Raw genomic sequence first — 72,089 nt, 5'->3', positions numbered from 1 at the left:
ATGCGGAGGCGAGTCCGTAACATGACTTGCCCCCGCACCGCACCGAGGGGCATAGTTGTACTGACACATCTTCCTTGTATGGACTTGCCCCCATTATCTTATCATAGGGGTGTGTGGGTGCTTGTGTGTGTGTGGGGGGGACAGAATAACTGCACTGCGCCTATCAAACGAGTGCACTGCCGCGTTAGCGCGAGGCCGAGCTGGGGGGGAGGGGGTTCGGGACCCGCCCTCCCCATCCCGGCGAGGCCGAGCCAGGAACGAGCCGTAGCAGGCGACGACGCGGCGTGCCGCGGCGTCGCATGCGGAGGCGAGTCCGTAACATGACTTGCCCCCCCACCGCACCAAGGGGCATAGTTGTACTGACACATCTTCCTTGTATTGACTTGCCCTCATTATCTTATATTTTTTTAGGGGGAAAACCAGCACCGCACCGAGGGGCATAGTTCTACTGACACATCTTCCTTGTATGGACTTGCCCCCATTATCTTATATTTTTTAGGGGAAAAACCAGCACCGCACCGAGGGGCATAGTTGTACTGACACATCTTCCTTGTATGGACTTGCCCCAATTATCTTATCTTTTTTAGGGAAAAAACTAGCACCGCACCGAGGGGCATAGTTGTATTGACACATCTTCCTTGTATGGACTTGCCCCCATTATCTTATCTTAGGGCTGTGTGGGTGCTTGTGTGTGTGTGTGGGGGGGGGGGGATAGAATAAGCGCATTGCGCCTGTCAAACGAGCGCACTGTCGCGTTAGCGCGAGGCCGAGCCGGGGGGGAGGGGTGGTCGGGACCCCCTCCCCCATCCCGGCGAGGCCGAGCCAGGAACGAGCCGTAGTAGGCGACGACGCGGCGTGCCGCGGCATTGCATGTGGAGGCGAGGCCGTAACATGACTTGCCCCCGCACCGCACCGAAGGGCATAGTTGTACTGACACATCTTCCTTGTATGGACTTGCCCCCATTATCTTATATTTTTTCAGGGAAAAACCAGCACCGCTCCGAGGGGCATAGTTGTACTGACCCATCTTCCTTGTATGGACTTGCCCCCATTATCTTATCTTAGGGGTGTGTGGGTGCTTGTGTGTGTGGGGGGATAGAATAACCACACTGCGCCTGTCAAACGAGCGCACTGCCGCGTTAGCGCGAGGCCGAGCCCGCCCTCCCCCAACCCGGCGAGGCCGAGCCAGGAACGAGCCATAGCAGGCGACAAGGCAAATCCGTAACATGAATTGCCCACGCACCGCACCGAGGGGCATAGTTGTACTGACACATCTTCCTTGTATGGACTTGCCCCCATTATCTTATCTTATTTAGGGGAAAACCAGCACCGCACCGAGGTGCATAGTTGTACTGACACATCTTCCATGTATGGATTTGCCCCCATTATCTTATCTTAGGGGGTGTGTGGGTGCTTGTGTGTAGGGGGGGGGACAGAATAACCGCACTGCGCCTGTCAAACGAGCGCACCGCCGCGTTAGCGCGAGGCCGAGCCGGGGGGAGGGGGGTCGGGACCCCCTCCCCCATCCCGGCGAGGCCGAGCCAGGAATGAGCCATAACAGGCGACGACGCGGCGTGCCGCGACGTCGCATGCGGAGGCGAGTCCGTAACATGACTTGCCCCCGCACCGCACCGAGGGGCATAGTTGTACTGACAAATCTTCCTTGTATGGACTTGCCCCCATTATCTTATCTTTTTTAGGGAAAAAACCAGCACCGCACCGAGGGGCATAGTTGTACTGACACATCTTCCTTGTATGGACTTGCCCCCATTATCTTATCTTTTTTTAGGGAAAAAACCAGCACCGCACCGAGGGGCATAGTTGTACTGACACATCTTCCTTGTATGGACTTGCCCTCATTATCTTATCTTAGGGGTGTGTGGGTGCTTGTGTGTGTGGGGGGGGGGCAGATTAACCGCACTGCGCCTGTCAAACGAGCGCACTGCCGCGTTAGCGCAAGGCCGAGCCGAGGGGGGTCGGGACCCCCTCCCCCATCCCGGCGAGGCCGAGCCAGGAACGAACCGTAGCAGGCGATGATGCAGCGTGCCGCGGCGTCGCATGCGGAGGCAAGTCCGTAACATGACTTGCCCTCGCACAGCACCGAGGGGCATAGTTGTACTGACACATCTTCCTTGTATGGACTTGCCCCCATTATCTTATCTTTTTAGGGGAAAAACCAGCACCGCACCGAGGGGCATAGTTGTACTGACACATCTTCCTTGTATGGACTTGCCCCCATTATCTTATCTTTTTTAGGGGAAAAACCACCACCGCACCGAGGGGCATAGTTGTATTGACACATCTTCCTTGTATGGACTTGCCCCCATTATCTTATCTTAGGGGTGTGTGGGTGCTTGTGTGTGTGTGTGGGGGGGGGGGAAACAGAATAACCGCACTGCTCCTGTCAAACGAGGGCACTGCCGCGTTAGCGCGTGGCCGAGCCAGGGGGACGGGGGGTCGGAACCCCCCATCCCGGCGAGGCCGAGCCAGGAACGAGCCGTAGCAGGCGACGACGCGGCGTGCCGCGGCGTCGCATGCGGAGGCGAGTCCGTAACATGACTTGCCCCCGCACCGCACCGAGGGGCATAGTTGTACTGACACATCTTCCTTGTATGGACTTGCCCCCATTATCTTATCTTAGGGGTGTGTGGGTGCTTGTGTGGGGCGGGGGGAGGGGGGAATAGAATAACCGCACTGCGCCCTATCAAACGAGCGCACTGCCGCGTTAGCGCGAGGCCGATCCGGGGGGAGAGGGGGAGTCGGGAGCCCCCTTCCCCATCCCGGCGAGGCCGAGCCAGGAACGAGTCGTAGTAGGCGACGACGCGGCGTGCCGCGGCGTCGCATGCGGAGGCGAGTCCGTAACATGACTTGCCCCCGCACCACACCGAGGGGCATAGTTGTACTGACACATCTTCCTTGTATGGACTTGCCCCCATTATCTTATCTTTTTATTAGGGGAAAAACGAGCACCGCACCGAGGGGCATAGTTGTACTGACACATCTTCCTTGTATGGGCTTGCCCCCGTTATCTTATCTTTTTTTAGGGGAAAAACCAGCACCGCACCGAGGGGCATAGTTGTACTGACACATCTTCCTTGTATGGACTTGCCCCCATTATCTTATCTTTTTTAGGGGAAAAACCACCACCGCACCGAGGGGCATAGTTGTACTGACGCATCTTCCTTGTATGGACTTGCCCCCATTATCTTATCTTAGGGGTGTGTGGGTGCTTGTGTGTGTGTGGGGGGCAGAATAACCGCACTACGCCTGTCAAACGAGCGCACTGCCGCGTTAGCGCGAGGCCAAGCCTGGGGGGAGGGGGGTCGGGACCCCCCTCCCCCATCCCGGCGAGGCCGAGCCAGTACCGTTATGAATTATTATTTCATTTGTACTTTTTTGATAATTTTTATTGTACTGTTGTGAGTTATTATTTGTACTCTAGCCGTTTGTTTTCTACCTCTATATTAATTTTTTTATTGTATTTAGTTTTTTATTGTATTTAATTTTTGTTATTATCTTTGGTAACTGCCCAGAGATAGTGGCTTTGCCACGATTGTGAGCTTTAGCCGTCGGTTTTCTCCCAGTCACCTTTTAACCTCCGCTCTCCCCCGTTCCGCTCCGCTCCCCTCCACAAATCGATTCCTTCTTCGTTCCCCTCTTCTTCTCTTCTCGCATAGAAGTTGCTTCTCCTATTTCGTCGCGGGAGCGTCGGCCGACGGGTTGAACCCTAGGGGCGGAGGTCTGGGTGCTCTGTTTGCTCCATTTGCTCTGCCAACGACTGCCCTTGCGTCCCCTTATGTACAGATTTTCCCTATATTTCTAAGCTATTGCTTTGTTGCTATCTCAGGTTGGATTCGGTAGGGTTCCTTTGCTCTTGAACGAGCGGTTCGCGATAGTGATACTGGATTCCGTGGCGGATTTTGTGTGTACTTGTAAGAGTTTTGCTTTGTATGGCGTGCTTCATTTCTGAAATAGGTTGGAGCCCTAGTTTTTGTTCATCTCTCTTGCAGATCTGGTTCGGCAGATTTCAGATCTGTAGATCTCAATGCGTACATCATCCAGTCCGGACAAGTTGAATGCAGGTAATTTTCCCTGTAATTTGGATGATGTTTGAAAAGTTCTGGTTTTTAGGTTGTATAGGTGTTGTCGTATCGACTTTATAAGTTGTATCTATTTTGGTAGCTGTTAATTTTGCCCTGGAATGTGTGGTGTGTATAATTTTGGCGGTTGATGTGACCTGCAGACAGGTTGTAGTACTGATCACCATGTGTACTTTGAACTGCTGTCCTGGCATTTGAATAGGTTGTAGTAGTCAGTGAAGAACTACTATGATGCTGAAAGAGTTGTCATTTCGAAGTTTGTTGTGCCAGTGGTGGGTTGATATTGTTTTATTGGGTGCACTTGTAGTGTTCATATAGTTGAACTGATTGCTTGTTCATGTACTTTTTTGCTAATTATGATGTTGTTGCAGATGTTGGAGCGCCGGTGCCTCCTGATTCTGACAAATCAGAACGCTTTCAAGATCTTGTGAATGTTATTTTTGAGACACCAAATCCTCTAGAAGAACTTGCGAATGTTGCTGGTGTTTCCCTTATATTTGCTCTTTTTTACCAGCCTTGAATACATAAATATGCTTAGGTACATCGGTTGTTCCTTTTGTTTGTGTCTGATGCTATGCGCTTTATTTATCTTGTCTCTGCAATGTTAATTGTGTTTTAATTTTATATGTGCGTGCTTATGTTATTAGTTTATGCAGTTAATGACAGCCATGGTGCTCCTGAGGACATTGCTGATGTTGTCAAAGATATTAATGATGGAATGTATTCTCTTAACGTTGATGATGGTGATGGAAGCTTGCAGTTGTCTATTACTCAGTCACAGAGTGTTGATGGCACTGAGCCTGTTACTCAGGCTGAGGATGTTCCTATGCAGCTACAGCTCGAGGATGAAAGGATAAGAAAGAAGAAGTGTGATTTCCAGAGGAGAAAGGAGTTGGAACGGCGTCAAAAGGTTGCTTGTGTGCAACGAAGTGATGGGGATGTTGCCTAAGCTCCTAAAGGTGTAGGTGATGAAGGTGGTGACGCGGCCTTTTCAACTGTTGATGCTGGATCTCATGGAAGTGACATGCCTGTGAAGAAAAACTTGATGCAAACTCATTTGACACAAGTGTTTACTCGTGATGCAGTTAAGGAGAAGAAAGTTGTTTTGAAGAGGAAGATGTCAGATCGAAATCCTGATGGCACACAGAGGCGTAGCCCACGTGTGGAAGCTGGTTCCCAACCTGGTAATAGCAAAGCTGATGGGGATAGTGTTGCTGTGAAGATTGGTCCAAGCACACTTGGTGGCTCCCCTGTTCGTCGGAGTCCAAGAGTTTTGACAAATAAGAAGCCTTCTTCGTCTCCTCTTCTAGAGCGCTCTTTGTTGAAAGAAAATAAGAAGCGTAAAGTTTCTCCTGCGAAGGTGAACAAAGGTGTGAAGAAGCGTGCTCGTGTCGAAGATGAAGATGTTGTATCTGAAGAAGATGATATCAAAGTTGATTCTGAAGATGAATTTGCAGTGGTACGTGCTTGTACTGTATGTGACTTACTAGTTGTACTTGCAATGATTTAATTGTTTCTGGGCTGGTATGCTAGCCAGGTGAGGCTGGTCATTGTTTCCATCAATTGAGGGTGGTACTGATGTTGTTTTAAGAGTTGAACTTGTGCAAACTTTTCTTTTTTCTACTTGCCTTCATATGCTTGTTTTGTTTTCTATATTCATTTATTTAAGCTGTAGCTTCTTTATTTTCATTTACAGCCTGTTAGTGTTATGAGTCCGGTCAAGCCGGTGGGAGGCAATGCCGAAAAAGTTGCTTTGGATGAAGGTGACCAACGGCGATTGAACTTAACTGTGCGATGTTTGTTGGGAGAGGTTGATGCTTGTGCTAAATTGCTTGAGAGTCGCCATGTTGCTAGGGTTCATGCAGCTGGTTTTGGTTATATTTTCAAGTGGAAGGTGAAGTCTAACATTTCCCGCCCTCTGATGGGAGCTTTGTACCTGAGGATAGATCTTGATACGATGACTCTTGACATGGGTGAGGCTAATAAGAAGCTTCGCATCACTAGCGATGGTATACGTCAATTATTTGGGTTCCCTCGTGGTGGTCGTTCTGCACCAAGGCCGTCAGAGGACGGATATGACGACGCTCTGATGAAGTTAAGATCGGAGCTTGACATTAGCAGGAACAAAGATATCAAGACAAAGGATTTGAGGGATAGGCTCAGGGTGCTTGTCAAGGGTCCTAGCAAAGATGACCTTGCTCTGAAAGTGTTCTTCATTATTGTGTTTATGAAGGTTGTGTTGCCTGGTGCCGCCCCGCGTGTTTCTAGAGAGGCAGCAATGTTTTAGGGTCTCATCATTGAGGACATGGCTAATATGGATTATTGCCAGCTGATGGTTGATGAGCTTAGAAGGGCTGTTGTCAGGTACCAAGATGGTGTTACCATGGGGAAGGCAATCCCAGGCTGTGCTATAGGGCCTGTACTAATGTACCTTGACTACCTTATCCGTGGCAAGACTGCGGAGCCTGACATGCGACTCCCCCGCATATGTTTCATGGATCCTGTCAAGCTTTCCGATCTGGTTGATGCAGATTTGATAAAAAAGGCAACGTAGACCCAAAGACTTGGGTGTTTGGGAAGCTTCCAGTTAGTTTTATTTCTTTCATGTCTTGCAGACCTTTTTTTATTTAGATATAGCTATTTTTGCTGGAGTGAACATGTGTACTGCAGAGTTATCTGTTTAGATTTTGTCATTTCTTAAGCTTTGTGAGGTTTAGGTATTTAGTACTGTTGTTTCATGTGTGGTTGAACTGAATATCTTTGTTCAACTGGCCTGTTGGTAAATACTAACAAATTGGCACTGATAGTTAATGATTGATAGTGCTATTGATTTAAATCTGTTAATATGATGTTTATTTTTCCACGTGTGTTGCATTGATTAATTAACTCTTTTCCCCTTGTTTGTAGTGGAAAACTCAAGAGGAGGTTGTTTTTTCCGAGTGTATAAAAGGCCAGTCCTAGAGATGCCGTCGTCTCAGGTTCCCAAGATTTCATCTCTACACGATGAGTTGAGAGGTGGCCGTGGTGTTGAGGGTGCTAGTTATCTTCCCCCTGGCCCAAGTAATGCTAGTACTTCACAGAGGCAGGTTTTTGGTATTGATGTTGTTGTTTCTGCGTTGGAGCGCGCTGAGCATATTTTTAGTAATGTGTGTTCTGAGCTGCAAAAGGTTCCAACTACAGTTGAGCGTCTGAGCTGTATAAATGGTATCCTTCCTGAAGGTCATCAATTTAATGCCGAGGAAGCAGTGGACTATATTGAGATGGAGATAATTTTAATTGGTGATATGCGTGACGGTGCTGCTGATCTAGTTCAGAGCTCGGTTCGTCTGTTGAAAAACATGAAGCGTTTCAAAACTATGCAAGACTCTCGCTACAAGCCATATGAAGAAAGTGCAAATGTTGTTATTAGGCAGATTGAGCAGGATGAGGCTGCTGCCACCGACAGCAGGGCTGGTGATGGTATTGAGGCTAATATTTCTGATCACCATACGAATGATGTTGGCTTGGAGCGCCCTGTTGTTGATGTGACTCTGTCCTCGGTGTTTGCAATTTTTACTATGTTGTTCTGCTGTCAGTATTGTCGTTGAACTTCCTCATCTTCATCTATTTATTAATTTTTCTTTCATGCAGGATGAGGCTACTGCCACCGACAGTAGGGCTGGTGATGGTACTGAGGCTAATGTTTCTGATCACCATACAAATGATGTTGGCTTGGAGTGCCCTGTTGTTGATGTGAGTCTATCCTCGGTGTTTGCAATTTTTACTATGTTGTTCTGCTGTCAGTAATGTAGTTGAACTTCCTCATCTTCATCTATTTATTAATTTTTCTTTCATGCAGGAGACCAGTCAGAATGTTGAGGCTGCTGTTCACCGTGGATTTAATGATCCATCTACTGATAAGTGCAAGGTTATTTTTTTTATTGTGTTTATACATATTTTCTTGAATTTTCATGCGCACCAATGTGCCTTACATGTTCATTTTTCTATCCCACACCGTTAAGAGTTTGCAGGTGATACCTACCTTTTTGTTACTGTGGTTTAATTTCGTGTGTTTATTTTTGCTAATAATAGCATTGTTTTTTGCTTCATTACATATGAATCAGGGTCCTGTTGTTGGCGATGAGCCTTGTTCGACCATTAGTGATGTTCCTTTGAATGTTAGCAGCAGCAAGATCGATGATGTTGTTGTGAATGCTGCTAAGGTTTGTTTTTCTATGCACCTCTTGCTAGCTTATTTTTGATTGTTAGTTTTGCTCATATTATTCACTTTTTCTGAATTTTTATTTCTTCAGATGACTGATGTTGAGCGTCAGGCTGTCCTTAGTGGTGGAGATGATGCTCGCGGTGTTCCATTGAGTAGTGGGCGCGATGTTGGTACCAAAGTTGCTGATGAGGATGTTGGTGCTGCCAGCATACTTGATGCCAAATCGTCTGGTGTTGGTATTGCTGGGAATGAAAATCTTTCTGATTGTGAAGATTTGCCACCGGAAAATTTCCTGCCTGGAGGGCTCGATTACGGTGATGCATTGCAAGATGCCTCTAGTGTGGAGGAGGTGCCATCCGAGGATGATGATTTACTTCTGTCGATTTCTTCTAGCCCCTTGACGTAGGAGGCGCTCCTGTCGTCACAGGATTTTCTTTCTTCAGACCCTGAAAGTGCAACCATATTGGTGTCCTCACAAGATTTCCATCGTCAAACCCTGAAACTGGAGTCATATTGGTGTCATCACAAGAACTCCCGTCGTCAAACGCTGATAGTGCAGGTAAGGACTTCTAAATGAGGCGTACTTCTCATTTATGGCATTTTGGACATGTCCACTTGTAGTGCTTGAACTTATCATTTTTCTTCTTTTTCTGCAAGCAGTCGGTGTTAATGTTGTTAAGGTTGATTTGTTTTTCTTCGCTGTTACGAGGTTGCGCACCAATCGTGCGAAACAGTTAGTTTGGGATTTTGCCTGTATCATTTTCGTATCTTTTTCTTTCTCTCATATGACTATTGTTGTTATTGAAGTAGTTTTAATTCGTGTAATCTTTTGTGTTTTCTTAGTGACAAGCCGATGTTTCAAAATATAGAATGTGATGGCAGTGTTGGTTCTATTGCTAAAGCGTTTGTCCCCACTGGCATGCTCAACTCAGACAATGCTGACGTTGTTTTATATTCTCTACGTCAGAAGTACCGAGACACTGACAAGTTGATAGTTCCCAGATGGGTGACGGTCAGTATTTTGTTTGTAGATAGGATGATAAGTTATTTTTGCAATTTTCTAACTGTTGTCGTTCTTTTTGCACAACAAACCAAGATCCGTGATGGACATATTGATTCCAATGTGCTAAATTGGTTCACGAGATCAGGGGCTGATGGTTTTGACCAAGTAGGTGAACTTGATTTTTTTGTACTCATGAACTAGAACTGTCATGTTTTCTCGCAAGTTTGGGAGGTGGGGGAATGAACTTGGGTAGCCTGCTTTTTACCCATGTACTTATGAATGATGTGTGCTTCTTTTTTTAAAGTTGCACTTATTTTCGCAAGGAAATTGAACTAAAATGTTTGTTGCAACTTTGGGCGGTGGATATAAACTTGAGTAGCATTTATTTTTTGTAGTGGGTTGCTTACTCAATTAGAACTTATGATTATCTGATTTTTGTTTGTTCTGAATTTCAATTTCCCTCTTTTATTTATTGTTTTGGAGGCTGAATATTTTGTTTCATTATGATTTGTTAAATTCATTTTTCCTCTGCGAATTTTTTGTTAGCTTCTTTTCCCTACTTTTGATCCGCAGTCATTTGCGGCTGCCATGAAGCCTACTGAAGAATCTATGCATTGGTGCTTGATTGTTCTGAATTTGAGGTTCCGTCGTTTCGAGTGTCTTGATTCACTCCGCGATGAAACCTAGAGTGATGCAGTTACATTCTTAAGGACTATGACAGATAACATAAAGAAGCTTTGGAGGGAGTCCAGCATAGACAGGGCCAAACCGTTCTCGCCTGCGCATATTGATGGTTTCTCTTGCGAATTTGTGCGGGTGCCGCAATAGAAAAACACGCGAGTATCAGTTTTTAATGATTTTTATTTGTTATTTTTGTTGCTGGGAGGATGGTGTTCCTATTTTTTCGAATTTGTGATGTACCCTTTTGTATTTTCTTTTGTTAACTGGCATGATTGTGGATTCTTTATGCTACAAAACTGCAAGACCTATCATTGCCAGGAGGATGGTGTGATTGAAATGTTGGATTACAGCCACGAAGACATTCTTGACATTAGAAAGACTTTGTTGTATACCTGCGCAACTAGCGATGTGTTTGATGTTGACTTTCGGGGTTTGTTTGGCATCGAACCCTGTACGTATGCGTGACCTTTTGTATTTTTTTGCATCTTGTACTTCTTGATTAGTACTATCATGAATTATGTATTTGAACTTACCCTTGATGCGGTCCTTTCTTTTTTATTTTTGCAGGTGAGTGGCTGGATCTTGGTGAGCATGACTACAGGATCTTTGGCAGCCAGTTCTCGGAGCTCGAGCGTGTAGCTATTGATTTTCGCCAGGGGCGTTCTCCCGAAAAGACAAGATCTGGTGTTATGAAGGGGCGGTTGGGAGCTCAGAAAGGTTCTACGGCTGCTTGTGCAGAGAGCCCCTCTACACCCAAGAATCCCATTGTGGAATTGATAGACAGCGATGATGGTGCATTTGACAAGATCGCTGGCATGGGAAGAGTCACTAGGAGCGCTGCTGCCAAGGGTTTATCCCCACTTGCTGGAATAGTGGCCCGTGGAGTTGGTGCTGCTAGGAAGGATCCTGCTTTGGATTCTGGCAATGTTACAAGCACGAAGCGTGAGCCCAGAGCTCCTATAAATTTTTGCTCCCCTATGCAGCAGCTTCACCCTCATAAATTCCCACACCTGGACAAGGCTCGCAAGTTGTATAATCTGCTGCTTAGTGATGAATGGCGTGAGAAGTATGCCGAGTGAGTATCTCTCATTATGTTTCCTCTTCTTTTCTCCTGTTGTTTGTAACTGCTAGATAAATATGACCCGAGCTGTTCCTTTGTGTACAACTTGAACTGCTATGAATGCCTTATCTTGCTTCCCCTACTTTTTGTTCTTGTGTGTGCTGCAGGAATGCATTCTCAATGATACCTTAGCCTGATGATAGCGTAACTAGCTTCACTGGGAAATGCATCAGGGAAGTTTTTGCACCTGGGCAAATGATGGAGGGTGATCTAATGGACTTCCTCATTGCTGATTGGAAGAAAGATCCCGATAGAAATGCTGATTTTGCGTCTGGAAAAAGGGTATTGCTGAGTCCATATTTCATTACGGTAATCAATCAGATTGTTTTTTCTATTAAACAAGACTGCCTTTTGTTTTACGAGTTTTAATAATACTTTGCTTGTTGATCCTTTTCCCTTGTCTATTTCTTTTTTGGCTTTTTTGCAGGTTGTGCTTGACTGTACGTTTTACGGTGATGAAAATTAAGTGTTTAATGTGGAGAGTGCAGCGAGAGATTTCAAGAGCTATGTTAAAGATAAGGAAGACTTGCTCAGTGCCGACCTTGTGAGATCTACTAGCTGATTTTTGGTTTTATTTGTTTGTTGTCATGCTGGTTTTTATTTTGAATATTTAACATCTCTTTTTTGGTCATTTGTTTTTAGATCATGATGCCTCTATTCAAGCCTATGATTTTAGCAAAGGATAAGAAAGTGAACCACTTTTCCTTTTATGTCATGAATCGGTACCGAAGTAGCGTTGACATCCTTGACTCTTTACCTTATCCGAAGAATCATCGTCCTTCAAAGAACACCTATCATAAAGACTGCAAGAAGATTGTGAGTGACATTTATTATCTGTACTGGATTAATTTTTCTGCATCTTTGTTTCTGCTTTTCTGAGACCTGAAAATGTGTGGTTTCTTTTCTTTTTTACAGATTTCTAGATTAGTCCAAGTAATGAAGGTTGTGTATGGTGATGCTCAGTACAATGCGAGCAAGCAGCCCAAATGGGAGCTTTTTGCAAAGAACCAATGTTTGTCAAGGTTCCACTTCAAGGGCGGAATGAATGTGGCCATTATACTCTGAAGTATGCGGGATCCTATGATGGTGAAAAGATCGTTGAGAACATTTGAAATAACGACGTGGGTTCTAGTTGAGCTTTTCACTTTTCTGTGTTTGGCTGATTGTGTATTCTTCTTTTTATGTGTCATGATTTTTGATAATTTGTTTTATTGTTTTGCAGCCTCGTATTGTTGATTGGAATGCTGAGGATCTGTATAGAGTTGCGTTCAACCGGAATAACCAGCTTCTGGTGACGGAGCTTCCCAAGGAGGTTCAGGCTTTGGCTCCTGGTGCATAGAAGAAATGGTCATCATTTCTGTAGTGAAATGGATAGTTGTGTGATATATCTCTTGAAAGCATTGTAGGCTTTGTTTGTAGTGTTTGGATGTCTTGTCAAGTACTATGTAATAACTGGTATATTTTGTGTTGTGTTTTAGTGTGGCAGAATGTTTAACAAACTTTTTTCCATGATGATAATGTGGTTGAATAGCTATTTCACTTGTCTAATGTTTCATCAGGAATTCGTTTTGGTTAAGTTCTATTTTTTGTACTGAAGTCTTGTACACTAGTTGAACTGAAAACACCTTTTTCCAAGTTCATTACGAGTTGTTGCTGGAAAAGTGAGATTTATTTTATTTTCATCTGTCCCAACCTAGGTTGAACCTTTATAGTTTCTGTACCCTCTTTGCTTGTACTTATGGTATAGTTCTGTTAGTACTGAATTGTAATCTCATTCAGCGTAAGGCTTTTAAAATTTCGTGTCACGATAGCACTTGTGGATCTATCGTGAGTTGAGTGACGATTCCTTGTTATGTAGAACTGATTTCATATAATGTATTAGCACTGAAGTTATTTTTGGGGATTGAAATTATTTACAACGAAGTTGCTACGTGATCTCTAGCCAGATTTTATTTAAGTATAAGAAATTTAGCAAAATTTGAGAGCCAAAATTTTGTTTGAACTTCTTGAATTTTATTAGTTGAACTTCATAGTAAAAGTTAAATAAAGCACTGGTTTAAATTAGCTACATTTAACGGATAGCCGTATTAAGTTCATAATTAGTTCACTAGTCAATGTGGGCTGATGCTTTTGTTGTTTGTTTTTTGTTAATTTTTGTCCTTGGTTGAACTGTAATCTATTTTGGTTGAGTCTTGGCCTTCTTTCCCAAGGCATTAATTGGTATCATCATAGCAGTTACTGAATAAACTAAGTTGTACTGAGATTTCAATTGTGCTAGTACTTTGATCATTTTATTTTTTTGTGTTGTTTGAAACTAGTACCTCACTGGTCAATGTGGGCTGATGCTTCTGTTGTCTTTCTTGTGATTTTTCTCCTTGGTCGAACTGATATCTTTTTTATTTAGTTTTGTCCTTCTTTTTTCTAGGCTGTGGTTCTTCTCAAGGCAATGTTTGGTATCATCATAGTACTTGCCGTATAGACTAAGTTGTACTGAGATTTCAGTTGTACTATTACTGTCAATCTTAGTGTGTCACTGTTTTAGGGACGAATGCGAACTGAAGCTTCTCGTTACTTTTTATTTTTGTAGAATGAATGTACTGTGTGTTCAAGTGTACCAGTACTTTCAATCGTAGCATGCTAGTGACTAGGAAATACGTACTGATGGTTCTTTGCTTTTGCTGTTGCAGTACTTAGTAATTTTCTAACTACTATTTAGCATGATGTTGTTAGTACTGAACGTTGTCCTCGGCTGAAACTTAGTCTTTTTAGTGTGATAGTACTACCATACATGACTAAGCTGTACTTAGCGTCCAACGCTACTATTTGCTGTTGTCCTTAGTTAGTCTGTAACTGTTTTTTTGTGAAAATATCCATGTGTGATTTGTTGCTCCATGACTAGTGCTGCATAGCAGCCATCAAGTTTCATTCGCAACCTACTTCAACTTCAAATGATGGATAAACAAAATAGGAAGCTAGCAAACTTGTCGAACGACATAAGCAAAAGATGTACTTGATAGACATAGGAAAACTTGTTCAAATCCTGACACACATAACATAAGGAAGCTGGTTCAACCTAACGAAAGCAAACTACAAATCTGAAACAACAACATTAAGGACCAGCAGAAGCGCGAGCAACATGAAGGTAGACTTTCATGCCTTTTCATCCCGCGAAGTTGCAGTGGTAGTAGGGGTCAGCCTCCTGCCCTTTTGAAATATCCAAACCTGTCACGATGTTGTCGATTATATTCCATGAATTGTACATGGCGTACGCATCTATTCCTGCTTACTCGATGAGCCTATCTGGCGGCGGGCTGATCCCCCACAGTTTGTGGTCTTCCTCCGTGTCGATCTTCTTCTTCATGCCTTTGTAGAATGGGTGGATGACGCTGCCTGCAACATCGGCCAAGGAGTCGTAGTATTTGTTGTTGGTTGGATCTTTCCACTTGCGCTGCATGTCGATGAATTTGTTGGGTTTGATCTCCAAACCAGACTTGTTCAGCATCCGCTTGTCACCTTCGATGCTGAAACCGGCAAATGTGTACAATTTCTCCTCCTGCAGGAACTCTTTGAGGCGCTTGGGCCTGCAAGGGGGAGACACATATTGAAGATTAATGTTCTTTTCTGAAGATTTAATTCTCCTGCTTTTTGGTTTACAAGTGATAATCCATGAGGTAGATGCTTATATAGTACAAGTCATGGATGAATGTAGTTCAGAAACTAGTACACAAAGTCCTGAAATTAAATTCAACTACACCATGTTATTTTTCTTTTTTGGTATCTTCAGTGCTTCATCAAATGCTTTAGCAAGTTCAAGAACCTATTTTTTACCAGAGTCAATGATATATGTGCTGCTTACTTCAATTTTAGTTTTCTTTTTTGTTGAATAAAAGACATATACCAGTGCTTGATACATCTTTGTGCATCAATTCTATATCAAGTTCAGAAATTAATTTGAGGAACATGTGCATCAAGATATGGACCTATACCACTTCACCAAACATCTTTTAATACATCAATTTTATAAACTATACTAGTGCATCAAGATCAAAATCTATGCTAGTACATCAACTTCACAAATTAATTTGGTGAATTTTTTTTCAGATGCTAACACTACAAAAAAAAGACACTTTCGTGATGATACTTGTTTGTCACAGTAGGTCACGTTTTCTGTCATGCATGTACATCCATGACAAATTTATGACAGAATCAAGATAGTCATACCTGTGTTGTCATAGAAGTGTTCCATGACACTACCAAAATTATCATCACGGAAGTGTCCACTTCCATGATGATAAATCGCGCGTCACAAAAGTGCTTTCGTCAAGGGTGACCGACACGTGGCATCCACCGTAACGGAACGCCGTTAAGCTATCAGGTCCGGTTTTGGATCCGATAACCCGTTAACAGCCCCGACCAATGGGGATTTTCCACGTGTAAAATCATCATTGGCCGGAGGAAACACCTGTTGCCTCACCGTTGGGACAGATGTCATCCACTCATTGGACAGGAGCCGCCTATGATAGGTCGACACATGGCACGACCCAACAGTGGCCCATTCCGGTGAAAAAGGCCGACCTAGTAAAAAATAGCAGGCCGGCCCACATAAGGCCTACTTGTGTCAGGTCCATTTAAGCCCACGGCCCATACGAGATGTGCCAATTCGGCCCGTCAACGGCTCATTAAAGATTTGACACCATTGCAGCCCATCGTCAGTTCGAGCCCGTTAACAGCCCGCTATATATTTGGGCTTAATACCGGCCCGATGAGATTTCGGCCTGTTAACGGCCCATTCAGTGGATGGGCCAATTTTCACGATGTACATCTTTCGGCCTTTTAGCGACCCATTTAAATATTGGGCTAATTTCCGGCCCTGTGTGTCTTTCAGCCTGTTGACGGCCCATAAAGCAGTTGGGCCATTTGTAGTCGGACCTGAGTTTCAGCATTTTAGCGACCCATTTAAGTGTTGGGCCAATTTCCGGCCCGGTGTGTCTTTCAGCCTGGTGACAGCCCATATATCTGTTGGGCCATTTGTAGTCGGACCTGAGTTTTGGCCTTTTAGCGACCCATTTAAGTGTTGGGCCAATTCCCGGCCCTGTGTGACTTTCAGCCTGTTAACGGACCATAAATGAGTTGGGCCATTTGTAGTCGGACCTGAGTTTTGGCCTTTTAACGGCCCATGCCCTTCATGGTCCAATACCATCCCGGTTTCTCTTTCGGCCTGCTAAAGGCCCACAACACAGTTGGGCCATTTACAATACGACCAGACTTTCGGCCTCTTAGCGGCCCATGCTCTACATGGTCCAGTACAAGCCCGCTGTCTCTTTCGGCCTGCTAAAGGCTCACAGTATAGTTGGGCGATATGTAGCCCGAACTTAGTAACGGCCTGTTAACGGCCCGTGAAATCAATTGGGCCTACCTGTTGCCCGCTTCGATGTCAGCCTGTTAATGACCCGGGTGTTAAGAGGGCCGACCATTAACTTTCGGCCTGGTAACGGCCCATTAACTTAATGGGCCCACTAAAGTTCGTACATGTCTTTAGGCCAAATTAGATAATTTGAGCCCATTATGACGAGCAATTATGCACAGGACCAAAACCGATCAAGCAAAGGTACGGCATACAGGGGCAACGTTGCACATCCAGCATATATTACAGGAAATTACATCCACTGGGCAATCAAAGATTGATGCCAGTGCAAAAAAATGAACAGAACCTAACGATCTACAACGTCACAATCTGCAACCTCAGCACGATGATGCCCATAAGCATGTGGGCAAGTTCTTGTTGCTTTGCTACACTGTCTCTGAAAACATTGATCAGTTGTTGTGTCGCACGACTCTGCACCTCTGATTCCTCCACCATTTCCATCATCCCTTCAGCCATTAATTGGTTCACAAACATACATTTTTTCCGTTGCATTCAAGACAGAGGATACTGAACAGATTCAGATGGCAATTTTGGCAGGCTTGTATTATTGATAGTGGAGAGTGTCTCGACCACTGCATCATAACATAAATTAGGAGGGGAACCAAACAGATTAATCATGAGTTATTGGCATATTACCTAGCCTAGATTTATTGGAAAGAAACAATGGGGTTGCCTTCTTGTTTTCAGAGTTTGTCTTCTTATCTTCAGCAGCCTGCACCAAATTAAGACACTAGCATTGCTATCATTGGCCAAGTAAGATAATAGGAAAGCAACGTTGGCACAACGAACGTTTGGGCAACTAGCCAACACCAAATTAACACAATATGGCACAGCTATCATTAGCTAGGTAAGGTAATACGAAAGCAACATTGACACAATGAATGAATAGGCAAGCAGAGCAGCACTACAATTCAGTAATGTGCATGATATGAGATAGTACACTCATGCAGCTCAGTATGCAAAACTACCAGGCAGTTTTCTTTACAAAAATCAACATTGGCGCCTTTAACATTTTGCTACAACAAATTTTAGATCAGAAAAAGGTTGGATTCACGCCGATTAACAAAATACATGCTGATGTAAAAATATAGTGATATACAACAGGTACTTACATCAACATTGGAGCACAGAGAATTCTCGCAAGATATTTTCCTCGAATGCAATCCCAATGAAGAAAATCTTCTATCATTTAACCTTATTTTCTAAAAGAGAGATGGGTAAGAAACATGTAGAAAATATGATAAGAATGCTATAAAATTTCATGATGCGAGGATACGCACACGCTTCTTAGAATGGAGTTGGCATATTTTTGCTGGACTGGAGCGGACTAGTTCTTTGGCCACTGGAATCTGCTTATTATCAGTGGGAGTTGGGTATCTCTGTGCTGGAGCAGTATCTATGAAAAATGGAGTTGGTTTATTATCTCCTGGCGTTTGGATCTTTTGCAAAGACCTGGTTGGTAACCCTTCAGATTCTAACATAGCCGTCTTCCCCCTGCATGCCCTATATAGAAGAATGGTGCTTCAATTATAAAACTTGCTACAGCAGAGATGGAATAGGTACTGAAGAATAGAAAGGCATGACATATTGACATGTATTCCCTCCATCCGGAAATAAATGGATGGGTCTAGGCGTATTTCAGTTCTAGATACATCCAGTTTTATCCATTTCTACGACATGTAATCCGAACGGAGGGAGTATGATGTAAGAGCTAGGGATACGACAGGACAACATAGTAAAAAAAACACTGAAAACCCACTACAGAACCAAAGTAATCAAACCCACTAATATGAGATAGTACACTCATGCAGCTCAGGATGCAAAACTACCACGCAGTTTTCCTTACAAAAATCAACATTGTGGCCTTTAATCATACATTTTGCTACAACTAAATTTAGATCAGATAAAGGTTGGATTCACGCCGATTAACAAAATACATGCTGATGTAAAAATATAGTGATATACAACAGGTACGTACATCTGCATTGGAGTACAGAGAATTCCTGCAAGAATCGTTCCTCACAGACGATACCAGTGCAGAAATTCTTCTATCTGTTAAGCTTATTTCTAAAAGAGAGATGGGTAAGAAACATGTAGAAAATATGATCAGCATGCTATAAAATTTCATGATGCAAGGATACGCACACGCTTCTTAGAATGGAGTTGATATATTTTTGCTGGACTGGAGCGGACTAGTTTTTTTGGCCACTGGATTCTGCTTATTATCAGTAGGAGTTGGGTTTCTCTGTGCTGGAGTAGTATCTATAAAAACTGGAGTTGGTTTATTATCTCCTGGCGTTTGGATCTTTTGCAAAGACCTGGTTTGTAACCCTTCAGATTCTAACATAGTCGTCTTCCCCTTGCATGCCTTGTATAGAAGAATGGTGCTTCAATTATAAAACATGCTACAGCAGAGAGATGGAATAGGTACTGAAGAATAGAAAGGCATGACATATTGACATGTATTCCCTCCATCCGGAAAAAAATGGATGGGTCTAGGCGTATTTCAGTTCTAGATACATCCTTTTTTATCCATTTCGGAAACATGTAATCCGGACGGAGGGAGTATGGTGTAAGAGCTAGGGATACGACAGGACAACACGGTAAAAAAACACTAGTTGAATGAAAAACTGTATGCTAGCGGAATACGTACAGAAAAAACTAAGGCAGCATACACGTGTATGATTGGGAAACTAAGATGGCATTGCAACAGAGCACTAGAACATCACTTCAATGTAAAAAACATGGTATGGTAGACAGATGAAGTACGTACTGATGAATAACAATGCATAAGATATTCAGAAGCATGATGTCCAAATTAAGCAGATGGCATTGCGATAGAGTAGAATGACAGTACTTGAATTTGAAAACATGTTATCATGAATGGAATAGGTACTGAAAAACAGGAAGGCATGACATATTTACATGCATGATCAGCATGCTAAGCACATGTCATTGCAACAGAGTACATACACTCCAGGACATTATATGCATGTTGTACCCATATCACGGGCCAAGTTAGAGCAAGGACCTTGTGGGGTGAAGAGGATTCAACATCTTTCTGCAAGTCTTCTGAAGAACTGCCTTTACATGTTCCATCATATTGGGTATCATTGACATCAAGTTTATTGGCCTTTACATTGCTCCGTGAGGTTCTTGTGGATATATCGGTGTGTGCAATTATATCTGACATGCATGGAAGACAACTAGTAGTTAGATTTATGTAATGAGTGCCTGTAGGAGATGACATAAATAGTAGGACTGGGGTTAACTAGCAGCAATAGGTCTCAAAAACGAAAGGGAGAACACAGATGAAAGCTACAGAATATGTATCGTTTGTACTCGAGATTAACTAGATGGCACACAAAAGTATTAAAGAACAACCTAGGTAATACTAGAAGTGGTATAATACTATAATCACCAGCCTGTGGGATAGCATTGGCTAATGGATGATAACTATGGAACATCGTTACCTAAAGAACAAGTATCTTAGCTAAACTATGGAACAACGTTAACTCCTGAACAAGACCCGTAAGAGATCAGCATGAATATACAGTGAAATGTGATAATCTATTTCCATGCTTAGATGAATAACAAAGCCATAAATGTTGCACACAAGTAAGATGAGGGTACAACCTAACTGGCCGCCATCCATAGGAGTGAGCATCATGTGCTGACTTGTCGATGGCCCTGCAGTTGTTGTGGCTATCCATGTCGGGCACGCGCATTCGATGCAGGGAACTGTTGAGTGGGGACTATAGCTCCCTTCTGGTGTATGCTTCCCTTGTTGGAGCAGCTGCGGTGAGTCGGAAGATGGTGTGGCTGAAGATGCAGATAACGCATAATGTTAAGAACGACACATCTCTTTGATCTGAAGAAATACACTAAGAGATCAACAGCAAGGTACGAGAGTGGTCACACGTCTGTTGACTGAGACTAAATTGGGGTCACACGATTTTATTTTATTTTGGTACTGTCCGATCTACGCCGGATGGCTTGATGGCCGTCTTGTGCCTCCCGGCTGACACTGTTAGGAATCTTCCCCGAAGAGCCAGCGACCAACGGCAGAGTAGCTTGCCTCCGCCGTCCGTGGCCCCGGCCAAAACCCCGCTCCCCGCCCCACCGCACTGCCGTGGTTGCGCCACCCCCGGGCCAATCCACAAAGACTCCTCGTCATCCAGATCCAGTGGCAGCAGTACCTTGAACCCTCGCAACTCTAAGATAGCCATCTAAGCGCTGCTACCGTGGCGAACTTGCGGCTCCGCACCCTTACGTTAGACACCAGCCAACCGGCAGCCTAGGAGCTCCGCCGCCTCGAGGGGTGTTGCTTCCCATTGGGAATCGATTGGCCCAGAATAAAAATTCAGACAACTGACGCCTAAATAAAGTGATTTGAGATGAGGGTGCGACCTATCTGGCGGCATGGTGAAGTAGGCAGGTCCAGCTACCGAGTCGGTGAGGCCGGCGCGGTTGCGGTGGCCACCGGCGGCAGGGAAACAGCGATGTCGCGACGGTCGACGGCTACGGGGAAGCAGCGCCGGGACTCTGGACGGATCCGAAGTTGAAGCTGCTCCGGCGCCGTGAACAACGGCGGGGGTGAATTGGCTCTGGTACGGTTCACGCGACCGTCGTTGAGGCAGCTCCAGCACCACAGAGTAAGAGGCACATGGCCCAGTGCACGACGGCAAATGGACATCGTCTCCGGCATTAGGGAGGAGGGCGGCTGTGAAATTGGTGCGGTGGGGGGCGCCATGGAGGAGGGGCTGAGGTTTCGCGGCTCGGGAGAAGGGAGCTTCTGGGGAGAAGGTGATTTGGCGCCCACGAGGTATGAATGGGGGGGGGTTGGGATACAGACGCATTTGTCTGAAATGTGAGGGGGAGTTACAGTTCTACCCCTGCCTTTAGGCTTCTCAGCTTGGGTCTGTGTACTGAGGGTCGGGGATAGTAGAGTAACTTTGCTTCTCCCCAAATAGTGGGCGGGAGCGATTTCGGGCGAGGAGGGCGTGTTTTGAAATATAGTGGGCGCGAGCGATTTCGGGCGAGGAGAGCGTGTTTTGAAATAGTGGGCGCGAGCTATTTCGGGCGAGGAGAGCGTGTTTTGCCGACCATGGTTTATGAATTATTCGGCACATGTCATTTTGGCCGAGGAGAAGGCGCGCTTGGATGAAGTTACGAACCTACCCTCGATGCACAACGGGCCAATTAATGCGTCTCCCACATGGGATGGTAATTTCACATCTCCCATTTATTTGCTCAGGCGAATTCCACCGAGCAGAGGATATTTAATGGTTCGTTCAAAATTTGGGAGAACGAGCATCCACGTCTACCTTACCAAGTCGATTCGAATCAAGCTAAAAAAAGTCGATTCGAATCAAATTTAGAAATATTAGCTTGCCACTTCTTTTTTAGATGGAGAGATGATGCTCGGGAGTAATGTGTTTTTACATGCTCGTTGCTAGCGATTTACTATATGACAAATAGTTGACCCACTCAAAAACGGGAATCAAACCCAAAATGAAATATCTCGATTCAATGAAATAGCTCGTTCACCAGGTCAAAATAGTGAACTAAATCCAAAATTGAACACCTCAATCGAATAGCATGTTGTACAGTATTATAGTACTCCATGAACATGTTGAAAGTCAAATTAATGAACTTGTTTGATATACGCATATATTCGTTCATGTGTGGATTGCAGACAATATGTTCTCCAATTTAAATATTTGAATACAATTTTATATCGAAACATGGTTTATATCAGTCTTTAATGCATAAAACGCGACCTCCCCCTCTCCCAGACTCCTGCTCTCTCTCTCTCTCTCGCAGACAATCTTCAATTCTATCACACGGATCCAACACACAAACCTTGTTGGTCCTCTCTCTTTCTCTCCATCTCTCTCTCTCTCTTTTGTGTGTGTGCGTGGGTGGGGGGGGTCTTTCTAGTTCGCATGCATATATACTCCATCTATAGGTCTCTCTCGCACACTATGTATGATTCTCTAGTCCAAGCTAGACATCTTGGGTGCACTCATCGTACGCACACAAATTCCTTGGCTCGTTGCCAGTAACTCTCTCACGCACCACTCTGTCGTATCGGAGCTCTTCCGCCCTCTCTCAAACTCTCCATCTACCTGGGTCACACATACACATGCATATCTCACTCGCACTCGATAGGCCCATATAAAACTCTATCTCTCTCCCTCGTTCTCTCTCCATCTCACACGCACACACACACACAATCTCATGCCTAGCTAGCCAAGTATGATGGTCTCTCACTCAATTGTAGGCACACGCAGTCCCCCTATATGTATATGACTAGCTAATCTTAGTCTCCATCACAAACATGTGCATGGTCTATCTTGATTCTCTCGGGGCATCTTTCTATCGCGCACGCACCTCCCTCGATCTCCCACCCATATAGTCCCCTCACGATCTCGAGGGGGTCTCTCTATCACAAACACACCCTCTCGCCCTCCCCATGCGTCCATGTTCTCCATGTGTCCCTCTCGACCTTTGTTCCTTGTTGGCCAGACCTCTATTGGACATGTGTTATAGGGGTGTCTCTCTCCGTTCCAAACAATCACACACTAGCTATCTTTGTGTATCTCCTCGCCTCGCTTTTCTATCTCGGAGATGCATGCGTGATATGTTCGCCTAAGAAACGAAAAAACGCACTCTCTCTCTAATTTATCGTTTGTTGTCACTCTCTCTTTCACACACATACTCTTTTTGCACACTTACTCATTCTCCTTCACACGCACTTGATCCCTCTCGACTTAGGCACTCTCCTCGGTCCATAGCATATTGATTTATTGAGAAGTCAAACATCACAAAGTTTGACCATGTACGTGGAGAAAAGCAATTACATCTGGAACGGCAAACATATACCATTAGATTCACCATGAGATGTAGTTTCGTATGATGTATCTTTGGTATTGAAGATATAAATAACATTTGTGTAAACCTGATCAAAGTTTCCAAAGTTTGACTTCTAAAAAAGTTACATGCACTGCATTATCGAGCGGATGGAATATCTCTTTCCCCCTCTCAGCTATCTGACGCACCACTCAGCCTTATCGGGGCTCCTCAATCTCTCTCAAACTTTATATCTCCCTGGTTCACACATACACATGTCTCGCTCGCGCTATACATATAGACCCATCCAACACTCTCCGCCCTTGTTCTCTCTCTATGTGACACGCACCCCCCTAATAAGTACCATAATCGCTCACTCCATCATAGGCGCAAGCACTCCCCCCCTAAGTATGATTATCTCTCACTAGCCATCAGGAACACACATATTGTCTCCTTCCATCCATACGTCTATCTTGATATCTCTCGAGGTATCTTCTATCGCGCACACACCTTGTCACTCGATCTCCCACCCATGTAGTCCCATCACGATCTCCAGGGGATCTCTCTATGACAAACATACACTCTCTCCTCCCCATGTCTGCATTTTCTCCGCACGTCTCTCTCGACCTCTCTCCCTTGTTTGTCAGACCCCTCTTGGCCACGTGCTAGGGGTCTTGCTCTCTCAGTTGCAAACAACCACACACTATCTCCTCACCTTGCTTCCGTTGTTGAAGATGCATCTGTGATATGTTTGCATAAGACACACACGTTTTTTTCTTGACTTTTATCGAGTGTTGTCCATGTATCTTTCACACACGCACACACACTTTTTTCACTCGCTCTTTCTATTTCTCTCTCTCTCTCTAGTTAGGGACTCTCTCACGTCCATAAGCATATGGATGTTTTGAAAAGTCAAACCTCAGAAAAGTTTGACCAGGTATATGTGGAGAAAAACATTTACATCTGGAAAGATCATTAGATTCATCACAACATGTACTTACTTCATACTATCATTTATCTTTGGTATTGTAGATATAAGTAATTTCTTTATAAACTTGGTCAAAGTTTCAAAAGTTTGACTTAAAAAAAATGTTGGAACTACATTATCGAACGGAGGGAGTAGCTCTCTCTCTCGCTCTCTCTCTCTGCTATCTCTCACGGGCCTCCCCTCTCACACGAACACTCTATACCGACGGATTATACGCTCACTGTGTCAGCGTATAGCTCCGTATATTGTTTAGTTGACCGGTCAACCAGTCCACATGCTGCCTTGTCAGCTCGTGTTCTGTATCTTCGTGTGCTGGCCCATGTGGCAGTGGGTGAAAATAAGTAAACTAGAGGCCCATCTGACACGCGGTGAAGTAAACAAAGTTGAAACCACTCGGGGTAGCACCCCGCACGCTAGTAAATTGAGGGCGCATTGAGGACACACTTCTTCCGCGTGGAGGACGCACTCGCGCACAATTCACCACTGCACGGTGGCATGCACAGAAGGACGCACTCGCGCACACCCAACACACAACACACACCAGCACACGTGTACACCGGCATCGCTGCCGGTTGAGATGGACGGCGAGGCAGCCAACAAGCTGAGGTGGCTCAAGCCAAAACCGCATCCGACGAGCCTGGACTTCATCAGTAGCCTCCCCGACGACATGCTGCTCGTCATCATCGGCCTCCTCCCCACCAAATCTACCATGCGGACCGCCCTGCTCTCCCAGCGGTGGCGCCCCCTCTGGCGCTGCGTCCCCCTCACCGTCGACAGCTGCCTCTGCGATGGGGATTGCAAACGCATGGCCGCAGTCTCCAAGATCCTTTCATCGCACCCTGGGCCAGCCAGACGCCTTGACATCTGCATGTTCAGTACCAACTGCAAGGTCCAACCCAAGTTCGACGAGTGCTTCTTATCCCCCGCCCTAGATCAGCTTGAGGAGCTCTGCTTTGAAGCTGGACGATGTCGCTCTCTGCCGCCGTCCGCGCTCTGCCTCGCGCCAATGCTGCGCCACGCCAGCTTCAGCTCCTGCTATCTTCCCCAGATTAATGCCGCGCCCGCCCTTCTTCTCCCTCAACTCAAGCAGCTCGACCTCTTCGACGTTGTCATCTCGAAGAAGGCTATGGAGCACCTGCTCCGCAGCTGTACTGCGCTCAAGTACCTTCGTCTTGAGCAGATCCATGGGTTCATTAGCCTCCACATCGCCTCGACGAATCTCCGATGGATTTATGTGTCTTGCTGGCCCCGCAACAAGACATCAATTGGGAAGAGATCACTCCAGCTGTTCCACGTTATGGTCATTGAGAATGAGCCTTTCCTTGAGAGATTGCTTGTATCGGATCTAGAAGGTCCAACAAAAATCAAGGTCATTGACTTGCCGAAATTGACAGCGTTGGTGCACTCGTCTGCCAAATTCTCCGAACTCTTTATTGGATCCGTAATCGTTCAGGTACATCACTCATCTTCTTCTCCGTCTTCTTGAAATTCACATTTTTAAATTTCTTCTTGATGTATTTACGACCGTCTTCCAGAAAATGATTCCCACAAGCTTGACCCAGTCTATGCGCACAGTGAAGATCTTGGCAATAAAATCTATCGGCCCCAATCTGGATCAAGTTGTTGGATTCCTTACATGCTTTCCGTGCACGGAGAAGCTACTCATCGAGGTGAAACTTCTTTCCTATTAGTAAACAGTAATCACAACATAGCTCAAATTTTTTGTAATTTTCCCAAATTACGATGACAAGTGTAGTGTTCAAAACTGCATCTATGCAATGCACCGAAAGAAATGTTTTTAGTATTTTTTTCTCACGTGATCACCTGCATCGTTTTTTTGTTGTACTACTATAGTAGCCTAGGCTAGTCATAGTGGAAAGTAACTTAGACTACTCCAGTAACTCTATGGTTACCCTAAGAGCAAGTACTACCTCCGTCCTGGTTTACTCTTCCTATTTTGTAGTATGAAAATTTGACCATAGATTTAACTGACAAAATGTTAATGCATGTCACTAAGAACTATATCGTTGGATTCGTATTTGAACATAATTTCAAATGGTGTAATTTTTAGTGACATGGATTGGCGTTTTCTTACATAAATATATGGTCAAAATTTTATACTAAATAAGAGGTAGTACAAAAGTGGGCTATAACGGCCCTCTACTATGTAGGCCAAAACACGTGCCAAATTCACTTATGATGCATTTGGCATCGATGCCCCTCCATTGCTCACCTGGTGCCCCAATCTAGATCACCTACATTGCTCCGGTGCCAAATTAACTCACGCAATGAAAAAACACTTGCGTGGGAGAGAGAGAGGACCGAGGCAATAAAAAAAACTTGTTTGGGAGAGTGAGAGGCTGGTGTTGTTGGTTTGATTGATTTGTTTATACATGTGGGTCTGTGTGCACAGCAGTGCCAACTCTCTCACATCACGAGAGCGGTGCCAAAATCTTTTGATTTGGCATCGATGCGTATTATGTGGCATACTTTTGCGAAATATGGCATCAGCCACATAGTGGAAGGCAACAAATGCCCAAGCTCTTCACGTACTCCTAGGTAAATGAGAGGAAAGAGAAAGAGAGAGAGAGTGAAAAAATATCACTAGCCAGCCAACCCTATCGTATGAGTGAATGATATTGGTACCTCTTGATGACACGGCAATCTTATACAGCCAGCTGCTCTAATATGTTCTCTTCTTTTGCGGATAAAAAAGACCCGAAAGTGAAAAATGTGCTGCACTATATCAATCTCATCGAATGCCTTGATCTCCATCTTACAGAAATTGATTTGATCGACTACCGAGGCGGCACATCTGAGATTAAATTGGCCAAGTTCTTTGTTCTGGAGGCAAGTGTGCTCAAGGTAATGAGGTTTGGCGTTCTTTGGCGCAACAATGAATGGCATGCTCATCACCGCAAGCGTCTAAGCCTAAATGACAAAGTCTCCGCAGAAGCTGAATTTGTTTTTGAAACATCAAGTGGACAGAGACTCGAAAACTTATTTGCCCATTAGTGACTTGTCAGGGCTGTGGATTTTAGTTTGTACGATAATTCTGCATCCACCTAAAGTAACGAAAGTTCTTACGTAAACTTCCTAGTAATTCCCTCTTCGTAGGTGCAGCATTACTCCTAACATTTGTAATATCAGTTTGAAACTTGTAATATTGTCGTGTCCTATTCCCGCGTTTTCAAAATCCTGCGAATCAAACAGGTCCTGAGTTGGTGATGATGTTGTGCCTTCCATCTTTCACCAATAGCCGTCGGATCTAGATCTGACGCATACAAACCAAACTTCTCCAGTTTTACAAAAAGATGCCCGCACTTGTTCCCTATTTACAAACAACTCCTTGTCTCTCACAATCAGCCTTATCTCCTCCCCACCACATCTAGAAGGCCATGGAAAAATCTGGCGCGATGGCCGCTGCCGGTGCCGCCCACCCCCCAATCTTGGTGTTCCGTGCAATGCACGGGCATCTACGCACGGGAAATTATGTCGAACACGGCTAGTTGTAAGCAGGCTAGGTCTACAGCCATGATGATAGTGACTGCAGATGGTGAGGCTGACTATGCTATGCCGAAGACGGCGCCTATACTCAGGTGTCATCTCTGGCGTAGGGTCTTGTCACTTCACTGTGAGGAGCAGCACGTAATAATTTGACCAACGGGTAGTACAGTGCTACTACATTGGTAGTAGTACTACTACTAGTACTAGCACCACCATTTGGATTTAGTAGTACTACTACGTCCATCTGGATTTAGTATTTGACTAGCAATATCTAGTAATGCATGTCACAAAAAATGTACTACTCCCTTTGTAAATGAATACATGGTGTATTGTTTTATTCCTATGGGCGAGGTAACTTAATGTCTTTTTGCTACTTAATAGGATTACATGCAATGAACTAACCACCGCATGTGATGTTTGGTAGTCTCAAGTCATTAAAAGCACGCACGGGCACGGAGGGGGACGCAGCTTCATTGACTTACCGCACCTGCCTTTGGGTGTATGACACGTGGGTCCAACGGGTGGCTGGCCAACCTTTCATACAGCCAAAGGCAGGTGCAGTAGAGGGGCGAGGAGTAGATGGCCAACACGCACGTGAATTCAACGCAGTCTGCACTTCTCATATAAAGGCTCCCGCCAGTCCAATCTACGAAATCCTACGCACCTACGCACCCAAGGGCAAGAGTGATCACTCCAATCGCAAGATCAGTTGACTAGAAGCTAGACCCATGGAGGCGATGAGCGCGAGCATCAGCCGGCTGTGCCAGATGGTCCACGACACCGGCCTGCGGCCCGGCACCGACGAACGTCTCCAGGTAGTGCTTGAGGCCGCCAGGGCGAGGGGCCGCTTGGACGACAGCTTCGTCTCCTTGTTCGACGAGGTCCTCGTCGGCTTCCTCGACAAGTTCACCGTCGTCAAGAAGCTCGCGGACGACCTTGACGTACGCCTCCAGCCCACGCGCCCAGGCTCTGCGATGCCTGCCACCCTCAACGGCCTCTATGGTGACAACCTCTTCGACGCACTGGTGGCCCTGCGACTGCCCGCCGTCACGCCGGAGATTGTCCACCTCGAGGTCGCGCTCGCCGCGCAGCGCCTGGCGCAGCAAGACACCATCGACATAATCACCCACGTCTACGCGCAAATCGTCCACAAGGACTACTACATGCAAGAGGAGGACGATAGGACGCTGGCCTTCTTGGACCGCAGGGCAACCTTGGATAACATTGTTCAGAAGCACGTTGAGCTTGCCGCCAACGCCGCTGCTCCTCACACGTCGGTTGGTGACCCGGTGCACTAGGGCGTGAGGATGTCGTTGATGGATCCGTATGTATCTTTATCTTTCCGTCAAATCCATGTAGTAGTATATGGTACTACTAGTAATTATCTTACCTTTCGCATCAACTTCATAATTTTCCTACGTACTCCATGCATGAACCGTGCCAGAACCAAACTTCTCATTACTCTAGGGAAAATCGTTATTTCTATCTATCGGTCACCCCATGGAGCATAACCAAATTTTACAAGTTACAAGTTCAAAAGGAAAAGCCTGCCGTGTTCGCGTCGCACCCCCACACGGTTTGTGCGGCACGCCGCTCAAGGGGGAATGCGTGATGTGTTGCATTTTCACTTACAAGTGGGACCGCAGTTGAGCAAACCGACTATCGGCAAACCCCCACCCCGCCCGCCGCACGATGGCTGAGAAAACATGAGGGAGAAGAGATGGCTGTAGCTAGCACGGACTCCAAGAAAATTGGTGTCGGATGGGACTCGTGTGGGTGGCGTGTGTTGTACTGCTAGACATGAATGCTAGTTATGGCCCATGCCACCCCACTATATCGAGGTGCTGGTTACTCCACTATATCGAGTACGTAGAACAAATTTCCTGGAGTCCGTGCTCAGCCCTCCTCTATCTCTCTTCTCAGCCAGCCAGCAGACGCGCGGAGCCCATCGTCTGTTTGCTCATATGTGGTCCCACATGCCAGTGAAAACGCAAGAGGACCCACTGAACCTGCACATCTTTCACCTCGACGTGCTGGTGATGAAAAACAAATCCAATAAAGATCTTCGGTGGCCGCTTTTGGAGTTACTCAAGAGTAGTAAGATTCTATTTACAGTTTAACCCAAGATGCACATCACGTGGCTTCACCTACCACTCTATTTTCATGCATGACACGACCTGGATGTTGGATGTCCCACGTGTCGGCAAAAGGAGGAAGAACTCGACCAAATCTTTAGTTGTGCTCTCGGATTAGACTAGTTGTGCTAACTTAAAATTTTATTGTGTAGAATGGATGCAAGTTTTGGTATTGGGAAGAAGAGTACAACGATATATTGATAGAGCGCAATTTAGTAGATGTACTAGCACTTTTAGCTAGCATAGAGGCTAGAGATGAGACTAGTGCACTTGTTGATAGAATAGAGGCTAGACACGTCTACTTCTTTACACTCGAAGAAGAAAGAAGCACGCAAGATCGAGCCTCCGTAGATCAACAATGAATGCATCGAGAAGGCACTAATCCAACTTACAGGAGTAGTTATGGAAGTTGGATATCTTCTAAAATGTATTCTTGTGGTTCTTGTTTTCTTTGGTCTTGCTTTTCTAGTCAAAATTTTGGTGATGTATTTCCATGTACCAAAAAATCAATGATAAAAAAAGATATGTGTTTGCAAAGAAAAATGTACACGGCCGGGATGCGGTCGCGCGTTCGGCGCACGACCACCGCATCCGAGAAATGGCCCGAACACGACCCCATTGTCCTACCCAAACAGACAGAATCCGGGCAAAACGGAGGTCCATTTGGGGTCGTGCGTTGGAGTTGGCCTTACAAGTGGGACCGCAGTTGAGGAAACCGACTATCGGCAAACCCCCACCTCGCCCGCCGCGCGATGGCTAAGTTAGAGAAACGACTAGGTTGAAGAGATTGCTGTAGCACGGACTCCAAGAAATATGGTGTCTGATGGAAGTCGTGCTGGTGGCGTGTGCCGTACTCCTGGACGTGAATGCTTGTTCTGGCCCATGCCACCCTACTACTCCTACTACTCCTATCGAGGATTCGAGGTGCTGGTTACGTACAGCGAACACATTAACATATGGCCCACCTCACACTGTGGCCAAATTTCCTAGAGTCTGTGCTAGGTTAAAAAGTGTTCTTTGTGAGGATGGGTGGCTGGTCTCAAGTTTAAAACTTGTTGTATTACGTACGTAGACGTAGAGATAGTGCAGCATGTGAAGCTAGTACAAATAGTGTACTATTGTTGATTGGCCTCATCCGATAACCTATTGCAATGCACGTACAATTATGTATTCGGAAAATATTTTTTTGCCTCGTCGCAGCACCCACTCAGAGAAGCGACTCGATAGCCATTCATAAATTTAGTAAGTTTATCACAGGCATATCATTTTATTACATACAACAGGTCATCAACCCACAACGACAACGAGGATACATTATAAATACTAAAGTTTTCATCACACAACAAATAACAAGCAATGAAATGAACTTCAACTCAACCAATCCTCGGCGTTGGAAACGCTTGCTTTGAACCACAAGTGATTCTCTGGGAAGGACCAGCTATTGTAAATCTCGAGGCCAACGCAGGACTGATCATCCAGGCGGAATTGGCCTACTATATCAGGACCAGGGTAGGTAACCACCGAAATGTCCGACGTATAGATACAGTTGCTTCTCATAAATTGTAGTAACATTGTGTCAGCAGCTGCTGGATCGTCTTTCACCATCATTGGATAGTTTTGTCCAAGGAAGAGTGAGTTTTATCCAATACTATCAATACTGTACCAGGGAGAAGGTGTTGGCGCTAGCACAATAGTATCCATCCCGAATACCATGCAACGGGTGTTGGAATAGGTCCGGACAGTGCAACCATGGGAGACAACACCTGCTTCCTTAGTAGTAACATCAGCAGTGGGCTGTATACAGAGAAGAAGGGGTGATCCATCGGAAGTTGCCAGGCGCCACTGAGTATATGGGCCCTCCTCGTACTCATGCTCGTGATCATCACAATCGTCATCTCCCCCTTTCTTATAAATTTTTTCAAGTATAGGTGGTGGAATGTTCACAGGACCTTGGAAACACAAGAAGAAGGTTAATTAGTAAAGGGAAACTTGCTACCCCGCATGCATGTGGATGAAATAATTATAATTACGGTGGACGACAAACGTACCAAAACTACGAGGATCCCATGCAAAAACTGTGCCATGAGTGGTGGCAGCAAACGCAAGATCCTCGTATTCAATTGCATCACAGTACACATCTGTGTATAGAAATTGATTTTTGAGCAATATCCATCTAGTCGAACCACGAAGGACGGCAACAAGCTTGTCGAAGATAGCAACAACTCGATAGTTCTTGTAATTCCAAGAGCGGTTGGGAACTCGACAAATTGCTATCTTCAGTAGACGACAGTCACCATGATCGTATTTGAATGTACGTATGTGCTCAACCTCAGGGAACTCAGAGATTTTTGGAAGTGGAATCCGCTGACGAGTGTACACATTCACAAGTTCCCACTCGCAATTGTACCCAATATAAACAACCCAATCTCCATTTGCGCCAGCCCAGGACTTACCCTTAAGCGATGGCATCTTGACATCACACGTATCACTATCAAGCGGCATCAACTTGCACAAGGCGAGGTCTCCATCGTCCGCTCGCCAGCGAGCAGGGTCATGGCGAAGAAGATAGGGGAGATCAAACCGCTCCTGGACCCTTGGGTTCCTTGTAATGATGTTATTAGTTGAGTCGAGAATGGGCTTGAATGAACCTGCCATGCTAGCCGAGGTGATGACGTCGCACCGATCAATGAGTTCCCCCACCACGTCATCTTTCAGATCGGGGCAAGAATAACGGGGTCGTTTCCGGCTTGTTCCCTCCATGGAGAAGACGATCGAACAATGGCAGAAAGGAAGGGTGAAGGCAAATGGAGGAGGGAGGAAGAGCGTGCGACAGCAGTTCCAAATCGAGAGGGAAAGGCGAAGAGTCGGTGGACGGTTGCTAGTTTGCCACGGTACACGAAGAGGCACCCCGGCCTACACGTCCTTTCGGAAATTGTACAAAAGGACTCGCCGTCTCTCACTGACATGTTGGAACGGGACCACATGTCAACAAAACATGCTGTGTAATTTCTCGTGCAAAATGCGATCTGGCCGCGTTGGCCCGAGGTGCCGCATTAGTTATCGACCTTTATTTTTTTAACATACAATTTTAGTGGATAGCTCCTGTGGTCATCACACGTGAGCGGATATATAGGTGGGCTAGGTGGGTAGGCGGTAAGTGCTAAAAGAGTTGATCTCGAAAAAAGAGTTGATCCAATGCTTGGTTTTGTTTGGATTTTCCAACTATGAACATTGGATAGAGTGAATCAATGGCTTACGTTCAAAGTTATTCTCATACTATAGAATGGTATACGAACGTGGAGAGATTTGGTTGATTTTATATTGCTGAATAATATAAAATATTATGAGTGCAGACGCTCCACCCCGAGGTTTGTTGCTCCTTCTCGGTCGTCGGGAATCTATGTTCTTCCACTCTTTTCGTTTAAGACATGAGCTTTGTTCATCCTTTTGCCGACACGCGGGACATCCATATGCCTCCATTTTACAAAATCATACTATATGCCTCCATGACACGCGGGAAATCTAGCATCAAGGTGGCGTGTCATGGAAGAAAATGGAGATAAGCAGTGCGTAAGTGAGTCGTGCACTTCGATGGCACCTAGTACTACGCAATATTTTTTTCTCCTCGATGGCACGTGAATAGTGCACGTACTCAATGACAGAGCACGGGATGGTAGCCATGGACATGGTCGGCCCTTTTTGAAGAGAGTACTAATAAATAACTTAGATGTGTCCCGTCAACTCGCAGAACAACGAGAAGCTTGCTTACTACGCCTTCTCCCTCGCCAACGCGTGCACGGTGGCTCGCAGCACGAGGAGAAACTTTTGCTTACAAGCAGTGGACGTGCAGCAGTTCATTTGGTGTCAGATTGCCAGAAGTACTACTATAATACCATCATTATTTTTCGACTTCCGGAAGAGGAGAAGAGCCAAGCGCAAGGTCACCTACTAACCTAGTACAGTATTACTATAGCCAAAGTTGGTCCACCTTTTTAGAGCATGGTTAATAAATATAGGCGGCTCTTGCAGCGGCACATCATTTAGAGCAAGTACTCTCTTCGTAGGAACAAAGGAAGTGAAACAAAAGTTGGAGTGGATGCTAGATTGCCAATTAAAACATGATTACATAGGAAAAAAATCCTATAGCATTCTATCCTATGAATCAAACGACCAATGTAGGAAAATTATGAGGGGGGTCACTCCAACAGTGTTCCTGGGCTCGCACCTAGCATCACGGTGGTCAAACTTGGAGTCATTCATCTGGTACACGTGGCATCTCAGATCTGGACACAAGGTGACGCGACCTCTCACTTCCTCCGCCATTTGAAGCGGCGCACCGGTGGAGGGCTAGCATACTCCAATATTAGGTTGGCTCTATGTGATGTGGCAACTTCATATACTAACCGGATGCTGGCTATACTACTACGGTACTCACACTCCAAGAAGTGACTCGAAAACCATTCATAAATTGAGTCTATGACATGCATTTGCAACTGAAATGTACCATTCATTAAATACAACAAGTCATCAACACACAACGACAACGAGGTTACATGTTGGATTATAGATTATTTCCAACAAAACATTCTAGCAAATACTAAAGTTTTCATCACACAACAAATAACAAGCAATGAAATGAACTTCAACTCAACCAATCCTCGGCGTTGGAAACGCTTGCTTTGAACCATAGGTGCTCTGGGAAGGGCCAGATATTGTCAATATCGAGAGCAACGCAGGACTGATCATCCAGGCTAAAGCGGCATATATCAGGACCAGGGTAGGGAACCACCAAAATGTCTGAGGTATAGATACATTTGCTTCTCATAAATGGTAGTAACGTTGTGTCAACAAAAGCTGGATCGCCTTTCACCATCATTGGATAGTTTGGTCCAAGGAAGAGCGAGTTTGCTCCAAGACTATCAATACTGAACCAGGGAGAAGGTGTTGGCGCTAGCACACTAGTATCTATCCTGAATACCATGCAACGGGTGTTGGAATAGGTCAGGAGAGGGCGACCATCGGAGACAACACCTGCTTCCTCAGTAGTAACAGTCTGAGTGCACTGTATACAGACAAGAAGAGGTGATCCATCGGAATTAGTTGCCAGGCGCCACTGAGTATATAAGTTCTGCTCCTCCTCATGCTCGTGATCATCAGCATCGTCATCTCCCCCTTGTTATAAAATTTTTCAAGTATAGGTGGTGGAATGTTCACAGGACCTTGGAAACACAAGAAGAAGGTTAATTAGTAAAGGGAAACTTTCTACCCCGCATGCATGTGGATGGAACAATTATAATTACGGTGGAAGACAAACGTACCGAAACTACGAGGATCCCATGCAAAAACAGTGCCATGAGTGGTGGCAGCAAACACAAGATCCTCGTATTCAATTGCATCACAGTACACATCCGTGTATAGAAACTGATTTTTGAGCAATATCCATCCTGTCGAACCACGAAGGACGGCAACAAGCTTGTCGAAGATAGCAACAACTTGATAGTTCTTGTAATTCCAAGAGCGGTTGGGAATTCGACAAATTGCTATCTTCAGTAGACGACAGTCACCATGATCGTATTTGAACGTACGTAGATCATCTGTGTACTCAACCTCAGGGCACTCGGAGATTTTTGGAAGTGGAATCCGCTGACGAGTGTACACATTCACAAGTTCCCACTCGCAATTGTACCCAATATAAACAACCCAATCTCCATTTGTGCCAGCCCAGGACTTACCCTTAAGCGATGGCATCTTGACATCACACGTATCATTATCAAGCGGCATCAACTTGCACAAGGCGAGGTCTCCGTCGTCCGCTCGCCAGCGAGCAAGGTCATGGCGAAGAAGATAGGGGAGATCAAACTGCTCCTGGACCCTTGGGTTCCTTGTAATGATGTTATTAGTTGAGTCGAGAATGGGCTTGAACGAACCTGCCATGCTAGCCGAGGTGATGACGTCGCACCGATCAATGAGTTCCCCCACCACGTCATCTTTTAGATCGGGGCAAGAATAACGGGGTCGTTTCTGGCTTGTTCCCTCCATGGAGAAGACGATCGAACAATGGCAGAAGGAAGGGTGAAGGCAAATGGAGGAGACTGTACTGTCCAAGAGAGTAGGCATCGAACCCGCATCTAGGTTAAAAAGGGGAAATCAGTAGCTAAGGAACGAGTCTCGTGTCTCTTGGTTGAAGAAGGGTAGAAAGGCATGACAACGCAATAGAGAATGACCAGGTCGATCGGTTTGTTGTCCTGACGTAGGAAAAAGGTGGCTAAAGAGAACAAAAATGGGACGTAATCCACATATGCTGCGTGGATATTTGTTGCTCTAGGCAACCATACCTCCCTCACCACTCTATGCGTCCGTGGAGGTACATCGTACTGGTGCGCCCACTATCTGAATGGGTCTCCCATGCTCTTATTGCCACTTTTTTGCTGTTAGTGTAACGCCAGCGGTAAAGTCAACCAATGCTACTGCTAAAGTGATGCCACATTTAACTAATGCCTCATTCAGTCTAATGCCACTGATAAATTTAAGCAATGCCATTTAATGTCCCTAGATTATTTCAGGGTTAGCTGTTGATTGTGGACGTATTAAAGATTTTTTAGCTAAGGCATTCTAATGTTGTTGCACAGCCAGTATACCAACGATGAAACTTGTTACTACCTTCAGATTTTTGCACTATTAATGCTTATAGATTACATACCTCACTTTCATGAGATAAGTCAATTTTTTTGTACAGTGTCACCAAAATGCCAAGGCGCTGATGTCATTTTATTTTGGTTAAACTGCACAAAAAATTATGAAGACAAGAGGAAAGGTCAAGAGTGGGCACCTCCTCCTTTGGGTATTGTATTGATTCGTTCGATCAAGTTTTTATGTTTGATCGATTATCAAGATTGGGATAGCAAGTTTTCATGTCCACTCGAGTTCGAAATGATATTTACCTTGAAGGTACATGGTTTGCAATTTTTTAATACTGTCATTAGTTAATAATGCTAGTTACCTTCAGACTTTTGTATTTGGTTTAATGCTCTTGCACAACTAGTATACCAATGCTGAAACTTGTTACCTTTACATTTTGTATTGTTAATTCTTATAGAAATCTTCCAGTGCTAGAACTTATGGAAATCTGTTCAGTAAAACCATTGTACTGTACCCTGTAATAAAATAACTACTCTACTGTTGCACTAACCACTGGATTAGTGTATATTTGTACTATTCGAATGGTGTTGCATTAGCGTATGGACATATATAAAGTGTGGCAAGCTTTCCCAGATATGTGCACAAGAAAACTACTACTTGTTTTTCTAAATACTGAACGTTTGGGTACTTTGAATTGAACTGCGAAAATGTCTTATATTAAGGAACAGAGGGTGTAGAGTTCACTCAAATTATCCCGGTAAAGCTAGTCACACCTTTGTTAAAATTAATGTTCATTATGTTATTGGAGGAGGTCTGTATGTTTGTCTCTAATGCCTGTCGACTACATACCTGACATCATGATGTAATGTTAAGTCATTTCCTTTTGTACAGTGTCACTAAATTGTCAAGGCGGTGATGGCATTTTATTTTAGTTGAACTGCACAAAATATGCTTAAAAGAAGAGGAAAGGTCAGGAATCGATCATTCTTTCAGAAAGAACTATATATGCCTTTCTGACATCAGCCGTTGTTGCCTTATTTATTCCTTCAAACAGGTGGTTAGAAACAGTCTTGCTACCTTTTCCCATTAAGAAATTGGAATGCTTATACTTGTGAGACTATGCTTCAACTAGTGCCACTTTTATAGTAATCACACTTTCAATATCTATGCAAACAGGGATGCTCGATTTTAGTGGAACTGCACAAAAAGTCCAACTGGTTCAACATTAGGAGCATGTTTTCTTCCAAACCTTTATATCCAATTGGTGGCACTATGAGCCGTTCATTACGAAGGTACATGGTTTGCTACTATCTTGCTACTCTTTTTGTACTGTCATTAGATAGTAATACTAGTGGTTTGCATGTGAATTTATTGGCAGGGTGGACCTACATTGGAGGTGCAGGACAGGATTCAATGATTGGATGCTCAATTTCGGTTGTATCGATTTCACCTCTTCCATCACTGTGAACATGGATATCCTTGGTCTGATGAAGAAGAGGCGCTATATTTCTGCTCTGAACCAGCAAATCAACTCAGTATGAAATTGTCCAGGGCAAAACATGACTGTATCAAATTGTCCAGTGCAAAACATGACAGATGCTAAGCGGAAGATACATGTTTAAACCGAAAATACAAGGTGGGGTATATGTTTACTAGCTGCTTGATATTTGTGCAGACAAAGATGTCTGCCCGTTGCTATTTGGCAAACACACAAAGTGACCGCAATTTTGGTTGAACTGCACAAGAGAATAGTATAGTTACTGCATGCAGTGCCATTTGAAAATAGACACAGAAAGATTGGATAGTCACTTCATGGACTGCAGAAAAGTAGTACTGTACTATTTATTGGCCAACACTAGGTGCTTCATTGCTTTGGTGTTATTATACAATGGGCATCATTTTGCCTAAGTTAAAGTTTGTATTCCGAAAATAGTCTCGCCGTGTGATCGAGAGAAGACCAAATCATATTGCAGCGGATGTTCCTCCATCATGTGTTGTTCATTCTCATGGTTCCAGCTGTTGGTGAAACCACTTACATTTGCAAGAGGAATTGTAGACTTCACAAACAAATTTTTCTTTCAGTCTGTACTGAATGTTGGCCAAGAGAAGCATCCATGTTTGTAGGAAGAACAGATGTTTTTTCTAGATCTTTGCTTTTGGAGCTACATATTTATATATGATCTATGAGTCATTGAGATGCAGTAACATGTTGATCTTATGTATGCGAATCGTACTAGTTGGTTTTGAATTTGGGCTACTAATGTGAACATATTACAATGCCAGGCCTGTGAGTCTCGTGTGAACAGTTTGAACGGATCGGCTCTTACTGTTGTGCACAGCATGATCCTTATTTCCGTGTTCTCAGTATTTACAAGTTACTAACAGTTCCTTATTTCTATTCGCTCAGTGTTTACAAGTTACTGATTGATCACTAGCTAGCCTACTAATGCGCTCCTGGCAGTTTAGTTCCGACGCAAGATCCGAAGTGGTAGTTTTTTGAATAAAAATGCCTACCTCTGAAGAAACTGACAAGCTGCTCTGAAGAAAAATGCCATGTGAATCTGAAGAAACTGCCAGCAAAAACGTTCGCAAATGCCTTCTCTCCCAGCAAACGTTCATCAGCTAATGTGATCGTACACGTACACCATCCTACCTACTCGATCCTACACGTACACTATCCGACCTACTCGATCCTACACGGATAAATAGCGGATCACGCACGTACTACCTCCTTTCCGGTTTGGAGGGCTCAATTCAAAAAACAACCTACTCGATCCTACACGAATAAATAGAGGATCACGCACGTACTACCTCCTTTCCAGTTTGCAGGGCTTAATTCAAAAATCTAACCAACCAAGGTAGATGATGAGTGGTGGAATCATTTTTGACAAGGAGGAAGTACCTCATCTGGATGATTCGAGTGCACTCGTTTGACCGTCATGCCGGCGTGCGACCCAGCACGGACGGGACGCACCACTGAAGGAAGGGGACGGAACAGTCATAATTTCAGTTTTTCAAGTTTTCCATGGCCAGATGGCGCGCTAAGCCATGCCTACTTGTGCATTGAATTCCGATGACCGCCGTGTTTGTCGCGACACGCTAGTTCGCCTACCTTCCGCCTATAATTACTGTTTTCCGGGCTTCTCCGGTGCCACCATCACCCAACTTGCCCTATACTCATAAGCCCCCACCGGCCCGACGTCGCTCGCCACTTATCCTCGCTCTCGCCATGTCCGCCATGCCCCCGCCCGTCCGCGATAGGCGACACCGGAGGTGGTCACCGCCGGAACTAGTGTTCGGTTTTTCACCGGAAGGCAGGCGGAGGGAGGAGGCATTCTATCGGTCTTTGGATGGCAATGCGGAGATCGAGGAGTTGTTGGAGCGCGACCGCCTGGCGGAGGATCAGGAGTTGTTGGAGCGCGACCGCTTGGCGAAGGAGTGGCTTATCGCCGATTTGCGCCGCCAGCGGGACATGGAGCAGCAGCGCACCGACGCTCTGAGTCGCGAGCAGAGCGCCAGCAACTGGGCCGACTACGTGGAGGCCAGCGCCCGGCAAATAGCCCTGGAGGTTGTCGGGCACGCACGCATTCGCGACGCTGATTTTTACTACCAGCTCGTCAAGTGGGTTTCCCGCTTAGAAGCCGAAGCTTCGGTGGACCACGCCGGCATGGAAAGGGCCAACGCGCGCGAGCAACGCGCCCTATCGTACCTCTGGCAAGTCCGAGGCGAGGCGGAGGACGCCGGTGCTGGCGTTTAGCATGTACCGCAGATGGCGGCCGGCATCGTCTAGTTAGTACTTGTACGCTACTAGAGTATTAGTGGGAGTAGATAGTTAACTTGGCTATGATGGTTGTCAACGTGGAAGTTCAGTACTCTATATGTGGATCAGACCTGTTACTTTGCTCTGAATGTTGAACTTTCCGTTTGAACGTATGGAATGGGCTATTATTTTTTTAAATGGGTTGTATTTGTCCTCCACGGGTTTAGAGGCTGACTTGTGGGCCTACCAAGTTGACGCGTGCACAATTAGGAGATGATTGTACGTGGAGAGGATGACAGCAGGGACCCGCCAAGGTCATGGCAGTACGCAAGCAAGTGCCTCCTTATTTCAAGCCAATAAAAAATGGCTCCTCCTAATGGATTTCTGACATCTGGGTCCCATTCCATTGTCAACGTAGTCAATAAACGAGAGAATTGCACAACGAGCGGCTAACACCAGGGACCCAGCAGCTCGCCCAGTTATTTTTGTTTTGGGTTAATTTGATAAATGCCACTCCAAATCTGGTGTTTCCGAGAAATGCCACTGCAATTTCCAAACTTTGAAAAATGCCATTTCATGCCATTTCCAGTGGCATTTTTCGAAGTCTGGAGTGGCGTTTTTCAAAGTTTGCAAATTGCAGTGGCGTTTTCCAAAGTTTGCAAAAATTGCAGTGGAATTTTTCAAAGTTTGGAAATTGCAGTGACATTTTTATGAATCGCCATAATTGGAGTGTGATTTATCTAATTTGTTTTTGAGACGGAAGGAGGGTGTCAACTGGGCTGTGTGGGGCACTCTGGCCTATCTAGACAACCTTCTCTTTTATGTTTACCACAGACCAGCCCAGTAGTTTTTTTCTTTCTGAAAATGGCTAGCCCAGTTTTTTTTGTGATTTGCCAAGTAAGTCGCTTTGTCAGGCCTGTTGGGCTGCAAATCTTTCAAGACGAGGAGAGCTTCATTCGGCTGGACGAGAAAATGGCCTATCAGTAATGAGAAATGGGCTGTACATTTTTAAAACACATCAAACCGGCAATTAGTTTCAAATTTCTTTTTTTCATTTCGAGATTTTAAATTGCATTAATTTTTATGCATGGACAATTTGTTGGATTTTATATTGATATACATTTATTTTTAAAATTAGTTTGAATGTGACTCAAAATTTCGGGATTAAAAACAGTTCGGACCGCACCGAAATATGCAAAATTTCGTATAATTTTTTAACCGTGGCCACAATATGGGCTGTAATGCTAACAAAAAGAATATGGGCTCCAAAAAAACCTTAAGAATTAGCAAATGGGCTGTAAATTATTAGAAATAATGGCAGATGGGTTGTATGCTGTTTTCCACAGATTTGAGGCTTTCAAAAAAAAAGGTTGACGCACAAGCCGTGACTGTTGGATGTCCATCCAATGGCCGTCGTGCTTCTTGAATCTCTGCTCTTCCTGCTCCAGCCACTCAAATAAGCGCCGGCGGGACTACCTGCTCCCTCCTCCCCGCGGCCGGCTGTGCTGCCGCGCAGGCCTCACCGCCCCACTGTACTCACATCGCTGGCCTAGCCATCCCTCTACTCACCCACACCTGCTGTTATTCTCCGGCAACGGCAGACGAACCAGTAAACCCTCATACAGTCGTACTCCCCTACGCGTGGGAAACAACTGCCGAGTCTTCCCTGCCTCCGTGTCGTTCCCTTCCTAGGCCTCGCCGTCGTCCACTGCCCTGGTGCTCTCGGCGCGGCCTGGTCAACGTGGTCAACGACCGACATGCATCTGAAGTGGACTGTACGTGGAGAGGCTGACAGATGGGTCCACGGAAAGGGCCTCTGTATTAATGATTCCTCCTCCTGACATCTGGGACCCACCGAAAGGGCCTCTGTATTTCGCGAAAAAACGTTACCGCCGTTGACAGCTCGGACCCACCAGCTATATCTTCGCACGCAAGGAAGTGCGTCCTTATTATGCACACAAAAATGAATACTCCCCCTGCTAGCTGGGACCCAGTATAGTGGCAGGCTGACTTGTGGGCCTACTAAGTTGACGGGGACGGAGGGCTTTGTCAACTTAGTCAATATGCACGATTCTAGCTCCAGTGACCGTACGATGTCCATCCAACGGCCATGGTGCTTCTTCAACCTCTGGTCTTGTTGCTCCAGCCGCCCAAAGCAGCACCGGTCGTGCCGCATGCTCCTGCCTCCCGTCGCCGGCTGTGCTGTCGTGGAGGCATCACCGCCCCCTACTATTCCCATCGCTGGTCAGGCCCTGCGGCGATGGCAGCCTCACACCGCAGCCGAACCAGTGAACCCTTGTACTCCTCTCCGCGCGGGCTTCCACTGCTGTGTCTTCCCCAGCTCTGCGTCATCCCCTTCCTAGGCCTTGCCGCCATAAACCACCCTGGTGCTCTCGGCGCGGCATGCTCAACGTGGTCAAGGAACGGCTTCCATCCGAAGTGGACTGTACGTGGAGAGGCTGACAGTTGGGTCTACGGCCGACATGCATCTGAAGTGGACTGTACGTGGAGAGGCTAACAGCTGGGTCCACGGCCGCACGCAAGGAAATGCCTCCTTATTACGCGCAAAATAATGATTCCTCCACCTGTCATCAGGGACCCACCGAAAGGGCCTCTGTATTTCATGAAAAAAACATAACCGCCGCTGACAGCTTGGACCCACCAGCTATATCTTCGCACGCAAGGAAGTGCCTCCTTATTACGCACAAAAAAAATGAATACTCCCCCCTGCTAGCTGTGACCCAGTATAGTGGCAGGCTGACTTGTGGGCCTACTAAGTTGACGGGGACGGAGGGCTTTGTCAACTTAGTCAATATGCACGATTCTAGCTCGAGTGACCGTACGATGTCCATCCAACGGCCGTAGTGCTTCTTCAACCTCTGGTCTTGTTGCTCCAGCCGCCCAAAGCAGCGGCGGTTGTGCCGCATGCTCCTGCCTCCCGTGGTCGGCTGTGCCGCCGCGGAGGCCTCAGCGCCCCCTACTATCCCACCACTGGCCAGGCCCTGCGGCGACGGTAGCCGAACCAGTGGACTCTCGTACTCCTCTCCGCGCGGGCTTCCACTGCCGCGTCTTCCCCGGCTCCGCGTCGTCCCCTTCCTAGGCCTCGCCATCGTCCACCGCCCTGGTGCTCTCGGCGCGGCGTGGTCAACGTAGTCAAGGAACGGCTTCCATCAGACGTGGACTATACGTGGAGAGGCTGACAGCTGGGTCCATGGCCGCAGCAAGGAAGTGCCTCCTTATTACGCGCAAAATAATTATTCCTCCACCTGACAACGGGGACCCACCAGACGGGCCACCGTATTTCACGAAAAAAACGTTTCCCCCTGACTGCTGGGACCCACCAGCTACATCTTCGCACGCAAGGAAGTGCGTCCGGGCAAAAAAAATGATTCGCCCCCTGACTGCTGGGACCCACCAGCTACATCTTCGCAAGCAAGGAAGTGCCTGACAGTCGGGACCCACCTGGTCGAAGCGTACGTAGCGTTGTCATTCTGGTCGCGAACGTGTACATACATACTGGTCGATGTAGAGGCGTGCACGTGTCGTAGTAGAGGCGCGCACGTAGCATGTACACGTACGTAGAACGGCCAGTGTGCAACAAAGAAAATACGGCCACGTACGTACATACGGGCAGGGTCTCGAACGCCTACTCGCGCATACGTACGGCCAGGGCTCGTGTACATGGATGGGTCGGAACGGAGAAACAGCGTCATCGTCGTGTTCATGGGGAGCCAACCGGCTGGGTCGGAACGGAATGCGTCGTCATGTTCATCGGGAGGGCTTGGACGGAACAGCCGATGGAAACGAGGCCTGGCGTACCGCAGAACGGAGGAAACGGCCTTGTGTTCGACCGGCCATGTTCGAAACGGGATCCTGTTCATCGGGAGGGGTCTGGCGTACCGCAAAACGGAGGAAACGGACCTCCTACGGTCGAAACGGGGGTCCTGTTAATCGGGAGGGGTGTGGCGTACCGCAAAACGGAGGAAACGGACTTGTGTTGGAGCGCTACGGTCGAAACGGGGGTCCTGTTCATCGGGAGGGGTGTGGCGTACCGCAAAACGGGACTCCACGGGATACTGTTCATCTCCATCATCGACCCCCTCTAGCCTCCACGGGCTACTGTTCATCCACCGTCGACCTCCTCTAGCCTCCACCTGCGACTGTTCATCCACGGGCTCCTGTTCATCCAGCCTCCACCGCGTGCTACTCCACCGGCTACTGTTCAACCAACCCTCTCCACGGGCTCCTGTTCAACCACCCCTCCACATGCTACTGTTCATCCAGCCCTCCACCGTCTACTGTTCATCCTGCCCTCCATGGGGTGGTCCTGTTCATCCTGCCCTCCACGGGGTCCTGTTCATCCAGCCCCAACCGGCTCGAACGATCGGGGGTCCTGTTCATCCACCCCCACCGGGAACTGTTCATCCAAACCCCCCAGCAACGCTCACTGTTCATCAAGAGGCAACGCCACGGGGTCCTGTTCATCCATCCCCACCGGGAACTGTTCATCCAACCCCCCCCCCAGCAATGCTCACTGTTCATCTAGAGGCAGCATCGATCGGCTTTAGTTAGCAGCAGTAGCGAAGGAATCGCTCGATCGGGTTCAGTTAACAGCCATCGATCGATCGCTCGGGTTTAGTAACGCGTAGCCTGCAGTGCAATCGCTCGGGTTCAGTTAGAGCCCAACGCCTCGCACCCACGCGTGTGCGTGTACGAGAGAAACGTGCATCGCTCGGCCCCCACCACCCACCGTAACCGGGAACACCCTGATATTTTCCTCGCCCTCGCTTCTACCATGGTTTTTTCCGTCATGGACGGCCCAAAGAATGTCATGCAGCTGCGTCTCCGGCCCGCCCAGGATGTAAAGCCCATTTTCTGTCATGATTTTTTGTCATAGAAGTAGGACCCCACTACATCTGTGATGATACCGTGTTTTGTCACAATTATCGTCATAGAAGTGTCATAAGTATGACAGAAAAAGAATTCGTTCGGCCCAAAATGTCACGGATGTGTCTTTTTTTGTAGTGTAATCCAGTGCATCAGTTTCAGATGACTAATCTGGTGAAACAATCCACTTCACAATTTCAAAAATGCATGTAACTTGAGAAACATGTACTCGTGCATCCACTTCACAAATTATAGTAGTTCATCTTGTTTTGAAACAAGTTTGATGAAATTTTTAGGGAGTAGTACTAGTACAACGGATGAATGAACATTAGTTTTGGGTTACCATTTTGTGGCCGCTGCGATGTGGTACACCAAGCAGAGTTCCTCGACGCACAACTGCAGGACTGCTGCCATCTGGGATGTTCATCGTTGCTGGTGTACTCCACATCAACTCCGATGAAGCTGGGATACAAGTCGCCGCCCTTCATCCTGAGCCTGCTCATCATATCGTCGGCCTTGTCTGGTTCGCTGGTGCAGACGATCTCCAGCGTCTCCTTGCCGTGGAGCTCAACCCCTGTGAGGGTTGTGGTGTACGCGCGCTTCTCGCCGGGGACGTGAACGTCGTCGAGGTTGGTGCTCTTGTTGGATGTCTCGCCATGATGACGCTTGGCGGACGGTTCCTCCGCCATCGCCCTCCTCCGACGACTGTTGGCTTGGGAGAGAGAAGTTTTTGGGTTGTCTGTGGTGGAGACGGAAGCGGCGATGGTGGTTCTGGGAATGAGGCAGAGATGGAAGACAATGGGTTATTTCCCAGCGCGTCGACGGGGATGTGTGGGAGGCGGTTCGTCGGGGACATGGGTGTAGTGGTCGTGGGGGTTGCCGTTTGCAGTCCCTTGTGGCAACCGCCTAGTGGGTGGCGCGGGTTGTCACGCCCCCGATTCAATCGTACACTAATCATACACGCAAATGTGTACGATCAAGATCAGGGACTCACGGGAAGATATCACAACACAACTCTAGACACAAATCAAAATAATACAAGCTTTATATTACAAGCGAGGGGCCTCGAGGGCTCGAATACATAGCTCGATACACAAGAGTCAGCGGAAGCAACAATATCTGAGTACAGACATAAGTTAAACAAGTTTTGCCTTAAGAAGGCTAACACAAACATCAACGTCGAATAGGCAAGGCCTCCTGCCTGGGACCTCCTAACTACTCCTGGTCGTCGGCCGCCTCCACGTAGTACTAGGCATCGGCGGTGGCATCTGGCTCCTGGGACCCACCATCTGATTGCGACAACCAGAAAGAAGAAAGAAGGGGGGAAAAGGGGGAGCAAAGCAACCGTGAGTACTCATCCAAAGTACTCACAAGCATCAGATCTAAACTAAGTATGCATTGGTATCAAATGGAAGGGCTGTATCTATGTATTGAACTGCAGAAAGCCAGAATAGAGGGAAAGGCCTAGCCTATCGAAGACTAGCATCTTCAAGCAGCTCTGAGCATCTTGCAGCATGTAGAAGAGTAAAGAGTAGCATTTTATAATTAACAAGCATGTTGTAGAACTAATGCCCAGAGATCCTTCCTCGACTCCCTGCGAGAAAGCAATCTCAGAGCCACATATCCATCACATGTCTCAAGTAACCAGTTCTACTTATAATAGATCAGGATACAAGTCTGAACGTCCATTACCATGGACACGGTATTCGAATATATGTCTTCCCTGCAGGGGTGCACCACGTTACCCAACATGCTCGATCACTCTGGCCGGACACATCTTTCTGGGGTCAATGCCCAGCCTCGAAAGATCAACACGTCGCAGCCCTACATAGGCTCAGCAGAGAGGTCCCCGCCGGTCTACATCCAAAGCACTCCAGGGTCTGGGCCCATCGCCCGTTGCACTCCGGGTCGTTGTGCGCAAGGGGATACCAGCACCACCCGTGAAGTGGATGGCACGATCCGGCCCGGCCACAATGCTGAACTGGACGTCTGACAAAGCTTCGGCTGATACTACGACGTCGAGGCCCATAACTATTCTCGCGTGGTGGTTAGTGCGTAAAGGCCAGAGGCCAACTCAGAACAAATACCCAAACCTGTTATTGCATTAACAATTAAAGTAGTGATGGTCGTCGGGACAAGTCCGGAGCTACCACCCCCTCCTGGGTGATACCGCTAAACAGCCAGCCGCCACCGTCACATCGCACGGGTGCTCTCCAGGCCCGCCGGACTTTCACCAATGTCTCAAGTAAAGTCAAGGTAACCGTGTGTCCAAACATCAAGGGGAAAACCCGAGGAATCACCCCCGGTGGATTCCACTCGATGTAATCGTCAAGGTGAACGTAAGAGGAACCACCCTCGAGGTTCACACTTGAGGTGTTGCACGTCAGAGCCGTATCGGAATGGTGAACAAGGAAATCACCCTCATTGACCACGACCGAATAGCTACATTACAGAGATCTCATCAGGAGTGATATATGAGGTTCCACCCTTGGCACTCGATGGTAACTCTGCAGAGTCGAGCAACAAAAAGGGGCGTGATGTGATGTGAGGTGTCGGGCTCTGGTCGTCGATCACGTTGATCAGGTCATCGATGATGAAGCAGAGGCAACAAGGACAGGTGGGGTTCACTGATGGATCACTATCCAACCTATACTAAGCAATTTAGGATAAGCAGGTAGGTAACAATAGCAGGTACAAAAGCAGGCTATGCATCAGAATAGGAGCAATCAAATACGGTAGCAAAATCTAATGCAAGCATGAGAGATTGGAATGAGCGATATCGGGATGATCAAAGGGGGGCCTTGCCTGGAAGCTCCGCTGAAAGGGAAGAAGGGTCGTCGTCGTCGACGTAGTCGATCACAGGGGCATCAATAGCGGTCTCGGGGTCTACCGGAGAGAAGAGGGGGAAGAAACAGTAAATATAATGCAAACAGATGCAACACAGATGCATGAAGGCGGTAACACGCAGGGGTAGGGGTGTTCTAACGCGGTGCTACACGATACCGGCGAAGGGGATAACATCCGGAAAGTTTTCCCGGAGTTAGGAATTTTTGGACAGATGAAACGGAGGGGGACGGTTGCATGTTCGCTATGCTAGGGATGTGTGGCGGACGAACGGACCGCGTGTTCGGATTCGTCACATTTTTCTGAGCAACTTTCATGTATAAAACCTTTTCATCCGAGTTACGGATTATTTTATATGATTTTCTAAAGTTTTAAAACAATATTCTGAAATTACTATTAATTCGAAAATAAAGAATAAATGCTAGGGGTACCCAGCTCTATATACACAAAAGTGCACACAGAGGATGACAAGTGGGCCACGGGTCCTAGTTGACCCAGTCAACTACCCAGTCAGAGTTGACCGGTCAAAGTGAACAGCGTCAGTGGGACCCAGCTGTCATAGACAGTAGCTAACTTTATTTTGGTTATTTATTTTAATCTCTAGGGGACCCAGATGTAATTGTCTCATAATTTTAGACAAGGGTTATTTAACCCACGGGGCCCATCTGTCATTTGCTAATAGGCTAATTAGCACTAAACTAATATAATACTAAGCTACACTTAACCTAATTAGACAATGACCGGCCATCAGTGGACATAGCCCAGCCGGCCACGCACACAGCCATATACAGGGGCCTTGGCGGCCATGGCTAGGTGCGCTAGTAGAAGAAGCAAGTGATCAGTAGCACCTAGTAGCAATCAGCGGCAAGAGCAAGCAGTAGCACGTAAGAGAGCAGCAGCAACGCCGCAGGCGAGGCCATGCGCGGGCACGGGCGGAGGTGGCTGCATGTGAGCGCGGGGAGCGGTAGTGGCGGCGGAGCATGCGTGCGGGGTGAGCCGAGCGTGGGCAGGGGCGGCGCAGCGCGACAGTAGCCGGAGGTGGCAGCAGTGCAAAGCAGCATCGCCAAGGAGCAGCAGCGTGGCAAACAGTTACGCGTACGCATACATGAGAGCTCGGGTGTGCTCGGGAACAGCAGCTGCGGCAACAAATCAAGGGGGCAAGGAGGGGGATGGACGCGGCTCACTGCGAGGGAGGTCGTGGACGTGCTCGGAACCACGGGGAGGCGCCAGTGGTGGAGATCGACGGTGATGGTGCCATGGCCGTGGCGGGAAGACGACCAGATGGCGAGGTTGTGGAAGGCTTCACCTGGAACTGGAGGTTGTAGGCGATGCAGACAAGGCCGGCGGAGCTCTAGATCATGTCCTCGCGGGTCGGGGACGGCTCCGGCCATGGGAGCGGCGGTGGTGCGGCCATGGACGTGCTTGGGGCAGGGGAGATCTGTGGGCAGGGAGAGAGGGAAGGAGTGGGGGAGCCAGGGGCAAGTGGGGAGGGGAGATAAGGGGAGCGAGGCGCCGCGGGGTGGGGCGTGGCCTTATCCCCTCGCTGGGGCGGCGCCGACGAGGTGGCTCGGTGCGAGCACGCGCCCTGTAGCGGTCTGAGACCGATGAACAGGAAGGAGATGGGGGGTTCATCCCGTGCGGGGAGCTGGGCTAGGCCGAGGGAAACAGGGGAGGGGGCCTTTTCTTTTCATTTACTTTTTTATAGTTTCTGGTTTTCTATCTAGTTTTATTTTATTTTATTTTAGTTTTGTAAGATATAACACTAGCCCCTAAATTAGTATTAATAACTAAGCCTTTGCCACAAACAATTTCTCACTTTAATAAGAATAGGTTTATATTTGTTTATTATTTAAAGGCATTTAATAATTGTTTTTAGTCTCTGTTATATTCACAAAAGGGCATTTAAATACTTTCAAAAGTGTTGGGTCACCACCAAAATTAGTTATGTAATATTTGCCACACTTTGAACATTTTAGTTTGCATGTTTGAGAAAGTTTAAATTTAGACTTTAATTTGAGTTTGAATTTGAATTATGCCTTGGATCAAAAGAGGATTAGCAACAGTAATACGATGACATGGCATTATAGCAGAGGATTACTATAGCTTAATTACCCGGGCGTTACACGGGTGGTGGCCTGGAAGAACGAACCGTCCAAGTCAAGGTTTTTTACTCTTGCACTGAGTAGTCTTGTCAAGCTGTACTTATCAGCTGCTTATCCCACTTGCACGTCTCAGGGGTGGTGATGATGGCATTTTGCAGTGTTTAAGTGACGTATGCTTTGTGATGTTTTTCCGTGTGGAGGTTAAGTCTTGTTTTTCCACTGAAGTCTTATACACTAGTTGATCTCAAAACATTTTTCACTGCCCTGGGAGTTGTTGCTCAAAACTGGGACTTAATTTTTTTTTCATCTGTCCCAACCTAAGTTAGGCCTTTTATAGTTTTTGTATTCTCTTTTTTTAGTGCACTTATGGTTTAGTGCTCTGTGAACTGAATTGTAATTTCATACGGCGTACGGTTTTGAAATTTGGTGGCACAGTGGTGTGGGTGGCCTGATTGGTCCTGCTTTTTTAGTACCGATGTCATATGTATGTTTGAATGAGTTTTTTTATGGGGATTGAGATTATTTTATGACAAAATTGTTTATTGAGGTGTGGATAAATTTTATATAAATAAGAAATTTAGCATAATTGACAAACATTTATCTATTTGAACTTCTTGCATTTTAGTAGTTGAACTAGTCAGATTTTATATAAATAAGAAATTTAGCAGAAGTGACAAACATTTATCTATTTGAACTTCTTGCATTTTAGTAGTTGAACTTTTCAGATTTTATATAAATAAGAAATTTAGCATAATTGACAAACATTATCTATTTGAACTTCTTACATTTTAGTAGTTGAACTTGAAAGTAATATTTAATTCGGTGTTTTAAATTATGTACATTTAACAGATAGGCTATTAAGTTCTCTGCTTTTTAGAGTTTCGTTGTTTTTGTATCATATTTTTCCTTTTTTTATCATCCGTGGTGCAAAGCTAAAATTATTTTTATTTTTATTTTTCGTATTTAAAGTTATTGCCTGCGAACTAGTATTTGAACTTTTATATTTTCAGTTTTCGAAAAAAAATTGTAGTTTATATTTCTTTGCCCCGCGCTCTGCTTTTGTTTAACTGGCCTTATTGGTGGGGTGTTTGTAGATGATGGAGGCTATTGGGCCGTTTTCTAGCCCAAATGGCTCGCGCGGGCGTTTTGGGGACTGCTGGATGTGCGTGTGCTCTGGGTTTAGTCCCACCTCACTAAGGGAGGAGGCTCTCGACCTATTTATAAGCGCGGCCGAGTCCTACTCGTCGAACTCCTTTGAATACTTACCTGAGCGCTTATACACGGCGCTCTCTCTCTCTCATGACCTGTGGGCCCTGGTCGGCTGGCCCTGCGTTGTGCGGATTACTAGGGATTCGCCGACGGTTTCACCGTGGGCTTGAGTTCAAGTATCTAGCAGCGTCAGGGCCTGCCTGTCCTTGGGCGGTCAATTTTTACTTTTTTTGGTTTGACTCCACCAGTAACTTGGACTGATACTTTTTGTTCTAGTTCTGTGGAAGTATTATTTTTTCATGTGAAGTTTTTTGCCTTGTTTTTGTGTTTATTTTTGTGATTATTCTCAAGGGTCTTCTGGTGTCATTTTCAGCACTATGGTACTTGCGTGTAGACTAAGTTGTACTGATAGTCCATTCATAGTAGCACTTATGTTCTTAGTCTGACATTTTTTTGGGGGGGATTACGGACTGATGCTTCTTTGTAATTTTTATTGTAGTAAGTATGTACTGTCCGATCAAGTGTACTAGTACTGTCATTCTTAGTCTGCAAGTGACCAACATAAGTGTGTGCTGATGCTTCTTAACTTTTTTTGTTTGTAGTGTTAATTTTGTAGCAGCTACATATGAATGAGAACAGTACATGAAGTACTAAGAATTTCTGCTTCAACTTTTGAAGCGTTGTTAAGCAACTCAAATTGTGCTGATTGTTTTGAATGTTATGTTTTCTATACAATACTGAATCCAAACTACACATGGAACAACGTTGTGTGATTAGTTGCTTCATAGCTAGTACTTTAGAGCAGCCACAAAGTTCCATTCAGAAGCTACTTTGAATTTGAAATGATGGATTAACAAAATACAAAGCTACCAAACTTATATATTGAGATAAGCAAAACAATGTACTTGATGACATAAGTAAACTTGTTCAACCATGACAAGCACGGCATAATCATACTGGTTCAACCCAACAAGAGCAAACTACTAATTTTAAGCAACAAGATAAAAGGCAAGCACAAGCGGAAGGAAAACGAAGGCAGGCTTTGATGTATCTTCATCCCTAAAAGGGGCAGAAGGGGTGGTCATAGTAGTGGTCATCCTCCCGCGCTTTTGCAATTTCCCAACCATTTGTGATGTTGTCGATCATGTTCCATGACTTGTACGCGGCGTACGCATCTACTCCTGCGTACTCGATGAGGTTGTCTGGCAGCGGGCTGATCCCCCACAGTTTGTGGTCTTCCAGCGTGTCGATGTTCTTCTTCATGCCTTTGTAGAATGGGTGGATGACGCTGGCTGCAACATCAATCAAGGAGTCGTACTCTTTTCCGGTGTATGGAACTCTCCAAAAGCGCTGAATGTCGATGTACTTGTTGGGGTTGATCGTCGGAAGGCCAGACATCATCATCTTCTCTTTGTCGCTTTCAATGCTGAAACCAGCAAATGTGAACAACCTCTCATGCTTCAGCATCTCGTTGAGGCGCTTGGGCCTGCAAGGGGAGAGACATTTTGAAGATTAGCATTACTTTGATGTTTGAATTCTTCATTTTTGTTTTGTTTTACAAGCGATGAATCCATGAAGTAGATGCTTATATAGCATAATTAATGGATGAATGTACTTCAGAAATTAGTAAACAAAGTTCTGTAATTAAATTCAAGTACATCATGTTATTTTTCTTTTTGGATTATACACAGTTTGAGCCAATGTTGTATGTGCTGCTTTAGTACTAGTTTATTTACTTTTATTGAATTGGACAACACATACCAGTGCTTCAGCAAGTTCTTAGTTTTTTTGCTTATGAAAATAACATTAGACCAAATTCAGAAACTAGTTCACTACATCAAGTTCAGAAACATCTTTTTAATACATTGAGTACAGAAACTACACTATCGGATCAAGATCAGATACTACACTAGTACATCAACTTCAGAAATTAATCTTCTGCAAGATTTTTCAAATAGTAATCCAGTGCATCAGGTTCAAAAATACATTTATAGTGTATTTACTTGAGAAAATGCAGTAGTGCATCCACTTTCACAAACCACACTAGTACATCTAGTTGGGAAACAAGTTTGATGAAATTTTCAGGATAGAGTACTAATTAAACAGATGAACCAAACAGGGGCAAATGAGTAGGATGGGTCACCATTTCGTGGCCGCTGCGATGTGGTACACCAGGCAGAGTTCTTCCACGCACAACTGCAGGACTCCTACCATCTGGGGAGGTTCGTCTTCCCTTGTGTAGTGCACACCAAGGCCGACGATCTTACAACGCAAGCCGCCAGCCTTCCTCCAGAGCTTGGAGATCATCTCATCGGCCTTGTCTGGTTCGCTGGTGCAGACGATCTCCAGCGTCTCCTTGCCGTGGAGCTCAACCCATGTGAGCATTTTGGTGTACGCGCGCTTCTCGCCGGGGACGTGAACATCGTCGAGGTTGTAGCTCTTGTCGGACGTCTCGCCATGATGACGCTTGGCTGATGGTTCCTCCACCATTGCCCTCCTCTGGCGACTATGGGCTTGGGAGAGAGAAGTTTCTGGGTTGTCTGTGGTGGAGACGAAAGCGGCGATGGTGGTTCTGGGAATGAGGCAGAGATGGAAGACAATGGGTTATTTCCAGGGCGTGGACGGGGATGTGTGGGAGGCGGTTTGTCGGGGACGTGGGAGTAGTGGTCGTGGGGGTCGCCGTTTGCAGTCCCTTGTGGCAACCGCCCAGTGGGTGGCGCGGGCGGTGGCCTGGAAGAATGAACCGTCCAAGCCAATTTCTTTGCCAGGGTATTAATCTAGTCGAACTGAGTAGTCTTGTCAAGCTGTACTTATCAGTTGCTTTATCCCACTTGCTCGTCTCTGGGCCGGTGACGATGGCATTTTACTGTCGCACTGATCCGTCTCGTCAAGCTGTACTTATCAGCTGCTTATCCCACTTGCACGTGTCAGGGTTGGTGATGATGGAGGTTTGTACTTCTCTACTGTGGGTACTTGGACTGGTGATTGAAGTGTAACTGAACTTACCAAATACCAGTCGGACTGTGCGTGCCGTGCTAATCTTTCTTTAAAACATTTTTTGTTTTTTTGAAAGGATTGTTTATATCAACATAATCTTTGAAAGTATTTTTACAGATAAATTAGTTTTTCATCAGCACAGGTGTATTATATTTGCATTTTCTTGAGGTAATTATTATTCTGTACTGATGGACTTTCTGAACTAGGACTGGCAGAACCAGACATAGCTTGTTTTTTGAAATGATGTTTTTTGAGGTGTTCACGGGTGTGTTTGGTTACTCTGCCTTGTATCTGACGAGTGAGAAATATCAGTACTGATGTGTGTGAGGGTTTAGATTTTCCTTAACATATTTTTGCTGAGTTACTGGTCGATAGTAGTGTTGTGTCAGATAATCCAGATAAGTTTTTTTCAAATATATTTGTGATTGCATTCAAAAGGATTATCAAATGGTTTACATAATAATGTCACTGGTCCAGCGGGCACAAATCACAAATTATATCTTAACTATAGTACTGATCGATAAATCGACGATAAAGCTAAATAAGTTTTGGTAACGACAGTGTTTCTGAAATGTTTTCTCATTGTGTACCGAGGCAACTGAGACTACAAGCTTATTTTTCAGTTGACGCAGCAGCATAGCCACTATGGATTCTTCAGTCTTGAGCTCCTCCTAACTGGCCCCGAATGTTGTCCCTTGCTGGCTCCCTTTCCTGGTTGAGCCTTGGCAGCTTCATCATCAGTTTCAGTTTCCTCATCCCCAATACTGTCATCTTCATTGTCTTCGTCTGATTGGTCGTCATTCTCGTCAAACTCTTCTTCTTCATCCTCTTCATTTGATTTTTTGGAACTCAGGACCTTGCCCTGTTTCTGTTCAGCGCCACTGACCTCCTTGCCCACTTTGCACGTGCGGGCATTATGTCTGTCAGTTCCCCCACACTTGCGGCAAGTGTAGCTGTTACGTGTGTCATCTCCATTGGTAGAAACCTGGGCGGCTCCAATCTGCTTCTGCAGTGTTTGCTTGTTGACAGTGGCATCTGTGCGGAGTGAGCATGTGCGGTAATTATGGTTGGTCACGACGTTGCAGAATCCGCATGCCCTTATCCCGAGAGGTTTGCCATTCGGGCCAAATTCCACGCGCCTGATGGGGCATGGCGGCTTTTTGGCTGCTGCTTTTGCTGCTTGCGTCTTACTCTTCCTCCCCTTTGTGTTTGAGAATATGGGTGGTTTAATCACCCTGTCCTGCTGCTGCTGGTAGGATGTCCTGTTGTCATGTCGTTCGCCTACAGCACCATCTAGCTCATGATCTTGCATGTGAGAATGTTGCTGCTCTTGAGTGTGCACATGGGCAAGCTCTGGTTGCTGTTTCTCATCTTCCTCGTTGTCGAATGGGTCAATAGCTCCCAGATGGTTCATCTCGGATAACATTGTAGCAATATCCTGCTCAATAGCTTCATTGTCCGCGACACCCCCGTTTTCAGCAGAATGCATGGCGTCGAGTTCTTCTTCAAGTTTGTCCATGACGACCCATGACCTCGCCATTTGCTCTTGGATTCTCAAGCTTTTTCTGTGCACCCTCATGTTCAGCGTCGGCAGTGAGCTTTCAGTGCAATATTGGGATGCCTTGTTTGAAGCTACTGTCCTCAAGTCATTTCTGTTGAATGTTGGCTGGATGTTCAGGCGTTTGGTGTATCTCCTGAGGATGTATTTCTCTGGAATGCTGGCAGCCTTAATTGCCTCCATCATGCATAGGACATGCACGCAGAAATACCTGTATTTTTTGGAAGAGGTGAATGTTTTTTGTCATTTCATTCAAACAAAAACTTTGCGAAAATAAGTAGTACAGTATGTAACATCTTTTTTTAGTCCTTACCTGTGTGGTCCCATAGCTTGCACTCGCATTCATATATTTCTCCCACGGGGTCTGCAACCACCTGGAACGCGTGCTGAGACCACGCACACAGTTTTTGCGGGTTGTTGTAGCGCACGAGGTACTTTGTGGGCTCTTCTGTCTCTGTCGCCATGAAGAGTGTGCTCAGTTTTAGCCTTTTCCTGATCTTGCTGTGCACAGCTCGTGAGTAAAGCTTTGCCATCTGGGTGTCAAACCCATAGAAGGTCAGCGTGTTTTGTTCCTTCTGCCCATGCAAGAATGATGACCAAATTATTAGTTTTCTCGCAGCAAAAACTTGTCTAACTAATAAAGTTTTACTTTAGTAAGCATGTTATTTTGTCTCAAGACAGGTGATATAGCTGTACCCTGTTAGCCAATATCTCCTGGTTCTTTGTCTGCCTCCTGGTTTTGACGCAGGAGTTTACCTGGCTGACAAACCGATGTAGGTTTTATCTCTCACTTACAAAGTTCCTCTAAGCACATAGTTCATGGTCTCACTTCGTTGTGTGGATGTCATTTTGGCGTAGAAAATTTCTTTGAAGTAGGCTGATATCCATCTCTCACACTCGTTCCACATGGCCACCATCGTGGCATCACATGGAGGTTGTACCTATCCGTGAGTCCTTTCCAAGCAGCCTCAAACTCAGTTGGCATGAGGGGCCAGTTGAGGATTGATGTGAATTCATCCTTAAAGTCTTTGTGCAGGTTGTACAGGTATGCGAGGTGTTCCCTGTACTTCTTCATAATGTGCCGGCGGCACAGCTTGTGTACTGTGTTCTTGAAAGCATCTGGGATCGCCAAAGCCATTGCCGGGCACTGGTCTGGTAATGAGAAAAGAGACGTGGAGTGGTCAGCAGATGGTAGTGCATATATACAAATAGAACTGACACAACATTTTTACTGTGTTATTTTCCTTTTTTAGGGGGGGTGGTTGGGGTTGGTTTTGGCGGTTGTACCTGTGAGGATGCATGTAGGAGCCTTCCCTCTCATGCACCTTAAAAATGTCTTGAACAACCATCTGAATGAATCTGCATCCTCATCTCTTATCAGGGCGTAACCAAAGAATGTAGTCTGTAAGTGGTTGTTAGTACCCACAAACACCCCAAGTGGCATATGGTACTTGTTGGTCTTATATGTGGTGTCAAACCTTACACAGTCACCAAAGTCCTGATACGCCCCTCGGCAGCTTGCGTTCGCCCAGAATATGTTCTTAACTCTATCGGACTCATCAAGTTGCATGTCACAGAAGAATTCCCTGTTTATAGCTTTCATCTCCCTGAAGAAGTTGACAGTCTTTAGGACATCATTCACATCATCCATCCTTGAATTCTTTGCTTTGCTGCATATTAAAAGCGAACAGTCATTCAAAAATGCATGTTGAACTGGCGTCAGGTCATGCATAGCGTAATATGTTTGTACTGACAGAGGAAAAAAGATGGAGGAGGTTTATGGGAGGAGAACAAGTTTGTATTTGCAGGTTAATCAGGTCTTTCGCATTCATTTCGAGGAAGTAGCTACCGGGGTCATCGCCGCCCAGTATGCTCATGATTTGCGCGTGTTCAATGCCTTTGAACTGCAGGTACTTGACGTACTCCAAGATTGTTTTGTCAAAGTTTTTGTGGGAGTGCAAGAAGACAAGCATTTGAGGGGGTCAGCTGTAGCCTGTGGTTGTGTTCCCAGACTATCTCTTTTAGGACAAGTGTTCCGTCCTTTTCCTTCTTCAGCCTCATTTTAGCCCCGCAGTTAGTCCTGGTTGTCGTCTTGTTCTGCTGTCTATTTGCTTCTGACACCTTCGACTCATAGACTCCATAGCACGTGCAATAAAGGTAGACTCTGGTCTTAACCTTTGAGCCTTCCCTGACAGCAAACCCCGCGTGTTTTGCATAGACGTTGTAGAAGTCCTTTGCTTCTTTGAAAGTTTCAAAGCGCATCTCTAGCCTTGGCAGAACGTAAGCTTCTATGTTAGGTGGCTGCACGCAACAGTGAGCAAACAAAAACGCAGTTATGAAAATGTTAGATGGGGTGGTATGTACTGTGCTTGTATGTTTTTTTTGAATGGATACTTACATGTGTATAGCTCTGTGCTGCCTCCGGTGTTTGCTGTTCACCCTGGTGTATGGGCGCAGGTGGTGTCACCCTTGGCACATGCAGCAATGCATCTCTTGGAGGGAGCAATGTTGACGAAGATCTCCGTCTCTCATTGTACGGCCGTCTCCCCTCAGATTCGTTGTGAGGTTGCTCCTATCTATATGGCTCATATCTTGTACTTTGGACCCTGCTAGAGTGGCCAAAATTTCTGTCTCTTTGGCCTGGTCTTCCCGTCGTAACCGCTTTTGCAGCATGGATGATTGATGTTGACGGAGCGACTGGTGGAAGCATGTGTGTCCTTGCTTTTCTGCATGCGCTATGGAAGACAAACATTTGTTGTTGGGGAAATTGTTGACCTTGTTGCAACCCAGAAGTGGCAAAGCTTGTATTCCCAGATATCGGTGTTTGCTGCATAGAAGAACATGTCCGTACTTCTGATGATTCCGGTGTAGCTTGAAATCTGCCTGTATTGTTGAAGTATCCAGGTGCTATTTCTGGTGTTACCCAACCAGACGCGGCCCCATATCTGCTTGGCTCATCAAACCCTCGCTGCATGTGCCGCCTTTCATGTTTCTGCAATGACATTCAATAGTTTTGGGATTAATCTTTTCTGCTTTTTTGACGTATACATGCTATGGGTAACATGTCATGCACTGAAGGCAATGTACACGTTGAACTTGCATTGCTGGCCTATATTAAACTTTGTTCTCCATTTTGTATCTGCTTTAGTTTTCAGTCGAACTGATGAACATACATGTTCAGCACTGATGTACCGATGTACTGATTTTTAGCACTGCTTGTAGACCGAACATTGAACTTCATCTGTTATAGAAAGTTTTTTTATCTTTTCCCTATAACTGATGCATAAACATTTGGTGCACTGATTGCAATTTGAACATTGAACTTCAGATATGTATGGACATGCATATATATATAACTGATGCATGTCTTCTCTTTTTTTCATCTATAACTTATGCAGCTACACTAGAAGTACTCCTAGTTTATATATCATTGAACTTACTGTGTAACAAGTGTATATTTTGTTTAACAGCATTCTTTCACTAGTTCGAACTGACGCAACTACACGACATGTACTTTTAGAAATAACATCATACAACTTGCAGTGGTAGCTGAACCTTATATAAAGCCTAGTAGCTACTTGGACTGATGCATAAGTTTATGTTTTTTGGCTTGAACTAAAGCTAGCATATTAGAGGTACTGACAGTAACCTCGACATCCAAATTGTGCATCAAGTGGCAGGGGTGTAATGAACTGATGCAAGCATTTGCAATGTACTATCAGGTTCTTCTTCATAGCAGGACTGATGAACTGATGGACTGACACAAACGTGGGAAGCAGACATTACCTCCAGTGGACTGACTTCTTCTTCCTCCTCTCGTGGGCGGCGTACTGGCATGTTCTTGAGAGGCAGCGCCATTGATGCAGCTCCTGCTTGTGGTGGACGTCCGGCGACGAGGTCCGGGGAGGCAACGCCTTGCGGGGATCACGGCCCCAGAGAAGGAGCCCCGGTGAGGGAGGGAGGCTGGAGATGGGGATCATGGCCCTGTAGAAGGAGCCCCGACGACGGAGGGAGGCAGGAGGCGGGGATCACGGCCCCGGAGAAGGATCCCCGGCGATGAAGGGAGGCAGGAGGCGGGGATCACGGCCCCGTCATTGGATCCGGAGACGGAGGGAGGCAGGAGGCGGGGATCACGGCCCCGTCGTTGGATCCGGCGATGGAGGGAGGCAAGAGGCGGCGGCGGATCCGTCGCCGGCTAGTCACGGCACCGTGGGCTCCCTCACTCCGGCTGCCGCCATTGCTCGCTCGCCCACGACGGCTGCCTCTGGAGGAAGAAGGCGGGTTGGGTTCGGGCTGGGTCGGGGGGATTCCACGGTGGTCTGCGCGTCGCGCCTATATATTGCCGGGTGGTAACAGAATATTATTCTGTTACGGGTAACAGAATAGTCCAGCCCTATATATATATATATATATATATATATATATATATATATATTTCAATCTTTTCTGGCTTTGGCAAATTTTTGCTTAATTCATTAAAATATTCTGCCAAACTATTGAGAATTGATAAAAAATATCCTTTTCCTCTCTCTTGAGAGTATATTGGAACCAAAAATTATCCAATATGCATCTTTGAGCTTCGTCAAGCTTGATATGGGTTTTTGGCTTGAAATTGAATGTATTTGGTTCTGATACCAACAATATAGGGAAATAAAAATTGATTATCTTACCTAATCAATATTATATCAGTTTTTAATTAGATTAATATGGGGATTAGCTGGATAGGTATGCGCTTTTTATCTTGAATAGTATTTACTGTTCACTAGGTAGGGCACTATTCACAATAGTTCTCTACTATTGAATACACTATTTGGAATAGTATGTCACTATTGACAGCAATATTTAATTCAATATGATTACCTTCACGTTCTAACTTGATTATTTATTTGATACAGGATCTATTCTGGGCTGGCGAGGCCACCAATTCGACCGACGGTGCGCGCAGTCGTGTAAAATCCTACTCAGTACTCACCATATTTTTCATTATGTTGTATCAGATGTAGCTAGTTACGTTCACTTAGTAGTTTTTGCAAATTTATGGGGTAAATTCCTATCGTCTTCCCAGGCAGTTCCACCCGAAGGGAACACTTCTCTATGGCCACAAGGTTCTCATTCAAACGCCACTCTGGGCTACACAGAGAACTACACATGCAGAGGTTTCTCCTATAGGATCCCTAGCATAAGAACTCGTCCCATAAATTCATAAATAAAAATACTAAGTGAGACCAAGAAACTACATCATTTCCACAACATAATTTACATATGGTTTTCCTTTCGGGAGGCCCCGAAGGGATTACACACAACTAGGAAATTACCTTCAAACTCTTGGCGATCGAGGCGCCTTCTTGGCTATTCTACTAGTAGTGGTGGTGCCTAAACTACGAAGGAAATGGTGCTCTGGTGGAGGGTCTCGATGCTCTGAGTACTTCGTGCTCTCCCGTCTTGTGTTGTGTTCTTGAGCCCAGCGTCTCCTTTTATAGCCGCGAGGGGTGGCTGCTAGGGAGGCCTTCGAGAGCCTTCCTTCACTTATTTTACACACGGTAGTATGCACGCGTGTCCTACTAGGGTACATGCGTGTCCTTCTAATAATATAGAAAAGTGCGAGAGAGTGTGCCGACAAACTTCAATCTTCAGGAAACTTTGCTTTCTTCACGTGGCATTGTCTCTCGGTGAATAATTGGCTGGCCTCTGTGTACCAGTCTTTGCTCTTCGGCCATACAGATCTTCATGCGATTAGCCTTCAGAGCTTCTTCTGCCTTCAAGAATCCTTGCCAGTGTATGCGTACATACATGCCAAGGCTGCTTAAATTTTCAACATTGCTTATTCATTTTTTTACAGGGGGTCTTCCCTGTCCATATGATTGATAATACCTTATCAATATTTAAAATATCTATTCTTGGAATTTCTATCAATATCCGGGTCGGGTATAGGTCCTATATATATATATATATATATATATATATATATATATATATATATATATATATATATATAATGACATAATGTTGTACCTAGCTAGGATGCTTGGCCCGCCACCTCCCACTTCGTGTAGGCGGGGCGGATGCACGTAATGATCGATACTTTGGTCATACATGCATGTCGTCATGACCTACCATAGGACGGACCAATGAATCTATCATTTGGTCAAACGACAGTTGTTGTTGTCGATAAACCGCTTGGTCCAATAGATTGAACCATCATAAAAATCGCACGAGAGGGACCACAAAACCAGCACCTCTTGCATGCAGCCCAAAATGATGTACGTTGGGAAGGGGTGATGTGTGTTTTCAAAACAGAATAATGTACAATTTAGATGTGGTGCCTACCTCCCGATATAGACAACAACCATGAAGGCAAGGTAGTTAAGGACGAGATACGCAGGGTTTGATGTAGGTCAAACCCAGCAATCCGAGCATGTGGGAGGGAATCCTGACAACGCATGATCTCGAGCTTTGGTTGAGCGACATGTGACGGTGACCGGCCCTAACACGAACTAGGAGGAATCCATTCATGGCCAACACATACCCCTCATTATCGGTCAAAGGGATGATATATATACACTCGGGGAGCCCACAGATATGCATGTCGTCACAAAAAACCGCACAAGGGAGACGTGCTCGATCAAAAGACCCCGTATACACTGCATGCGGCCCAAAAATATGTATGGGTACGGTGGTGTGTGATGTGTTTAAATCCCAAATGCACAACTTCGATGGGCCACCAACTACATTACAAACCGAACACCGTACCCGACTCCAAGCCTGGTTCAATACGTACGATGTCAGTTTCCCAACTTGGAGGCGGCGGCGGCGACAGGGGGGGTCGTACCACGCATGCGCTCAAACTTTATTTGGTCTAGCATGGGACACATCTATATATATCTATACATCTATACACCTACATAGTGTGCGAATAACTTTGAAAGTTGGTCGTTGGATGAAGCCAATCCGACGGTACAGAGATGGCAAATCCGAGCACTACTGGCCGTTGGATATCATCTACATTCCACCAGATTCTGCCACATGTACAATCTAGAAGACTCCATGGTTGAACTTAAGCATAATGCACAAACCTCAAAACACAAGCACTTCTCCTTTGTTCTCTAGAATCTTCCATATCTTAATTGCCTGAACTTTTTTTTCCTAAATGAATTGTCACTTTTTGTTTTTACCTTTAGAATGCACAATTCCATGAATATTAAAATAGATTTTTTTATAAAACTAATTGATTTTGGATGAGATGAACTATAAGAATTAAACGAACATCTACATCATGCATATATGACTCAAAGCTTGCATGCTATAGTGTGGTATTTATTCATAATTTGGTTACCAAATCTCATGCGTGCAATGCACGTGTACCTTACTAGTATCAATAGGAAACCATCATGGTCAAACCCTTCTCGTTGTTGGGTCAAAAGGATAGATTGTGTGGGCCCCCTAATTGTCAGTAAAGGATAGTATATATACCTCCGGGAGCGCACAGATATGTGCCGCGTCTATAAGCCGCACAAGGGAGCCATGCTCGAGAAGAACACCCTGCCCCCTATACCCTGCATGCAACCTGAAAAAGGTTTATATAATTGCCATGATAGGTCAAGTCAATCATTCTTTAATTTTTTAGAGGAAAAAATAACCCATAAAAACATAGTAGGTTTATATAATCGCCATGACAGGTCCAGTCAATCATTCTTTAATTTTTTAGAGCAAAAAATAACCCATAAAAACATAATCTACAAATTAGCAAAATAAGGATCCCAAGGTTTATATAATTGCCATGATAGGTCACTATAGAGATATAATATATCTCTATAATGACCGTGTCATGGCATTTAAATGAAGCTTGAGATATGCAACTTCCCACCGGGTCACCCATCCTTGGACTACTCCAGCCCGAGCACGCTTAACTTCTATGTTCTATTCGACTAGGCTAGCGGATGGGAAGCCAGCCCTTGCTGATAAGAGTTGCCTCCTTGCCATTAAGGCGTTTCACGTTGGTCACCCTATGGGACCTACTCCCTCCTATCACACACATTTGTGCTTTTACAAACTGTGTGGGATATTTTACATGGCATGTGTGTCGCTGCTAGCCTTCAATGAGCACTAACACTGGTAGCGGGAAAACGATGCGAGAAGAGGCGGGAAACCGACGAGAGGAGTGGCGAGAAACGGTAGCCTATTTTGAAAACCTAGTAGAGAAGGAAGCGTGAGCTAGCACGACGCATGCGCACAGTGCTTACCCATGTACTGCATGTGCTGTCGAAAGGGCTCAGGGTTGCCGTTCGATCTGGGAGCATCCAACGATGCACACGTACGATCTGTGGGGTTTGGGTTCTGGCCAATCAGAACGCACGACTCAGATCGCGCGCGCAGTGGGGGGGAGAATATCATACGGAAACCAACATTCGGTGGAAACCGGTCAAAACGACGAGAAAAAGATGTTTTGAAGTTTCAAAATTTTTTGAAAAAAATGCGGGATGTTAAGAGGATGATGTTTTATTGCCACACAAAATTTCAAGTTTAAACACATTATGAGATGTGAGCTATGAAAAAGACAAAATCAGTGATGAATAGTGCCGAATAGTAATGTCACTATTCAGGGCTGAATTTGTCTTTTTCATAGCTCACATCTCGTAATGTTTTTCAACTTGAAATTTTGTGTCGCAACAAAACATCACCTTCTTAACATCCCACATTTTTTCAAATTTTTATGAAACTTTAAATTATGGTTTCCACGAATTTTTCATTGAATATCGGCTTTCGTGAGTGAACCGTGTGCTATTTGAAAACATTTCGTGAGAAGAATCTCGGTTTTTAAATCCCCGTAAATCCAAAACTAAGCCGAAAATCGTGAAACATGGCATGGTGTCACGACATGGCACTTATATGTCGAGGAATATTTTCGTCCATTGTGGCGCAAGTTTTATTACAAGCCTCTTACAAACCAAGCCACGTGGTTCCGATAGGGAAACGTGTCCCCCTTGTGGGCGAAACATAATCAATGGCTCTTTTCGCCTTGTATTTTCTCCTACGGGCAACATGGAACGACAGGATATCCGCGCTGAAATTTAAAGTTATTCATGGTTCGTTTGGCCTTTTTATACACTAATTGAGTTTCCTAGGCATTTAATGTCCATAATTCAAATCTGAACTTCAAATACATGCTCCAGTTCACCAAAATGGCTAAAAAAATTATACATGTGTCCTTGGGTGCATGTTTAGGTCCCATGCCAGGAATGGGAACGAATTACAACCGTACCCGCGTCCTGGCTCGTCCTCAAACATTTGGAATCTCGGTTTTTAAATCCCCATAAATCCTAAACTCACCAGAAACTCATCAAAGGTGGCATGGTGTCACGTCATGGCACATATATGTCATGGTAAAAACATTGTCCAATTTGGGCCAAGCTTTATTACAAACCTCTTACAAAAACCGGAGCTTCTCTCAAAGAAGCCTCATGGTTCCGATAGGGAAACGTGTTCCCCTTGTGGGCGAAACGTAATCACTACCTCTTTTCACCTTGTATTTTCTTCCACGGGCAACATGGAACGACATGATATCGGTGCTGAAATTTAAACTTATTCAGGGTTCGTTTGGCCTTTTATACACTCATTGAGTTTCCTAGGCATTTAATGTCCATAATTCAAATCTGAACTACAAATACATGCTCCAGTTCACCAAAATGGCTAGAAAAATTATACATGTGTCCTTGGGTGCATGTTTAGGTCCCATGCCAGGAATGGGAACGAATTACAACCATACCGGTGTCTTGGCTCCTCCTCAAACATTTCGAATCTCAGTTTTTAAGTCCCCATAAATCCAAAACTCACCAGAAAGTCATCAAAGGTGGCATGGTGTCACATCATGGCACATATATGTCGTGGTAAAAACATTGCCAATTTGGGCCAAGCTTTATTACAAACCTCTTACAAACCGGAGCCTGTCGCAAGAACCCTCGTGGTTTCGATAGGGAAACGTGTCCCCTTGTTGGCCAAACGATAGTCACTCCCTCTTATAGCTTCGTATTTTCTTCTACACGCGACACGGAACAACAGGAGATTCGCGCTGAACTTTGAAATTATTCAGGGTTCCTTTGACCTTTTTTATTCATTAATTGAGTTTTCTAGGCATTTAATGACCATAATTCAAATCCGAACTACAAATACATGCTCTAGTGCACCAAAATGGCTAGAAAAAACGTACATGTTTCCTTGGGGTGCATGTTTAGGTCCCATGGAACGAATGGGAATGAATTCAACCATCTCGCCATCCTGGCTTGGCCACAAACATTGCGAATCTCGGTTTTTGAATCTCTGTAAATCCAAAACTCACCGGGAAATCATGGAACTTGGCATGGTGTCACTACATGGTACATATAAGTGTCCAATTTGGGCGAAGCTATATTACAAGACTCTTACAAATTGGAGCCTGTCGCAACCCTCGTGGTTCTGGTAGGGAAACATGCCCCTCTTGTGGGTGAAACGATAATCGCTGCCTCTTCTCACCTTGAACTTTGTTTTCTACAGGCAACATAGAATAACAGGAGTGTCGGGCTGAAATTTGAAAATGTTCAGGGTTTGTTTGGCCATTGTACGTATATTACTAATTACTAAGTTTTCTACGCATTTAATGTAGTCCATAATTCAAATTTGAACTGCAAGCACATGCTCCAGTGAAGCAAAATGGGTGGGAAATCGTACAAGTGTCATTGGGTGCATGTTTATGTCTCATTTAAGCAATGGGAATGAATTACAAACTTGTCGTCGTCCTGAAACATTGAGAATCTCGGTTTTTAAATCCCACTAAATCAAAAACTCACCCCCAAAACATGAAACTTGGCATGGTTTCATGACATGGCACATATATTTCGCGGTAAAAAAATCGTCCAGTTTGAGAAGAGGCGCACACATTAGTAGCCAACGAAGTCCTTTTTGAAATAGAAAGCTGACACGTTAATATCGCAAACGGTTGTATTATATTAACCGTGTCGAAATTTAACCATACTCAGTGGCGTGCGTGCAGCTGTTTGATTAGACGGGACGAGCGCGAGAAGTCCACCGTGCAGGCTCGACGGGACCCGTGCGAGCAGTCCGCCGCTCAAGCTCGACGGGACGCGTGCATCCTGTCCACCTCGCAATCGCAGGCTCGACGGGACACGTGCGAGCAGCAAGGCCGCCCATGCTCACCGGGAAGCAAGCTCTTTGACCTCCATGCACCAGCCACCGCCCGCGTCGCTCATAACTTCTCCATTAATGGGTTAATTAAAGCACCTGGATGGAGGGTGTTTGCTTGTGATCCCATGGCAGCATTTGCTTTGTTCGTGTTCTCAACTCGTATTCCGCCCTAATTTAAATTGCCACATAGGGCAACGGATAATACGACCACAAATAAAAGGGCAACGGATAATACAATGACAAATTTACAATGGCGCAGATAATAATTGTCTTACATATTCCGGATAATTTAAAATGCCACATGCGGCAAAGCCCGGAAGACACGGGGGCAAGAGAAGAAGGAAATTACAGACAACGATCTGGGTCGCTACTGTCTCTACTCCTCGATGAATCGCCGGGTGATGACATCCTCCAGCTCCTTCTTCAATTCCTCACGACTTTGCTTGAAAGTAGCCATGGATTCCTCCACCTCCTGCTCGCGCTCGATTCACCCATCAGTTCCTCGACGACCGCCGTCAGCGTCATCCTCGAGGCATTGCTCTGCTCATGCAGCATCTTCCAGCTGGCGGCCTCCTCCTCCTTCTCGGCGAGCGCCTTGAGGAGCTTCGCATTGTCACCCATGAGTTGCTCGACGCGGCCGGTCGCCTTGTCAACCGAGGCATCGCTGATCTTGAGCAGCTTCATCAAGCCGTCGACCAGCTCCTGCTGTGTACTGATGCCAGCGAGAATGTCGTCGTCGCCGGCGAAGAACTTCAGGAACGCCGGCACGTCGTGATGGCCGACGCCGCGAATGCGCTTGTGAGAGCCCTCGTGTGCCCATGAGAGCTTGTTCGAGGGCTCCGCGGCGCACCGGGACATCTCTGCTGCGGCTGCGGGTTCGCGGCGGGACCTCTCTAGTGCTTCCGCGGCCTTGGTCTTTGCTGCCTGGTTATATGTCCACCCTAAACTCCTCCTACCGGTCATGGCGGAATGACTTGACAGGAAAGACCAGTTTTGTGGGTGATGAGGAGAGGAACTGTGAAGTAATTTTCGAGTGGGTAGTTTTTATTGATGGTGCTAAGTGTGAACACATATTAGTTTGATAGGTGTGAACAGATTTGCAATTACTTATTGCATTGTAATCTGCAATGTGACGAGAAACAAGGTCAAAATTTATTGATGGCAGAAGGTTGACCACGTGGTTACTCGCCGTTGAGTCGGCTATTTGCCACGTATCACACACATCTTGTTAAGTTGAACCGTTTCTGTTGTGTTCGCTAATCGAAAACAGTTCGTTCGAGTGAACCGTATGCCCTATATCACACACACCTTGATCTGGCTAACTGTTTCTGTTGCACTCCCTAATAGCAAATAGTTCATCGGAGCAAATTGTATGCCGTATATCGCACACACATTGATCTGGCTGCCCGTTTCTGTTGTTCTGCCTCATCGCAAACAGTTCAAATGGGTCAACCGTGTGCCCTGGATCGTACGCGCAACTAAAATCTGAACCGTGTTTGATGTATCATTCATCGCAAACGTTTGCACCTTTTTGACGGGGTTTTTACATCCCCTTTTGTGATTAATGCATCGCACACAGTTTCGTCAAAGGGTCACTGATCGTAGTGTTGCTTTAGCAGCATCCTGCAGTAGTGAGGGGATCTGCCACTTAGAGGCATTAAATGCGAACCACTCTGCTACAACGGACGTCTTCAGCTGCTGAGTGATACGTCCATTTTGCATCATGATTTCCTACTGTTATTTCTAATGTTTTTATGCATAATAATGTTTTATGGAGTAATTCTAATGCCTTTTCTCTCCTAATATGCAAGGTTTACACAAAGAGGGAGAATGTCGGGAGCTGGAATTCTGGACCTGAAAAAGCTACGTCGGAGATACCTATTCTGCACATCTCCAAATGAGCTGAAAATTTATGGAGAATTATTATGGAATATATAAAAAATGCTGGAGCAAATAACTACCCTAGGGGGGCATGTGGTGACCACAAGACATCAGGACCCATATGTTTAATGCTATGGTTAGATTTTATCTTAATAATTTTCTTGTAGGTGCGGATGCTTGCGAGGAAGTTAATCATAAGTGGGAGGTTTGTCAAGTAAGAACAGCACCCAAGCACCAGTCCACCCACATATAAAATTATCAAAGTAGCGAACACAAATCAAACCAACATGATGAAAGTGACTAGATGAAATTCCCGTGTGCCCTCAAGAACACTTTGCTTATTATAAGAGACCGTTTTGGCCTGTCCTTTGACACAAAAGGATTGGGATACCTTGCTGCACTTTATTTACCGTTACCGTTACTTGCTTGTTACAAATTATCTAGCTATCAAACTACATGTTACCGACAATTTCAGTGCTTGCAGAAAATACCTTGCTGAAAACCACTTGTCATTTCCTTCTGCTCCTCGTTGGCTTCAACACTCTTACTTATCGAAAGGACTACGATTGATCCCTTATACTTGTGGGTCACCAAGACTCTTTTCTGGCGCCATCGCCGGGGAGTGAAGCGCTCTTGGTAAGTGGAAATCAGCAAGGAAAAATTTATATTACGTGCTAAAATTTATTGTCACTTGTTACTATGGAAAACCATCCTTTGAGGGGTTTGTTCGGGGTATCTTCACCTCGACCGGAAGCACAATTAGTTGCCCCTTAACCTACTTCACCTACTGAAAATATTGGTTATGAAATTTCTTCGGGTATGATAGAACAATTGCTAGTTAATCCTTATGCAGGAGACGGAACTGAACATCCTGATATGCATTTGATATATGTGGATGAAATTTGTGGATTATTTAAGCTTGCAGGTTTATCCGGAGATGAAGCTAAGAAGAAGGTTTTCCCTTTATCTTCCAAGGGAAATTAATTGACATGGTATAGGCTATGCGATGATATTGGATCTTGGAACTGGAGTCGATTGAAATTGAAATTTCACCAAAAAATATCCTATGCATCTAGTTCATCGTGATCGGAATTATATATATAATTTTTGGCCTCGTGAAGGAAAAAGTGTCGCTCTAGCTTGGGGGAGGCTTAAGTCATTGTTATATTTATGCCCCAATCATGAGCTCTCTAGAGAAATTATCATTCAGAATTTTTATGCTCGGCTTTCTCATAATGATCAATCCATGCTCGATACTTCTTGTATTGGTTCTTTTATGATGAACACTATTGAATTCAAGTGTGATCTTTTGGAAAGAATTAAACGCAACTCCGAAGATTGGGAACTCGACGAAGGTAAAGAGTCAGGTATTAAGCTTGAGTTTGATTGCGTTAAATCTTTTATGAATACTGATGCTTTTCACAAGTTTAGCACTAAATATGGACTTGACTCTGAGATAGTAGCCTCTTTTTGTGAATCATTTGCTACTCATGTTGATTTCCCTAGGGAGAAGTGGTTTAAATATCATCCCCCTATTAAAGAAGAAATCAAAGAATTGGTTAAAGCTAAAGATGAAACTATCATTTACAATGTTGATCCAGCTGTGCCTACTGCTTACATTGAAAAACCACCTTTCCCTGATAGGATAAAGGAACATGCTAAGGTATCATATGTGGTTCGCAAAAGTAATATTAAAGCACCTAAACCCTATGAGCAAATTAAAGTAGAACCTAGTGACGATGACATGTACCTAGGGTAGGGTAATGGGCTTGACCTAAACACCCTTCCCAAGGACACTGCCCTAAAAGTCAAAGACATTCAAAGCACAGCAGCATCTGCCGACTGTAGTCACCTCAGAGTGCAACCCACTCGACCAGAAGCATTTCACTCGGATAACCCAATTCCATTCGACCAGGATATACTCACTCGACCACATCAGAAATCACTCGGAGTACAGAAGATCTAAAGTCACTCGGGATGGCAACGGGCAGGCGTTCACTCCATAGTCTTAAGGATCATTTATATGCCTTTATTATTGGCGTTACCAGTAATGTCTCCCCTTTATGTACATTGAACCTCTTATAACATGGGCTGGCTGGGGTCCTGGCGCACTCTATATAAGCCACCCCCCTCCACTGGCACAAGGGTTCGCACCCCCTGTAACTACACGCATAATCCAATCGACCAAGCCTCCGGGCACCAAGACGTAGAGTTGTTACTTCCTCCGAGAAGGGCCTGAACTCGTAAATCTTGCGTGCACAACCTCATCGTAGCTAGGATCTTTCCTCCTCCTACGTACTCCCTATTCTACTGTCAGACTTAGAACCACGACAGTTGGCGCCCACCATGGGGCAGGTGTCTTAGTGACTTTCCGGTGAGGTTGCGATTTTCCGATTCCCATCATCATGGTTTCCGGCGGTGAATTGGCAGAGGGCCGCGAGATCCGTCTCGGCGCGCTCGTTTTCGTCGCCGACGACTCCGCCTGGCTCCAGGATGCCCCCCTCGACGTCGAGGCGCTCCCCGTACGCGGGGCGACGCACTTTCGCGCATGCGTCCGTGGCGTCATTCTGCGGCAGCCGTCGATTCAGTATCGATCGGCTCCCACTACATCTTCGCTCCCCGCTATTTGTTGTCGCAAGCGATCTGGTCGATCGCGGCTTCAGCGGTGGGTGAAGCATGCAGTGGCTCGTTAGACGGCCACCCCTCAAGTCGCGGCAATCGAGCCCGACGAATCTCTCTACGGGCTATTTGACCTGTCGAGTGGCTCCATCGAGACCCTGTTCGAGTGCGACAGCAGCGACCCTGCGGTGGAAGTTCTGATGGTCGAGACGCTGTGCAGCCCGCCTGGTTTCCGTCGCGGCGACGGCGGCAATGGCGGCGGCGAACCGTCGCGTGTTCACGAGGAATACCATCCCGAAGCCCTCTCTTCGCAGCAGAGGGGGGAACTACACCGCCGCAACATGGAGGCGCTCCACACTCCCATCATCGGAGAGACCTCTGAGGCTCGGGCCTTGGAGTG

General features: G+C 45.7%; 3 protein-coding genes across 3 annotated transcripts; all 3 read right to left on the bottom strand.

Moving 5' to 3' along the window:
• Window positions 1-14,391: 14,391 nt before the first annotated feature.
• LOC141027266 (uncharacterized) lies at window positions 14,392-45,993 on the bottom strand. The gene is made up of 2 exons (XM_073504254.1): window positions 45,746-45,993; window positions 14,392-14,689 (listed from the first exon to the last, which is right to left on the bottom strand). The coding sequence occupies exons 1-2, from the start codon at window positions 45,991-45,993 to the stop codon at window positions 14,392-14,394; spliced, it is 546 nt and encodes a 181-aa protein (XP_073360355.1).
• Window positions 45,994-52,518: 6,525 nt separating this feature from the next.
• Window positions 52,519-53,949, bottom strand: LOC141027265 (uncharacterized). The gene is made up of 2 exons (XM_073504253.1): window positions 53,603-53,949; window positions 52,519-52,945 (listed from the first exon to the last, which is right to left on the bottom strand). The coding sequence occupies exons 1-2, from the start codon at window positions 53,947-53,949 to the stop codon at window positions 52,519-52,521; spliced, it is 774 nt and encodes a 257-aa protein (XP_073360354.1).
• Window positions 53,950-56,196: 2,247 nt separating this feature from the next.
• Window positions 56,197-59,872, bottom strand: LOC109770910 (protein FAR1-RELATED SEQUENCE 3-like). The gene is made up of 8 exons (XM_020329626.1): window positions 59,801-59,872; window positions 58,938-59,006; window positions 58,215-58,315; window positions 57,302-57,684; window positions 56,956-57,166; window positions 56,711-56,774; window positions 56,328-56,589; window positions 56,197-56,225 (listed from the first exon to the last, which is right to left on the bottom strand). Exons 1-8 carry the CDS (start codon window positions 59,870-59,872, stop codon window positions 56,197-56,199), a joined length of 1,191 nt encoding a protein of 396 aa, XP_020185215.1.
• Between the last annotated feature and the right edge of the window lie 12,217 nt (window positions 59,873-72,089).

Source organism: Aegilops tauschii, chromosome 7 (genome assembly GCF_002575655.3).
Source record: "Aegilops tauschii subsp. strangulata cultivar AL8/78 chromosome 7, Aet v6.0, whole genome shotgun sequence".
NCBI lineage: Eukaryota > Viridiplantae > Streptophyta > Magnoliopsida > Poales > Poaceae > Aegilops > Aegilops tauschii.
This window is presented reverse-complemented; position numbering and strand designations above follow the sequence as displayed.

Coding starts and splice junctions, on each gene's coding strand:
- LOC141027266 (XM_073504254.1), bottom strand. CDS start 45,993: ATGGCGGAGGAACCGTCCGCCAAGCGTCATCATGGCGAGACATCCAAC. Junction 14,690..45,745: donor TTCATCGGAGTTGATGTGGA/GTACACCAGCAA, acceptor TCCCCCTTGCAG/GCCCAAGCGCCTCAAAGAGT.
- LOC141027265 (XM_073504253.1), bottom strand. CDS start 53,949: ATGGTGGAGGAACCATCAGCCAAGCGTCATCATGGCGAGACGTCCGAC. Junction 52,946..53,602: donor ATCGCAGCGGCCACGAAATG/GTGACCCATCCT, acceptor CTCCCCTTGCAG/GCCCAAGCGCCTCAACGAGA.
- LOC109770910 (XM_020329626.1), bottom strand. CDS start 59,872: ATGGCGCTGCCTCTCAAGAACATGCCAGTACGCCGCCCACGAGAGGAG. Junction 58,316..58,937: donor ATGGGGCCGCGTCTGGTTGG/GTAACACCAGAA, acceptor TGTTGCGTGCAG/CCACCTAACATAGAAGCTTA. Junction 56,775..56,955: donor TGGAAAGGACTCACGGATAG/GTACAACCTCCA, acceptor TCGGTTTGTCAG/CCAGGTAAACTCCTGCGTCA.